The sequence below is a fragment of the Lycorma delicatula genome, chromosome 9 (assembly GCF_047948215.1).
Source record: "Lycorma delicatula isolate Av1 chromosome 9, ASM4794821v1, whole genome shotgun sequence".
NCBI classification, from domain to species: domain Eukaryota; kingdom Metazoa; phylum Arthropoda; class Insecta; order Hemiptera; family Fulgoridae; genus Lycorma; species Lycorma delicatula.
This window is the reverse complement of record NC_134463.1, coordinates 64,149,008-64,221,096: the sequence shown is the minus strand read 5'-3', so window position 1 is coordinate 64,221,096 and position 72,089 is coordinate 64,149,008.

The following is a 72,089-nucleotide window of genomic DNA, read 5'->3' as shown; positions in this document are numbered from 1 at the left end:
TAAGACGGAACCTCTTTCTGAGGTCCTCATATATGGTACACTCTTCTATTAGATGCTTGATTGTCAGTGTTTTATTACAAACACCGCACATTGGTCTCACTTCGCCGGTTAACAAATATAAATTTGTTAACAATATTATAAATAATATTGTTATTATTATACGAGATGAGAACAAATAGCTCAGTTATTTCAATCAATAGCATTTCAATCACCTGTTAGCAGCAGTAGTCTTTTTGTTGTTTGTTGTTTATATTTATCCATTTATAATGAATGCTACAATTCGTGATCCGCTGAGTGTAAAAGTATGGCTAAAAGCAATTCTCCTTTTTTTTACGTTTTGAAGAAAAACCTTTAAAGAACAACGAACGAATGTTCATAAAAGAACGTAGTGGCCGGCCTTTGGTTTTAACGAATATTTGATCAAAAATTAAGAAATAATTCTACTAAACTGGAGCTTCACCATATCAAAATTGTCTTTAATGTTACCTGATGTTTCAAGATCTTTGATTTTTTCAAGTTTTGAGTGAGAAATTGGGGTATATAAAAGCCACTTCAACAGTGGCTTACATTACAAAGGATTAACTGTGACAAATTGAAAAATATCATTACTGCATGTTTAAATCACTGATGGCAGAATTTCTTGAACAGTGAATATTGAAGCTAGTGAAACAATGAAAAAAGTATTGAAGTTGAAAACAACTATATAAAAAAGTAACAGATAAATTTAGATTTTTAGCATAAGTGATAAAATTTGTTCATATTTTTCAGTTTTGTCTCTATTACAAAATTGACCTTACTTTAAAAACGCGGCTCGATATTATTTTCTACGTTACATGAATTACTAAATAATTTTTTTTATGTTTTATGCATATTAATTCTAATTATTTTTGTGCAAACATATTATGATTTAAACGTTTCTGTTGAACTTTCTCCTTGTCCAGATCATTACATCTTCCCAGAATTCAATTTTCAGTGAGTGTTTGTGGATGGCAGTAAAAGATGTGGAGAAAAATATTATTATTTCAGATCCGGTAAAAGCTTTCAAGAAATTAATTTTGAATGCTATCTTTAAAACGGTAAACGTAATTTTATGTATAATAATATTGATTTATTTAATATATCGAAACAAAAATAATTTATGCGTAATCTTTAATTTAGATTTATTGTCAGATATTTTAATTTGAAAGGAAATTAATAAAGTTGCTTAACTTTAACGATACTCTTTGATATAATAAATTTGTATATGCTGAATAACAATTGATAAAAATTGTTATAAACTTTGAACTGCGTGCTACGCTAGAATATTCTTGGAATGGAATGCAAAGTTGGCAGGAGTCTATTACTCCCTACTTTATCGCAGAACCTGGACAGAGTCCCTTGCTGCTGGATCATTCTAATCGGGCTTGTTTTTAGAAGGGTTATTTTTTAATCTCGGATCTAATTTTTCAAGTTTTGTCTATTATTATTTTAGTGAATTTAAGACGGATTTAATTGCATTCCAATCCGTTGTTAAACCAGCGTTATCGAACCCATTTCATGGGCCGACCGCGGAAGGCTAGGCTTATAAAGCCTGTCCTCCCGACGTAATTCCCCTTCAGACCGTCCACTGAAGTCCTTTCGGTGCTAACTCTTTAATAGGCTAGCAGGAATACGCCACAACGGGGCACTACCTGTAAGGAGGGAGCAATGCGTCTCCTTTTCCGGAGGAGTCGCAATTGCTAGGTTATTTTATCTTACTGTAAGTTTTGAAATAGGAGAGGTTGTGTAGAAGCTCTTCATCCGCTTCTGGTATGGCTGCCCTTCAGGACTCATCTCTGCTGGGCTCTGTTCCGGACTCCAGTCCGTGATGTTGAGGCGAGTGGTTGGTCTTCCTTCTTCTTCTCCCTCTTCTTCTTCCGAAGACCTCTTCGTTCTTCTTTGGCCTGCACTTTCCAAGAATTGGTAGTAACCGAAGTTACAGAATATTCTTATATCTATAAAAATAGTAAATGTGCAGTAAGGAATCAATAAAGAACAATGAATAATATTCCATATAGAGTCCGTAGTCTGTTTATATATTTACTTCTTAGTATTTGATGAATTCCTATAGGAATACACACCATTTCAGGAAGAATGATATAAGGCAGAAACTGTGAGACGTAAAAAAATATCTACGTAAAAGCTTTTAAGTAGTTTAGGTAGTTTAGTAAATTATAATTTTCATTAATATTTTTAAAAATCAATTTTTTTTTTTGTGATATCTTAATTACTAAATTCTACTGGAATTATTATCACATCATCTATTCTCTCATATATGAGGGTTTTCCATATATATATATATGAACTTTCACTCTGTAGATAAAACTGTCAGACGGAAGTTTTGTTACAAACTCCATTAAAGTAGGCTGGCAGCTCTAAGTTTTGTATCCAATTTCAGCTATCTCTAAGTTCTTCATAAAATATTTAACATTCTCATTCCACAACAAAATTCTGGAAGAAAAAAGTATATATTAATAAATTTGAACCCGTTTTCATTTTATTTTTAAAAGCTACTATTTCACAGCTATTCTGTGCTACGGCATCTAGATATTTTGAATTTGTACAATAACAGAATTATTTGTAAATAAATTAAAAAAATCAGGTGTGGACACCACATGACTTCCTTGTACGTCTGTTAAATTACACATACACATTTTTAAAGTACATAAAATTTTATTTTACTAATAACCTCTGATTTATATATATTATTTTTATTATTGAATTTTTTTTTTCTTAATGAAAGTACATAAAAATTTTTCATAAATAACTTCTGGTAATAGGTAGATTTCATAAGAGAGCTAACTATTATAATGGGTACCATGATTCAACTTTTGGAAAATTTCGACATATCTTCGCGTTTCATATTCCCCAGACCCCAAAGCCACCGTCAGTTCAAAATTTTATATATATATATATATATATATATATATATATATATATATATATATATATCTTTCTTGTGGATACGATAACTGACGTAATTTTGCGTCACTCACTTTCAAATTGATACGTAAAATATAACGATCCAAAATCTAGGTCTAGTTCGTTAATAGGCAAAGTCGGACTACGGGGGTGGAAGTGCGGGGCTTTCTTGAAAAAACAAAATATCGTTATAACTTTCTTACTAACATATCGAATTCCTTTAAAGTTCCTACTCTTCTGTAGATAAGGGCCTAAAACTTATCTAAGCAAAATTTATTGATATCACCAACCGTTGGCCAAGGGAGTGGAAAAATGGGGTTTCGAAAACAAAAAATCCTACCTACCTTAATAGGCACAGTTTCGGATCGAGTTAAAGTGGTCGTTAGTCCTCTAAACATTATCTAAAACGTTTGTGTCAAACAACTTTTGATATACCAACTCTTAGGGCAAGGGATGACCAAAATGTTGCTGGAATTGTAAGTAGATGGAGCTTTTCGTATGCAAAACATATGAAACTTTTTTTCAGAAGCAACCGTTGTCGTATTGAGTAAATTTGAAATTTTTCTTAACTTTTAAGGTAGAAATCTATTTAATCCCCTACTTAGCACCGGTGAAATCTACCTCCCCCTTCCGGCATACCGAAAGGGATTTTTTTTCATGTTTTTTTTTGTTATTCTTATTATCGAATTATTATTGATCGTAATTTTTTTACAATCAGAGGTTAATAATTATTAATAAATCAATATATTTAAATTAAAAAAAAGGTTAAAAAAAGGCGATGAAGTCTGATTTGAACCGATTTGCCTTCTCCTAGAAAGATCGAAATATTTCATTAATTAACATTTTATTTGGATATAACTCTGGAACCAATGAAAATAAGTACCACTTATGATATATCGTTCAAAATTTCTCAATAAGGGCTTACTGCTGCAGTTAAGAAAAAGTCCAAAATCCATTTTTTGGGGGGGTTTTGGGCTATTTTGATCCTGTCGATTTCAATCAAAATGGGAGTTGCACAACTAGATGTTACACTTCTAAATCCAAAAGTTCAATATCCTACGGCTAATCGTTTTTGAGTTATACCAGATACGTACGTACGTACGTACGTACAGACGTCACGCCGAAACTAGCCAAATTTTAGGGATGGCCAAAATGGATACTTCGTTGAAATTTGAAAACCGAAATTTTTAGCGATTACAATACTTCTATATTTTATTAAAAAAAAATATCAGTACTTACGATACTTTAATAATTACTTATTACTTTAATAATAACTTATGGCCTCACTTTTTTGTTACTGTACAAGTATCACATTAAGTTTTATTTTAAATTATAATACATTACGAAACAAAAACTTTGTAGAAATAAGATGACTAAATAAATTTCTTGTGTGTATTTATTAGTGCCATTAGGTATAAATCTAATTAAAACTATACATATATGCACTTAAGTAAGTATGTAGTATTATATAATATTTTAGTTGATGAAATAATATATAGATGGCCGGTCTTGAGCGTTGCAAACTCCAAGTAAACTTCTGGTTCAATATGTGAAACAAAACAAATGTCTGTTTAAAATAAATCAAATCAAATTATACCGGGTGATTCAAAAAGAACTTCACAACCTAAAAAGCATATAAAAATCTATTTAGGAAACTTACAGATTCATTCGGTTGATGTCTGATTTCACAAAAAAAACACATCAAATTTTTCACCCAGTATTCACTTTGTTTAGGTGTAGCTTCCATTTGTAATGGACATACATTTCATCTGAAGTCGATTTCATTCAAAATTGTAGCCAGCTAGTCGGTTGTTACCTCTACAGCTGTGGTGTTAATTTGAAGTCTTATCTCAACTAGATCAGCAGGTAAAGGTGGTACATAAACCCGATATTAAAAGCTTTCTCGGAGTTTTTCCACAGCAGCTTCAGGGTTGCGTGGCAGTCCTGGTTATTTTATAAGTTTAACAGAACAACCTGCCTCAACTAAGGTTTGGTGCCAAGAGTAAATTGTTTGCCAACTAGGAGGCTCCCTACCGTGCTGTCTACGAAAAGTACGTTGAACTACAGTTGTTGATCGCAAATCGTGAAACCAAAACACATAGCGAGCACGTTCTGTCTCAGTAATCACTTCTAAGAATACTGGTGGCCAAATTCGGTACTAATGACCATACGGTCTCTAATGAAATGAGATCTCAACCGAATCTGTAAGCTGTCTTAAGTAAATTTTTATATTTGTGAAGCCTATTTTCCGGTATATTGATTATTTGTTCAATTGATGTTTTTGTTGTTTTTTTTTATCATTTAATTTTTGATCTTTCTATACGAATTTTTCAATGAAATTAAATTTTTCCAAAAATGCATAGTTTAATTTTCGGTGTTATTTTAACCTAATCTTACTTTACCTTCATTTGTAAATTTCAATTAATAACATTTTTTTTGATTTTGAATTTACAATGCGTTTATGGTTTTCCTGGGTTCCTCACCTTCAATTATTGATTTAAAAACGTAACTTTTTAGAAAATATTTACTTCAAGCCAGATTTTTCATTACAATACACTGGTAAAAACTCTTACTTGGAAATAATGGAATAAGAGTTTTCTTGGAGAAAACTCTTACTTGAAATAATAATGAAAAAACAATTCATTATTTCCTATTTCTAAAAATTATTTTAATGAAAAGAGTAAGGTTTTGTTATATTATATTATACTTCATTTACTTTTATTCTTCTAAAGAAGTATATGCATGTAACCGTATAATTGATTAGAATTAATATAATTTATAGTCAACTCTATTTCAAACATGCTTTATCACAAAGAAAAATATAGGTTACATTATAAAAAGATTTAATTTATAATTAAAGAGATTTGCTAAGTGTATAACTGTTTTTAATATTGTATCTTTATTCATTCTTTTAACAATAACCAGATTTTATTATAGATAATTAAAATTAACAAACATGTAAGAGCATAAAACAAGTTATTTTTTTTTTTAACAATTATTTCTCTCACGTACACACATATTATATTTCATTATTCTTATACTATTATGTTTACGACATTATATTATACGTCAATCACTGAATGATATAAAAGGAAATAACAAGGACTCCCCTGTCTGTGTATTTTTGTTTTATCCAAGTTTTATACGGTATTTTCGTTACGGCTTGGTATGGACCACTCTAAGTATCGATTTATTTATTTTTCAACCTCCTCTTCTCTCGGAGTACTTCATCCTACCGGATTTGGCTATTTTTCGTTCTTCTGACCAGGGGTTCGGTTCTGTATTCTATCTCTTTGTACAGTCTTGGAATTTTTTGATTCTACACTATTCCTTCTATATTCTATTGTACGAGGATGTGTTCTTTTATATCCTCCACTACTTCCTTGTACCAGTTTGTTTATGTCTTTATATATTCAATGAATTCATGGATTCTTTTATCCTGTCGGAATTCTCTTGATGAGACCATAGAATCCTAGTCTCCTTTCTAAAGGTGGTTGTGAGTTTTTCTATCTAAAGTTTTAAGTATAGTTTTTCATTGTATTTTAATTTTAATTCTTTGTGATCTCTTTTTTGATAAAGATCTTCATTTTCCTCTTTTATTATCATTTTATTAGTTGAATTTGTTTTTTTGTTGGTTTTTTTTTTATTAAATAGAAGTGTATGTATTGTAGTACTTTACGTATAATTTGTTATGCAGCAACATGTATTTATGTAATAATGATAACGATGCCCAGGGCGTTATAACCACTTAAACCATTCGAAACTAATTATAATAATATTATTATTGGAGTGGTTAATAATCCCTCTTTCAAAAGTTTTCTGGTTACTCTAAAACCGTAAAAAAAGTTTTGATCTGCAGTGTAGACATAAAGGGAAACCTAGTATCTATTGGTAGAAACTACGAGTATAATGGGAAGAGTTAGCCGCGAGTGTGGTTTAAGAAAATCTTTAGCCATCTGAGTTTCAAATGTTACACATTTGCTTTTTCCACAGTATTATCATCATCACTATCGATTCAAAACGTAAATTGAAGTTGATGAATATCTAGACGCCATTCCAGTATCGGATTAAGTACAGTCGGGAAATTTCCTTTCCGGCATAAAAAAAACCGTATTCTCGTATTTTTATTTAATATTAAAAAGAAAAAATAACATTTTTATTGGTTTTGATTTTTTTTTAATTTTAAAGGTATTTTTATCTTTTTAAAAAATACACCATATTAAACTCCAATGAAAGCCATATGCACTGAATTATTAACATAAAATGAAAAAAAAAAATTTTTTTATTTTTAATTTATTGTTATTTATTTTATCCTGTACTGAAGCCTGGCCTCTTCGAATTGCGTGTCTTAAACATTTGTCTATTGGTTAATCCAGTCCTGAACCGTATTTTCTTCATTCTTCTCACTATTCTCTCCTTCCAAGTCTCTCAAACTCATAGCTTCTTGTTACTCTCATTCCCTCATTTTCTGAGTCTACTTATACCTTTTCCTTTTATGATAAGTGTTCCAGTCTAATCTGTAGTAGTCCATACGCAGTACTTGTCATCTCTTGATGAAAAAATATTAAATAGTTTGCTGTTAATAGCAGTGGTTACAAGTTATTAACACTAGCATTAGCATTCACTAAGTTATAGTATTAAAACTAGTTGATACAATAAAGAGTAATCTTGAAATGTTGTCTTCAGATCGTGTCGGAAATTGCAATTGAAGATGTTGTGAATAATATGCAGATTGTAAAACACACGAGCGACCCAAGAAATAAGGGGAAATGGCACACACGGAAGAACTTCCAGATTCAGAGTGGAAGAGGCACACACGAGCCATCACACATTCATGCACCCCACATTCATACATCCCCCACACACCCACATGCACTCACACAAACTCATTCACTCACACATTCACACCCCCAGCCACACACACATTCACGCTCCCCAGCCACACACACATTCACTCTGTGACTCGTATATGTCTGATCTACAATGTCTGGGGCAATTCCGGTGTGTCGCGTCCTCTCCTTCCTTGAGTGGCTCGGATGAGTCATTTCTCGCCGTACTTCCGTTGCTCCTAGGGGTGGTTCTTCTTTGCGTATATTTTCTTATACAATTTATGATATTTACACATGAATATTAATTATTCTATTTTATTTAAACACAAAAGTTTTGATATAATATTTATATCATATTTAATGATGTTCAAATTAGGTGCAAGAATATACTAATTTATAATTCGTATTGTTCAATTAATGACATTTAGTGATATTTTGTAAGAATAAATTGTTACAAAAAAAAAAAATTAATAAAATTACAAGTAAATCAATAATTAAATTATTATAAGTCATAAAATATTTATTGACACATGATAATAAACAATTGTTTTCAATCAAACCTATTATTTTTGTTAAGGTAAATGAATTATACCCGTAGTTTAAAATGAAATTTAAAAATTATTAATTTACAAATAAACAAAAAAATATTATTAAATAGTTTGCTGTTAATAGCAGTGGTTACAAGTTATTAACACTAGCATTAGCATTCACTAAGTTATAGTATTAAAACTAGTTGATACAATAAAGAGTAATCTTGAAATGGTGTCTTCAGATCATGTCGGAAATTGCAATTGAAGATGTTGTGAATAATATGCAGATTGTAACACACACGAGCAACACAAGAAATAAGCGGAAATGGCACACACGGAAGAACTTCCAGATTCAGAGTGGAAGAGGCACACACGAGCCATCACACATTCATGCACCCCACATTCATACATCCCCCACACACCCACATGCACTCACACAAACACACACTCATTCACTCACACATTCACACCCCCAGCCACACACACATTCACGCTCCCCAGCCACACACACATTCACTCTGTGACTCGTATATGTCTGATCTACAATGTCTGGGGCAATTCCGGTGTGTCGCGTCCTCTCCTTCCTTGAGTGGCTCGGATGAGTCATTTCTCTCCGTACTTCCTTTGCTCCATGATGTGGTTGTTCTTTGCGAATAACTTCTTATACAATTTATGATATTTACACATGAATAATAATTATTCTATTTTATTTTAACACAAAAGTTTTGATATAATATTTATATCATATTTAATGATGTTCAAATTAGGTGCAAGAATATACTAATTTATAATTGGTATTGTTCAATTAATGACATTTAGTGATATTTTGTAAGAATAAATTGTTACAAATGAAAAAATTCAAGTAATACAATAATTAAATTATTATAAGTCATAAAATATTTATTGACACATGATAATAATTAATTGTTTTCAATCAAACTTATTATTTTTGTTAAGGTAAATGAATTATACCCGTAGTTTAAAATGAAATTTAAAAATTATTAAATTACAAAAAAACAAAAAAATATTATTAAATAGTTTGCTGTTAATAGCAGTGGTTACAAGTTATTAACACTAGCATTAGCATTCACTAAGTTATAGTATTAAAACTAGTTGATACAATAAAGAGTAATCTTGAAATGGTGTCTTCAGATCATGTCGGAAATTGCAATTGAAGATGTTGTGAATAATATGCAGATTGTAACACACACGAGCAACACAAGAAATAAGCGGAAATGGCACACACGGAAGAACTTCCAGATTCAGAGTGGAAGAGGCACACACGAGCCATCACACATTCATGCACCCCACATTCATACATCCCCCACACACCCACATGCACTCACACTCATTCACTCACACATTCACACCCCCAGCCACACACACATTCACGCTCCCCAGCCACACACACATTCACTCTGTGACTCGTATATGTCTGATCTACAATGTCTGGGGCAATTCCGGTGTGTCGCGTCCTCTCCTTCCTTGAGTGGCTCGGATGAGTCATTTCTCTCCGTACTTCCTTTGCTCCATGATGTGGTTGTTCTTTGAGAATAACTTCTTATACAATTTATGATATTTACACATGAATAATAATTATTCTATTTTATTTTAACACAAAAGTTTTGATATAATATTTATATCATATTTAATGATGTTCAAATTAGGCGCAAGAATATACTAATTTATATTGGTATTGTTCAATTAATGACATTTAGTGATATTTTGTAAAAATAAATTGTTACAAATGAAAAAATTCAAGTAATACAATAATTAAATTATTATAAGTCATAAAATATTTATTGACACATGATAATAATTAATTGTTTTCAATCAAACTTATTATTTTTGTTAAGGTAAATGAATTATACCCGTAGTTTAAAATGAAATTTAAAAATTATTAATTTACAAATAAACAAAAAAATATTATTAAATAGTTTGCTGTTAATAGCAGTGGTTACAAGTTATTAACACTAGCATTAGCATTCACTAAGTTATAGTATTAAAACTAGTTGATACAATAAAGAGTAATCTTGAAATGGTGTCTTCAGATCATGTCGGAAATTGCAATTGAAGATGTTGTGAATAATATGCAGATTGTAACACACACGAGCAACACAAGAAATAAGCGGAAATGGCACACACGGAAGAACTTCCAGATTCAGAGTGGAAGAGGCACACACGAGCCATCACACATTCATACATCCCCCACACACCCACATGCACTCACACAAACACACAATCATTCACTCACACATTCACACCCCCAGCCACACACACATTCACGCTCCCCAGCCACACACACATTCACTCTGTGACTCGTATATGTCTGATCTACAATGTCTGGGGCAATTCCGGTGTGTCGCGTCCTCTCCTTCCTTGAGTGGCTCGGATGAGTCATTTCTCTCCGTACTTCCTTTGCTCCATGGTGTGGTTGTTCTTTGAGAATAACTTCTTATACAATTTATGATATTTACACATGAATAATAATTATTCTATTTTATTTTAACACAAAAGTTTTGATATAATATTTATATCATATTTAATGATGTTCAAATTAGGTGCAAGAATATACTAATTTATAATTGGTATTGTTCAATTAATGACATTTAGTGATATTTTGTAAGAATAAATTGTTACAAATGAAAAAATTCAAGTAATACAATAATTAAATTATTATAAGTCATAAAATATTTATTGACAAATGATAATAATTAATTGTTTTCAATCAAACTTATTATTTTTGTTAAGGTAAATGAATTATACCCGTAGTTTAAAATGAAATTTAAAAATTATTAATTTACAAATAAACAAAAAAATATTATTAAATAGTTTGCTGTTAATAGCAGTGGTAACAAGTTATTAACACTAGCATTAGCATTCACTAAGTTATAGTATTAAAACTAGTTGATACAATAAAGAGTAATCTTGAAATGGTGTCTTCAGATCATGTCGGAAATTGCAATTGAAGATGTTGTGAATAATATGCAGATTGTAACACACACGAGCAACACAAGAAATAAGCGGAAATGGCACACACGGAAGAACTTCCAGATTCAGAGTGGAAGAGGCACACACGAGCCATCACACATTCATGCACCCCACATTCATACATCCCCCACACACCCACATGCACTCACACAAACACACACTCATTCACTCACACATTCACACCCCCAGCCACACACACATTCACGCTCCCCAGCCACACACACATTCACTCTGTGACTCGTATATGTCTGATCTACAATGTCTGGGGCAATTCCGGTGTGTCGCGTCCTCTCCTTCCTTGAGTGGCTCGGATGAGTCATTTCTCTCCGTACTTCCTTTGCTCCATGATGTGGTTGTTCTTTGCGAATAACTTCTTATACAATTTATGATATTTACACATGAATAATAATTATTCTATTTTATTTTAACACAAAAGTTTTGATATAATATTTATATCATATTTAATGATGTTCAAATTAGGTGCAAGAATATACTAATTTATAATTGGTATTGTTCAATTAATGACATTTAGTGATATTTTGTAAGAATAAATTGTTACAAATGAAAAAATTCAAGTAATACAATAATTAAATTATTATAAGTCATAAAATATTTATTGACACATGATAATAATTAATTGTTTTCAATCAAACTTATTATTTTTGTTAAGGTAAATGAATTATACCCGTAGTTTAAAATGAAATTTAAAAATTATTAAATTACAAAAAAACAAAAAAATATTATTAAATAGTTTGCTGTTAATAGCAGTGGTTACAAGTTATTAACACTAGCATTAGCATTCACTAAGTTATAGTATTAAAACTAGTTGATACAATAAAGAGTAATCTTGAAATGGTGTCTTCAGATCATGTCGGAAATTGCAATTGAAGATGTTGTGAATAATATGCAGATTGTAACACACACGAGCAACACAAGAAATAAGCGGAAATGGCACACACGGAAGAACTTCCAGATTCAGAGTGGAAGAGGCACACACGAGCCATCACACATTCATGCACCCCACATTCATACATCCCCCACACACCCACATGCACTCACACAAACACACACTCATTCACTCACACATTCACACCCCCAGCCACACACACATTCACGCTCCCCAGCCACACACACATTCACTCTGTGACTCGTATATGTCTGATCTACAATGTCTGGGGCAATTCCGGTGTGTCGCGTCCTCTCCTTCCTTGAGTGGCTCGGATGAGTCATTTCTCTCCGTACTTCCTTTGCTCCATGATGTGGTTGTTCTTTGAGAATAACTTCTTATACAATTTATGATATTTACACATGAATAATAATTATTCTATTTTATTTTAACACAAAAGTTTTGATATAATATTTATATCATATTTAATGATGTTCAAATTAGGCGCAAGAATATACTAATTTATATTGGTATTGTTCAATTAATGACATTTAGTGATATTTTGTAAAAATAAATTGTTACAAATGAAAAAATTCAAGTAATACAATAATTAAATTATTATAAGTCATAAAATATTTATTGACACATGATAATAATTAATTGTTTTCAATCAAACTTATTATTTTTGTTAAGGTAAATGAATTATACCCGTAGTTTAAAATGAAATTTAAAAATTATTAATTTACAAATAAACAAAAAAATATTATTAAATAGTTTGCTGTTAATAGCAGTGGTTACAAGTTATTAACACTAGCATTAGCATTCACTAAGTTATAGTATTAAAACTAGTTGATACAATAAAGAGTAATCTTGAAATGGTGTCTTCAGATCATGTCGGAAATTGCAATTGAAGATGTTGTGAATAATATGCAGATTGTAACACACACGAGCAACACAAGAAATAAGCGGAAATGGCACACACGGAAGAACTTCCAGATTCAGAGTGGAAGAGGCACACACGAGCCATCACACATTCATACATCCCCCACACACCCACATGCACTCACACAAACACACAATCATTCACTCACACATTCACACCCCCAGCCACACACACATTCACGCTCCCCAGCCACACACACATTCACTCTGTGACTCGTATATGTCTGATCTACAATGTCTGGGGCAATTCCGGTGTGTCGCGTCCTCTCCTTCCTTGAGTGGCTCGGATGAGTCATTTCTCTCCGTACTTCCTTTGCTCCATGGTGTGGTTGTTCTTTGAGAATAACTTCTTATACAATTTATGATATTTACACATGAATAATAATTATTCTATTTTATTTTAACACAAAAGTTTTGATATAATATTTATATCATATTTAATGATGTTCAAATTAGGTGCAAGAATATACTAATTTATAATTGGTATTGTTCAATTAATGACATTTAGTGATATTTTGTAAGAATAAATTGTTACAAATGAAAAAATTCAAGTAATACAATAATTAAATTATTATAAGTCATAAAATATTTATTGACAAATGATAATAATTAATTGTTTTCAATCAAACTTATTATTTTTGTTAAGGTAAATGAATTATACCCGTAGTTTAAAATGAAATTTAAAAATTATTAATTTACAAATAAACAAAAAAATATTATTAAATAGTTTGCTGTTAATAGCAGTGGTAACAAGTTATTAACACTAGCATTAGCATTCACTAAGTTATAGTATTAAAACTAGTTGATACAATAAAGAGTAATCTTGAAATGGTGTCTTCAGATCATGTCGGAAATTGCAATTGAAGATGTTGTGAATAATATGCAGATTGTAACACACACGAGCAACACAAGAAATAAGCGGAAATGGCACACACGGAAGAACTTCCAGATTCAGAGTGGAAGAGGCACACACGAGCCATCACACATTCATGCACCCCACATTCATACATCCCCCACACACCCACATGCACTCACACAAACACACACTCATTCACTCACACATTCACACCCCCAGCCACACACACATTCACGCTCCCCAGCCACACACACATTCACTCTGTGACTCGTATATGTCTGATCTACAATGTCTGGGGCAATTCCGGTGTGTCGCGTCCTCTCCTTCCTTGAGTGGCTCGGATGAGTCATTTCTCTCCGTACTTCCTTTGCTCCATGATGTGGTTGTTCTTTGAGAATAACTTCTTATACAATTTATGATATTTACACATGAATAATAATTATTCTATTTTATTTTAACACAAAAGTTTTGATATAATATTTATATCATATTTAATGATGTTCAAATTAGGCGCAAGAATATACTAATTTATATTGGTATTGTTCAATTAATGACATTTAGTGATATTTTGTAAAAATAAATTGTTACAAATGAAAAAATTCAAGTAATACAATAATTAAATTATTATAAGTCATAAAATATTTATTGACACATGATAATAATTAATTGTTTTCAATCAAACTTATTATTTTTGTTAAGGTAAATGAATTATACCCGTAGTTTAAAATGAAATTTAAAAATTATTAATTTACAAATAAACAAAAAAATATTATTAAATAGTTTGCTGTTAATAGCAGTGGTTACAAGTTATTAACACTAGCATTAGCATTCACTAAGTTATAGTATTAAAACTAGTTGATACAATAAAGAGTAATCTTGAAATGGTGTCTTCAGATCATGTCGGAAATTGCAATTGAAGATGTTGTGAATAATATGCAGATTGTAACACACACGAGCAACACAAGAAATAAGCGGAAATGGCACACACGGAAGAACTTCCAGATTCAGAGTGGAAGAGGCACACACGAGCCATCACACATTCATACATCCCCCACACACCCACATGCACTCACACAAACACACAATCATTCACTCACACATTCACACCCCCAGCCACACACACATTCACGCTCCCCAGCCACACACACATTCACTCTGTGACTCGTATATGTCTGATCTACAATGTCTGGGGCAATTCCGGTGTGTCGCGTCCTCTCCTTCCTTGAGTGGCTCGGATGAGTCATTTCTCTCCGTACTTCCTTTGCTCCATGGTGTGGTTGTTCTTTGAGAATAACTTCTTATACAATTTATGATATTTACACATGAATAATAATTATTCTATTTTATTTTAACACAAAAGTTTTGATATAATATTTATATCATATTTAATGATGTTCAAATTAGGTGCAAGAATATACTAATTTATAATTGGTATTGTTCAATTAATGACATTTAGTGATATTTTGTAAGAATAAATTGTTACAAATGAAAAAATTCAAGTAATACAATAATTAAATTATTATAAGTCATAAAATATTTATTGACAAATGATAATAATTAATTGTTTTCAATCAAACTTATTATTTTTGTTAAGGTAAATGAATTATACCCGTAGTTTAAAATGAAATTTAAAAATTATTAATTTACAAATAAACAAAAAAATATTATTAAATAGTTTGCTGTTAATAGCAGTGGTAACAAGTTATTAACACTAGCATTAGCATTCACTAAGTTATAGTATTAAAACTAGTTGATACAATAAAGAGTAATCTTGAAATGGTGTCTTCAGATCATGTCGGAAATTGCAATTGAAGATGTTGTGAATAATATGCAGATTGTAACACACACGAGCAACACAAGAAATAAGCGGAAATGGCACACACGGAAGAACTTCCAGATTCAGAGTGGAAGAGGCACACACGAGCCATCACACATTCATGCACCCCACATTCATACATCCCCCACACACCCACATGCACTCACACAAACACACACTCATTCACTCACACATTCACACCCCCAGCCACACACACATTCACGCTCCCCAGCCACACACACATTCACTCTGTGACTCGTATATGTCTGATCTACAATGTCTGGGGCAATTCCGGTGTGTCGCGTCCTCTCCTTCCTTGAGTGGCTCGGATGAGTCATTTCTCTCCGTACTTCCTTTGCTCCATGATGTGGTTGTTCTTTGCGAATAACTTCTTATACAATTTATGATATTTACACATGAATAATAATTATTCTATTTTATTTTAACACAAAAGTTTTGATATAATATTTATATCATATTTAATGATGTTCAAATTAGGTGCAAGAATATACTAATTTATAATTGGTATTGTTCAATTAATGACATTTAGTGATATTTTGTAAGAATAAATTGTTACAAATGAAAAAATTCAAGTAATACAATAATTAAATTATTATAAGTCATAAAATATTTATTGACACATGATAATAATTAATTGTTTTCAATCAAACTTATTATTTTTGTTAAGGTAAATGAATTATACCCGTAGTTTAAAATGAAATTTAAAAATTATTAATTTACAAATAAACAAAAAAATATTATTAAATAGTTTGCTGTTAATAGCAGTGGTTACAAGTTATTAACACTAGCATTAGCATTCACTAAGTTATAGTATTAAAACTAGTTGATACAATAAAGAGTAATCTTGAAATGGTGTCTTCAGATCATGTCGGAAATTGCAATTGAAGATGTTGTGAATAATATGCAGATTGTAACACACACGAGCAACACAAGAAATAAGCGGAAATGGCACACACGGAAGAACTTCCAGATTCAGAGTGGAAGAGGCACACACGAGCCATCACACATTCATGCACCCCACATTCATACATCCCCCACACACCCACATGCACTCACACAAACACACACTCATTCACTCACACATTCACACCCCCAGCCACACACACATTCACGCTCCCCAGCCACACACACATTCACTCTGTGACTCGTATATGTCTGATCTACAATGTCTGGGGCAATTCCGGTGTGTCGCGTCCTCTCCTTCCTTGAGTGGCTCGGATGAGTCATTTCTCTCCGTACTTCCTTTGCTCCATGATGTGGTTGTTCTTTGAGAATAACTTCTTATACAATTTATGATATTTACACATGAATAATAATTATTCTATTTTATTTTAACACAAAAGTTTTGATATAATATTTATATCATATTTAATGATGTTCAAATTAGGCGCAAGAATATACTAATTTATATTGGTATTGTTCAATTAATGACATTTAGTGATATTTTGTAAAAATAAATTGTTACAAATGAAAAAATTCAAGTAATACAATAATTAAATTATTATAAGTCATAAAATATTTATTGACACATGATAATAATTAATTGTTTTCAATCAAACTTATTATTTTTGTTAAGGTAAATGAATTATACCCGTAGTTTAAAATGAAATTTAAAAATTATTAATTTACAAATAAACAAAAAAATATTATTAAATAGTTTGCTGTTAATAGCAGTGGTTACAAGTTATTAACACTAGCATTAGCATTCACTAAGTTATAGTATTAAAACTAGTTGATACAATAAAGAGTAATCTTGAAATGGTGTCTTCAGATCATGTCGGAAATTGCAATTGAAGATGTTGTGAATAATATGCAGATTGTAACACACACGAGCAACACAAGAAATAAGCGGAAATGGCACACACGGAAGAACTTCCAGATTCAGAGTGGAAGAGGCACACACGAGCCATCACACATTCATACATCCCCCACACACCCACATGCACTCACACAAACACACAATCATTCACTCACACATTCACACCCCCAGCCACACACACATTCACGCTCCCCAGCCACACACACATTCACTCTGTGACTCGTATATGTCTGATCTACAATGTCTGGGGCAATTCCGGTGTGTCGCGTCCTCTCCTTCCTTGAGTGGCTCGGATGAGTCATTTCTCTCCGTACTTCCTTTGCTCCATGGGGTGGTTGTTCTTTGCGAATAACTTCTTATACAATTTATGATATTTACACATGAATAATAATTATTCTATTTTATTTTAACACAAAAGTTTTGATATAATATTTATATCATATTTAATGATGTTCAAATTAGGCGCAAGAATATACTAATTTATATTGGTATTGTTCAATTAATGACATTTAGTGATATTTTGTAAGAATAAATTGTTACAAATGAAAAAATTCAAGTAATACAATAATTAAATTATTATAAGTCATAAAATATTTATTGACACATGATAATAATTAATTGTTTTAAATCAAACTTATTATTTTTGTTAAGGTAAATGAATTATACCCGTAGTTTAAAATGAAATTTAAAAATTATTAATTTACAAATAAACAAAAAAATATTATTAAATAGTTTGCTGTTAATAGCAGTGGTTACAAGTTATTAACACTAGCATTAGCATTCACTAAGTTATAGTATTAAAACTAGTTGATACAATAAAGAGTAATCTTGAAATGGTGTCTTCAGATCATGTCGGAAATTGCAATTGAAGATGTTGTGAATAATATGCAGATTGTAACACACACGAGCAACACAAGAAATAAGCGGAAATGGCACACACGGAAGAACTTCCAGATTCAGAGTGGAAGAGGCACACACGAGCCATCACACATTCATGCACCCCACATTCATACATCCCCCACACACCCACATGCACTCACACAAACACACACTCATTCACTCACACATTCACACCCCCAGCCACACACACATTCACGCTCCCCAGCCACACACACATTCACTCTGTGACTCGTATATGTCTGATCTACAATGTCTGGGGCAATTCCGGTGTGTCGCGTCCTCTCCTTCCTTGAGTGGCTCGGATGAGTCATTTCTCTCCGTACTTCCTTTGCTCCATGATGTGGTTGTTCTTTGAGAATAACTTCTTATACAATTTATGATATTTACACATGAATAATAATTATTCTATTTTATTTTAACACAAAAGTTTTGATATAATATTTATATCATATTTAATGATGTTCAAATTAGGCGCAAGAATATACTAATTTATATTGGTATTGTTCAATTAATGACATTTAGTGATATTTTGTAAAAATAAATTGTTACAAATGAAAAAATTCAAGTAATACAATAATTAAATTATTATAAGTCATAAAATATTTATTGACACATGATAATAATTAATTGTTTTCAATCAAACTTATTATTTTTGTTAAGGTAAATGAATTATACCCGTAGTTTAAAATGAAATTTAAAAATTATTAATTTACAAATAAACAAAAAAATATTATTAAATAGTTTGCTGTTAATAGCAGTGGTTACAAGTTATTAACACTAGCATTAGCATTCACTAAGTTATAGTATTAAAACTAGTTGATACAATAAAGAGTAATCTTGAAATGGTGTCTTCAGATCATGTCGGAAATTGCAATTGAAGATGTTGTGAATAATATGCAGATTGTAACACACACGAGCAACACAAGAAATAAGCGGAAATGGCACACACGGAAGAACTTCCAGATTCAGAGTGGAAGAGGCACACACGAGCCATCACACATTCATACATCCCCCACACACCCACATGCACTCACACAAACACACAATCATTCACTCACACATTCACACCCCCAGCCACACACACATTCACGCTCCCCAGCCACACACACATTCACTCTGTGACTCGTATATGTCTGATCTACAATGTCTGGGGCAATTCCGGTGTGTCGCGTCCTCTCCTTCCTTGAGTGGCTCGGATGAGTCATTTCTCTCCGTACTTCCTTTGCTCCATGGGGTGGTTGTTCTTTGCGAATAACTTCTTATACAATTTATGATATTTACACATGAATAATAATTATTCTATTTTATTTTAACACAAAAGTTTTGATATAATATTTATATCATATTTAATGATGTTCAAATTAGGCGCAAGAATATACTAATTTATATTGGTATTGTTCAATTAATGACATTTAGTGATATTTTGTAAGAATAAATTGTTACAAATGAAAAAATTCAAGTAATACAATAATTAAATTATTATAAGTCATAAAATATTTATTGACACATGATAATAATTAATTGTTTTAAATCAAACTTATTATTTTTGTTAAGGTAAATGAATTATACCCGTAGTTTAAAATGAAATTTAAAAATTATTAATTTACAAATAAACAAAAAAATATTATTAAATAGTTTGCTGTTAATAGCAGTGGTTACAAGTTATTAACACTAGCATTAGCATTCACTAAGTTATAGTATTAAAACTAGTTGATACAATAAAGAGTAATCTTGAAATGGTGTCTTCAGATCATGTCGGAAATTGCAATTGAAGATGTTGTGAATAATATGCAGATTGTAACACACACGAGCAACACAAGAAATAAGCGGAAATGGCACACACGGAAGAACTTCCAGATTCAGAGTGGAAGAGGCACACACGAGCCATCACACATTCATGCACCCCACATTCATACATCCCCCACACACCCACATGCACTCACACAAACACACACTCATTCACTCACACATTCACACCCCCAGCCACACACACATTCACGCTCCCCAGCCACACACACATTCACTCTGTGACTCGTATATGTCTGATCTACAATGTCTGGGGCAATTCCGGTGTGTCGCGTCCTCTCCTTCCTTGAGTGGCTCGGATGAGTCATTTCTCTCCGTACTTCCTTTGCTCCATGATGTGGTTGTTCTTTGAGAATAACTTCTTATACAATTTATGATATTTACACATGAATAATAATTATTCTATTTTATTTTAACACAAAAGTTTTGATATAATATTTATATCATATTTAATGATGTTCAAATTAGGCGCAAGAATATACTAATTTATATTGGTATTGTTCAATTAATGACATTTAGTGATATTTTGTAAAAATAAATTGTTACAAATGAAAAAATTCAAGTAATACAATAATTAAATTATTATAAGTCATAAAATATTTATTGACACATGATAATAATTAATTGTTTTCAATCAAACTTATTATTTTTGTTAAGGTAAATGAATTATACCCGTAGTTTAAAATGAAATTTAAAAATTATTAATTTACAAATAAACAAAAAAATATTATTAAATAGTTTGCTGTTAATAGCAGTGGTTACAAGTTATTAACACTAGCATTAGCATTCACTAAGTTATAGTATTAAAACTAGTTGATACAATAAAGAGTAATCTTGAAATGGTGTCTTCAGATCATGTCGGAAATTGCAATTGAAGATGTTGTGAATAATATGCAGATTGTAACACACACGAGCAACACAAGAAATAAGCGGAAATGGCACACACGGAAGAACTTCCAGATTCAGAGTGGAAGAGGCACACACGAGCCATCACACATTCATACATCCCCCACACACCCACATGCACTCACACAAACACACAATCATTCACTCACACATTCACACCCCCAGCCACACACACATTCACGCTCCCCAGCCACACACACATTCACTCTGTGACTCGTATATGTCTGATCTACAATGTCTGGGGCAATTCCGGTGTGTCGCGTCCTCTCCTTCCTTGAGTGGCTCGGATGAGTCATTTCTCTCCGTACTTCCTTTGCTCCATGGGGTGGTTGTTCTTTGCGAATAACTTCTTATACAATTTATGATATTTACACATGAATAATAATTATTCTATTTTATTTTAACACAAAAGTTTTGATATAATATTTATATCATATTTAATGATGTTCAAATTAGGCGCAAGAATATACTAATTTATATTGGTATTGTTCAATTAATGACATTTAGTGATATTTTGTAAGAATAAATTGTTACAAATGAAAAAATTCAAGTAATACAATAATTAAATTATTATAAGTCATAAAATATTTATTGACACATGATAATAATTAATTGTTTTAAATCAAACTTATTATTTTTGTTAAGGTAAATGAATTATACCCGTAGTTTAAAATGAAATTTAAAAATTATTAATTTACAAATAAACAAAAAAATATTATTAAATAGTTTGCTGTTAATAGCAGTGGTTACAAGTTATTAACACTAGCATTAGCATTCACTAAGTTATAGTATTAAAACTAGTTGATACAATAAAGAGTAATCTTGAAATGGTGTCTTCAGATCATGTCGGAAATTGCAATTGAAGATGTTGTGAATAATATGCAGATTGTAACACACACGAGCAACACAAGAAATAAGCGGAAATGGCACACACGGAAGAACTTCCAGATTCAGAGTGGAAGAGGCACACACGAGCCATCACACATTCATGCACCCCACATTCATACATCCCCCACACACCCACATGCACTCACACAAACACACACTCATTCACTCACACATTCACACCCCCAGCCACACACACATTCACGCTCCCCAGCCACACACACATTCACTCTGTGACTCGTATATGTCTGATCTACAATGTCTGGGGCAATTCCGGTGTGTCGCGTCCTCTCCTTCCTTGAGTGGCTCGGATGAGTCATTTCTCTCCGTACTTCCTTTGCTCCATGATGTGGTTGTTCTTTGAGAATAACTTCTTATACAATTTATGATATTTACACATGAATAATAATTATTCTATTTTATTTTAACACAAAAGTTTTGATATAATATTTATATCATATTTAATGATGTTCAAATTAGGCGCAAGAATATACTAATTTATATTGGTATTGTTCAATTAATGACATTTAGTGATATTTTGTAAAAATAAATTGTTACAAATGAAAAAATTCAAGTAATACAATAATTAAATTATTATAAGTCATAAAATATTTATTGACACATGATAATAATTAATTGTTTTCAATCAAACTTATTATTTTTGTTAAGGTAAATGAATTATACCCGTAGTTTAAAATGAAATTTAAAAATTATTAATTTACAAATAAACAAAAAAATATTATTAAATAGTTTGCTGTTAATAGCAGTGGTTACAAGTTATTAACACTAGCATTAGCATTCACTAAGTTATAGTATTAAAACTAGTTGATACAATAAAGAGTAATCTTGAAATGGTGTCTTCAGATCATGTCGGAAATTGCAATTGAAGATGTTGTGAATAATATGCAGATTGTAACACACACGAGCAACACAAGAAATAAGCGGAAATGGCACACACGGAAGAACTTCCAGATTCAGAGTGGAAGAGGCACACACGAGCCATCACACATTCATACATCCCCCACACACCCACATGCACTCACACAAACACACAATCATTCACTCACACATTCACACCCCCAGCCACACACACATTCACGCTCCCCAGCCACACACACATTCACTCTGTGACTCGTATATGTCTGATCTACAATGTCTGGGGCAATTCCGGTGTGTCGCGTCCTCTCCTTCCTTGAGTGGCTCGGATGAGTCATTTCTCTCCGTACTTCCTTTGCTCCATGGGGTGGTTGTTCTTTGCGAATAACTTCTTATACAATTTATGATATTTACACATGAATAATAATTATTCTATTTTATTTTAACACAAAAGTTTTGATATAATATTTATATCATATTTAATGATGTTCAAATTAGGCGCAAGAATATACTAATTTATATTGGTATTGTTCAATTAATGACATTTAGTGATATTTTGTAAGAATAAATTGTTACAAATGAAAAAATTCAAGTAATACAATAATTAAATTATTATAAGTCATAAAATATTTATTGACACATGATAATAATTAATTGTTTTAAATCAAACTTATTATTTTTGTTAAGGTAAATGAATTATACCCGTAGTTTAAAATGAAATTTAAAAATTATTAATTTACAAATAAACAAAAAAATATTATTAAATAGTTTGCTGTTAATAGCAGTGGTTACAAGTTATTAACACTAGCATTAGCATTCACTAAGTTATAGTATTAAAACTAGTTGATACAATAAAGAGTAATCTTGAAATGGTGTCTTCAGATCATGTCGGAAATTGCAATTGAAGATGTTGTGAATAATATGCAGATTGTAACACACACGAGCAACACAAGAAATAAGCGGAAATGGCACACACGGAAGAACTTCCAGATTCAGAGTGGAAGAGGCACACACGAGCCATCACACATTCATGCACCCCACATTCATACATCCCCCACACACCCACATGCACTCACACAAACACACACTCATTCACTCACACATTCACACCCCCAGCCACACACACATTCACGCTCCCCAGCCACACACACATTCACTCTGTGACTCGTATATGTCTGATCTACAATGTCTGGGGCAATTCCGGTGTGTCGCGTCCTCTCCTTCCTTGAGTGGCTCGGATGAGTCATTTCTCTCCGTACTTCCTTTGCTCCATGGGGTGGTTGTTCTTTGCGTATATTTTCTTATACAATTTATGATATTTACACATGAATATTAATTATTCTATTTTATTTAAACACAAAAGTTTTGATATAATATTTATATCATATTTAATGATGTTCAAATTAGGTGCAAGAATCTACTAATTTATAATTGGTATTGTTCAATTAATGACATTTAGTGATATTTTGTAAGAATAAATTGTTACAAATGAAAAAATTCAAGTAATACAATAATTAAATTATTATAAGTCATAAAATATTTATTGACACATGATAATAATTAATTGTTTTCAATCAAACTTATTATTTTTGTTAAGGTAAATGAATTATACCCGTAGTTTAAAATGAAATTTAAAAATTATTAATTTACAAATAAACAAAAAAATATTATTAAATAGTTTGCTGTTAATAGCAGTGGTTACAAGTTATTAACACTAGCATTAGCATTCACTAAGTTATAGTATTAAAACTAGTTGATACAATAAAGAGTAATCTTGAAATGGTGTCTTCAGATCATGTCGGAAATTGCAATTGAAGATGTTGTGAATAATATGCAGATTGTAACACACACGAGCAACACAAGAAATAAGCGGAAATGGCACACACGGAAGAACTTCCAGATTCAGAGTGGAAGAGGCACACACGAGCTATCACACATTCATGCACCCCACATTCATACATCCCCCACACACCCACATGCACTCACACAAACACACAATCATTCACTCACACATTCACACCCCCAGCCACACACACATTCACGCTCCCCAGCCACACACACATTCACTCTGTGACTCGTATATGTCTGATCTACAATGTCTGGGGCAATTCCGGTGTGTCGCGTCCTCTCCTTCCTTGAGTGGCTCGGATGAGTCATTTCTCTCCGTACTTCCTTTGCTCCATGGGGTGGTTGTTCTTTGCGAATAACTTCTTATACAATTTATGATATTTACACATGAATAATAATTATTCTATTTTATTTTAACACAAAAGTTTTGATATAATATTTATATCATATTTAATAATGTTCAAATTAGGCGCAAGAATATACTAATTTATATTGGTATTGTTCAATTAATGACATTTAGTGATATTTTGTAAAAATAAATTGTTACAAATGAAAAAATTCAAGTAATACAATAATTAAATTATTATAAGTCATAAAATATTTATTGACACATGATAATAATTAATTGTTTTCAATCAAACTTATTATTTTTGTTAAGGTAAATGAATTATACCCGTAGTTTAAAATGAAATTTAAAAATTATTAATTTACAAATAAACAAAAAAATATTATTAAATAGTTTGCTGTTAATAGCAGTGGTTACAAGTTATTAACACTAGCATTAGCATTCACTAAGTTATAGTATTAAAACTAGTTGATACAATAAAGAGTAATCTTGAAATGGTGTCTTCAGATCATGTCGGAAATTGCAATTGAAGATGTTGTGAATAATATGCAGATTGTAACACACACGAGCAACACAAGAAATAAGCGGAAATGGCACACACGGAAGAACTTCCAGATTCAGAGTGGAAGAGGCACACACGAGCCATCACACATTCATACATCCCCCACACACCCACATGCACTCACACAAACACACAATCATTCACTCACACATTCACACCCCCAGCCACACACACATTCACGCTCCCCAGCCACACACACATTCACTCTGTGACTCGTATATGTCTGATCTACAATGTCTGGGGCAATTCCGGTGTGTCGCGTCCTCTCCTTCCTTGAGTGGCTCGGATGAGTCATTTCTCTCCGTACTTCCTTTGCTCCATGGGGTGGTTGTTCTTTGCGAATAACTTCTTATACAATTTATGATATTTACACATGAATAATAATTATTCTATTTTATTTTAACACAAAAGTTTTGATATAATATTTATATCATATTTAATGATGTTCAAATTAGGCGCAAGAATATACTAATTTATATTGGTATTGTTCAATTAATGACATTTAGTGATATTTTGTAAGAATAAATTGTTACAAATGAAAAAATTCAAGTAATACAATAATTAAATTATTATAAGTCATAAAATATTTATTGACACATGATAATAATTAATTGTTTTAAATCAAACTTATTATTTTTGTTAAGGTAAATGAATTATACCCGTAGTTTAAAATGAAATTTAAAAATTATTAATTTACAAATAAACAAAAAAATATTATTAAATAGTTTGCTGTTAATAGCAGTGGTTACAAGTTATTAACACTAGCATTAGCATTCACTAAGTTATAGTATTAAAACTAGTTGATACAATAAAGAGTAATCTTGAAATGGTGTCTTCAGATCATGTCGGAAATTGCAATTGAAGATGTTGTGAATAATATGCAGATTGTAACACACACGAGCAACACAAGAAATAAGCGGAAATGGCACACACGGAAGAACTTCCAGATTCAGAGTGGAAGAGGCACACACGAGCCATCACACATTCATGCACCCCACATTCATACATCCCCCACACACCCACATGCACTCACACAAACACACACTCATTCACTCACACATTCACACCCCCAGCCACACACACATTCACGCTCCCCAGCCACACACACATTCACTCTGTGACTCGTATATGTCTGATCTACAATGTCTGGGGCAATTCCGGTGTGTCGCGTCCTCTCCTTCCTTGAGTGGCTCGGATGAGTCATTTCTCTCCGTACTTCCTTTGCTCCATGGGGTGGTTGTTCTTTGCGTATATTTTCTTATACAATTTATGATATTTACACATGAATATTAATTATTCTATTTTATTTAAACACAAAAGTTTTGATATAATATTTATATCATATTTAATGATGTTCAAATTAGGTGCAAGAATCTACTAATTTATAATTGGTATTGTTCAATTAATGACATTTAGTGATATTTTGTAAGAATAAATTGTTACAAATGAAAAAATTCAAGTAATACAATAATTAAATTATTATAAGTCATAAAATATTTATTGACACATGATAATAATTAATTGTTTTCAATCAAACTTATTATTTTTGTTAAGGTAAATGAATTATACCCGTAGTTTAAAATGAAATTTAAAAATTATTAATTTACAAATAAACAAAAAAATATTATTAAATAGTTTGCTGTTAATAGCAGTGGTTACAAGTTATTAACACTAGCATTAACTAAGTTATAGTATTAAAACTAGTTGATACAATAAAGAGTAATCTTGAAATGGTGTCTTCAGATCATGTCGGAAATTGCAATTGAAGATGTTGTGAATAATATGCAGATTGTAACACACACGAGCAACACAAGAAATAAGCGGAAATGGCACACACGGAAGAACTTCCAGATTCAGAGTGGAAGAGGCACACACGAGCTATCACACATTCATGCACCCCACATTCATACATCCCCCACACACCCACATGCACTCACACAAACACACAATCATTCACTCACACATTCACACCCCCAGCCACACACACATTCACGCTCCCCAGCCACACACACATTCACTCTGTGACTCGTATATGTCTGATCTACAATGTCTGGGGCAATTCCGGTGTGTCGCGTCCTCTCCTTCCTTGAGTGGCTCGGATGAGTCATTTCTCTCCGTACTTCCTTTGCTCCATGGGGTGGTTGTTCTTTGCGAATAACTTCTTATACAATTTATGATATTTACACATGAATAATAATTATTCTATTTTATTTTAACACAAAAGTTTTGATATAATATTTATATCATATTTAATAATGTTCAAATTAGGCGCAAGAATATACTAATTTATATTGGTATTGTTCAATTAATGACATTTAGTGATATTTTGTAAGAATAAATTGTTACAAATGAAATAATTCAAGTAATACAATAATTAAATTATTATAAGTCATAAAATATTTATTGACACATGATAATAAATAATTGTTTTCAATCAAACCTATTATTTTTGTTAAGGTAAATGAATTATACCCGTAGTTTAAAATGAAATTTAAAAATTATTAATTTACAAATAAACAAAAAAATATTATTAAATAGTTTGCTGTTAATAGCAGTGGTTACAAGTTATTAACACTAGCATTAGCATTCACTAAGTTATAGTATTAAAACTAGTTGATACAATAAAGAGTAATCTTGAAATGGTGTCTTCAGATCATGTCGGAAATTGCAATTGAAGATGTTGTGAATAATATGCAGATTGTAACACACACGAGCAACACAAGAAATAAGCGGAAATGGCACACACGGAAGAACTTCCAGATTCAGAGTGGAAGAGGCACACACGAGCCATCACACATTCATGCACCCCACATTCATACATCCCCCACACACCCACATGCACTCACACAAACACACACTCATTCACTCACACATTCACACCCCCAGCCACACACACATTCACTCTGTGACTCGTATATGTCTGATCTACAATGTCTGGGGCAATTCCGGTGTGTCGCGTCCTCTCCTTCCTTGAGTGGCTCGGATGAGTCATTTCTCTCCGTACTTCCTTTGCTCCATGGGGTGGTTGTTCTTTGCGTATATTTTCTTATACAATTTATGATATTTACACATGAATATTAATTATTCTATTTTATTTAAACACAAAAGTTTTGATATAATATTTATATCATATTTAATGATGTTCAAATTAGGTGCAAGAATCTACTAATTTATAATTGGTATTGTTCAATTAATGACATTTAGTGATATTTTGTAAGAATAAATTGTTACAAATGAAAAAATTCAAGTAATACAATAATTAAATTATTATAAGTCATAAAATATTTATTGACAAATGATAATAATTAATTGTTTTCAATCAAACTTATTATTTTTGTTAAGGTAAATGAATTATACCCGTAGTTTAAAATGAAATTTAAAAATTATTAATTTACAAATAAACAAAAAAATATTATTAAATAGTTTGCTGTTAATAGCAGTGGTAACAAGTTATTAACACTAGCATTAGCATTCACTAAGTTATAGTATTAAAACTAGTTGATACAATAAAGAGTAATCTTGAAATGGTGTCTTCAGATCATGTCGGAAATTGCAATTGAAGATGTTGTGAATAATATGCAGATTGTAACACACACGAGCAACACAAGAAATAAGCGGAAATGGCACACACGGAAGAACTTCCAGATTCAGAGTGGAAGAGGCACACACGAGCCATCACACATTCATGCACCCCACATTCATACATCCCCCACACACCCACATGCACTCACACAAACACACACTCATTCACTCACACATTCACACCCCCAGCCACACACACATTCACGCTCCCCAGCCACACACACATTCACTCTGTGACTCGTATATGTCTGATCTACAATGTCTGGGGCAATTCCGGTGTGTCGCGTCCTCTCCTTCCTTGAGTGGCTCGGATGAGTCATTTCTCTCCGTACTTCCTTTGCTCCATGGGGTGGTTGTTCTTTGCGAATAACTTCTTATACAATTTATGATATTTACACATGAATAATAATTATTCTATTTTATTTTAACACAAAAGTTTTGATATAATATTTATATCATATTTAATGATGTTCAAATTAGGCGCAAGAATATACTAATTTATATTGGTATTGTTCAATTAATGACATTTAGTGATATTTTGTAAGAATAAATTGTTACAAATGAAAAAATTCAAGTAATACAATAATTAAATTATTATAAGTCATAAAATATTTATTGACACATGATAATAATTAATTGTTTTCAATCAAACTTATTATTTTTGTTAAGGTAAATGAATTATACCCGTAGTTTAAAATGAAATTTAAAAATTATTAATTTACAAATAAACAAAAAAATATTATTAAATAGTTTGCTGTTAATAGCAGTGGTTACAAGTTATTAACACTAGCATTAGCATTCACTAAGTTATAGTATTAAAACTAGTTGATACAATAAAGAGTAATCTTGAAATGGTGTCTTCAGATCATGTCGGAAATTGCAATTGAAGATGTTGTGAATAATATGCAGATTGTAACACACACGAGCAACACAAGAAATAAGCGGAAATGGCACACACGGAAGAACTTCCAGATTCAGAGTGGAAGAGGCACACACGAGCCATCACACATTCATGCACCCCACATTCATACATCCCCCACACACCCACATGCACTCACACAAACACACACTCATTCACTCACACATTCACACCCCCAGCCACACACACATTCACGCTCCCCAGCCACACACACATTCACTCTGTGACTCGTATATGTCTGATCTACAATGTCTGGGGCAATTCCGGTGTGTCGCGTCCTCTCCTTCCTTGAGTGGCTCGGATGAGTCATTTCTCTCCGTACTTCCTTTGCTCCATGGTGTGGTTGTTCTTTGAGAATAACTTCTTATACAATTTATGATATTTACACATGAATAATAATTATTCTATTTTATTTTAACACAAAAGTTTTGATATAATATTTATATCATATTTAATGATGTTCAAATTAGGCGCAAGAATATACTAATTTATATTGGTATTGTTCAATTAATGACATTTAGTGATATTTTGTAAGAATAAATTGTTACAAATGAAAAAATTCAAGTAATACAATAATTAAATTATTATAAGTCATAAAATATTTATTGACACATGATAATAATTAATTGTTTTCAATCAAACTTATTATTTTTGTTAAGGTAAATGAATTATACCCGTAGTTTAAAATGAAATTTAAAAATTATTAATTTACAAATAAACAAAAAAATATTATTAAATAGTTTGCTGTTAATAGCAGTGGTTACAAGTTATTAACACTAGCATTAGCATTCACTAAGTTATAGTATTAAAACTAGTAGATACAATAAAGAGTAATCTTGAAATGGTGTCTTCAGATCATGTCGGAAATTGCAATTGAAGATGTTGTGAATAATATGCAGATTGTAACACACACGAGCAACACAAGAAATAAGCGGAAATGGCACACACGGAAGAACTTCCAGATTCAGAGTGGAAGAGGCACACATGAGCCATCACACATTCATGCACCCCACATTCATACATCCCCCACACACCCACATGCACTCACACAAACACACACTCATTCACTCACACATTCACACCCCCAGCCACACACACATTCACGCTCCCCAGCCACACACACATTCACTCTGTGACTCGTATATGTCTGATCTACAATGTCTGGGGCAATTCCGGTGTGTCACGTCCTCTCCTTCCTTGAGTGGCTCGGATGAGTCATTTCTCTCCGTACTTCCTTTGCTCCATGGGGTGGTTGTTCTTTGCGTATATTTTCTTATACAATTTATGATATTTACACATGAATATTAATTATTCTATTTTATTTAAACACAAAAGTTTTGATATAATATTTATATCATATTTAATGATGTTCAAATTAGGTGCAAGAATCTACTAATTTATAATTGGTATTGTTCAATTAATGACATTTAGTGATATTTTGTAAGAATAAATTGTTACAAATGAAAAAATTCAAGTAATACAATAATTAAATTATTATAAGTCATAAAATATTTATTGACACATGATAATAATTAATTGTTTTCAATCAAACTTATTATTTTTGTTAAGGTAAATGAATTATACCCGTAGTTTAAAATGAAATTTAAAAATTATTAATTTACAAATAAACAAAAAAATATTATTAAATAGTTTGCTGTTAATAGCAGTGGTTACAAGTTATTAACACTAGCATTAGCATTCACTAAGTTATAGTATTAAAACTAGTTGATACAATAAAGAGTAATCTTGAAATGGTGTCTTCAGATCATGTCGGAAATTGCAATTGAAGATGTTGTGAATAATATGCAGATTGTAACACACACGAGCAACACAAGAAATAAGCGGAAATGGCACACACGGAAGAACTTCCAGATTCAGAGTGGAAGAGGCACACACGAGCTATCACACATTCATGCACCCCACATTCATACATCCCCCACACACCCACATGCACTCACACAAACACACAATCATTCACTCACACATTCACACCCCCAGCCACACACACATTCACGCTCCCCAGCCACACACACATTCACTCTGTGACTCGTATATGTCTGATCTACAATGTCTGGGGCAATTCCGGTGTGTCGCGTCCTCTCCTTCCTTGAGTGGCTCGGATGAGTCATTTCTCTCCGTACTTCCTTTGCTCCATGGGGTGGTTGTTCTTTGCGAATAACTTCTTATACAATTTATGATATTTACACATGAATAATAATTATTCTATTTTATTTTAACACAAAAGTTTTGATATAATATTTATATCATATTTAATAATGTTCAAATTAGGCGCAAGAATATACTAATTTATATTGGTATTGTTCAATTAATGACATTTAGTGATATTTTGTAAGAATAAATTGTTACAAATGAAATAATTCAAGTAATACAATAATTAAATTATTATAAGTCATAAAATATTTATTGACACATGATAATAAATAATTGTTTTCAATCAAACCTATTATTTTTGTTAAGGTAAATGAATTATACCCGTAGTTTAAAATGAAATTTAAAAATTATTAATTTACAAATAAACAAAAAAATATTATTAAATAGTTTGCTGTTAATAGCAGTGGTTACAAGTTATTAACACTAGCATTAGCATTCACTAAGTTATAGTATTAAAACTAGTTGATACAATAAAGAGTAATCTTGAAATGGTGTCTTCAGATCATGTCGGAAATTGCAATTGAAGATGTTGTGAATAATATGCAGATTGTAACACACACGAGCAACACAAGAAATAAGCGGAAATGGCACACACGGAAGAACTTCCAGATTCAGAGTGGAAGAGGCACACACGAGCCATCACACATTCATGCACCCCACATTCATACATCCCCCACACACCCACATGCACTCACACAAACACAGACTCATTCACTCACACATTCACACCCCCAGCCACACACACATTCACTCTGTGACTCGTATATGTCTGATCTACAATGTCTGGGGCAATTCCGGTGTGTCGCGTCCTCTCCTTCCTTGAGTGGCTCGGATGAGTCATTTCTCTCCGTACTTCCTTTGCTCCATGGGGTGGTTGTTCTTTGCGTATATTTTCTTATACAATTTATGATATTTACACATGAATATTAATTATTCTATTTTATTTAAACACAAAAGTTTTGATATAATATTTATATCATTTTTAATGATGTTCAAATTAGGTGCAAGAATCTACTAATTTATAATTGGTATTGTTCAATTAATGACATTTAGTGATATTTTGTAAGAATAAATTGTTACAAATGAAAAAATTCAAGTAATACAATAATTAAATTATTATAAGTCATAAAATATTTATTGACACATGATAATAATTAATTGTTTTCAATCAAACTTATTATTTTTGTTAAGGTAAATGAATTATACCCGTAGTTTAAAATGAAATTTAAAAATTATTAATTTACAAATAAACAAAAAAATATTATTAAATAGTTTGCTGTTAATAGCAGTGGTTACAAGTTATTAACATTAGCATTAGCATTCACTAAGTTATAGTATTAAAACTAGTTGATACAATAAAGAGTAATCTTGAAATGGTGTCTTCAGATCATGTCGGAAATTGCAATTGAAGATGTTGTGAATAATATGCAGATTGTAACACACACGAGCAACACAAGAAATAAGCGGAAATGGCACACACGGAAGAACTTCCAGATTCAGAGTGGAAGAGGCACACACGAGCTATCACACATTCATGCACCCCACATTCATACATCCCCCACACACCCACATGCACTCACACAAACACACAATCATTCACTCACACATTCACACCCCCAGCCACACACACATTCACGCTCCCCAGCCACACACACATTCACTCTGTGACTCGTATATGTCTGATCTACAATGTCTGGGGCAATTCCGGTGTGTCGCGTCCTCTCCTTCCTTGAGTGGCTCGGATGAGTCATTTCTCTCCGTACTTCCTTTGCTCCATGGGGTGGTTGTTCTTTGCGAATAACTTCTTATACAATTTATGATATTTACACATGAATAATAATTATTCTATTTTATTTTAACACAAAAGTTTTGATATAATATTTATATCATATTTAATAATGTTCAAATTAGGCGCAAGAATATACTAATTTATATTGGTATTGTTCAATTAATGACATTTAGTGATATTTTGTAAGAATAAATTGTTACAAATGAAAAAATTCAAGTAATACAATAATTAAATTATTATAAGTCATAAAATATTTATTTACACATGATAATAATAATTGTTTTCAATCAAACTTATTATTTTTGTTAAGGTAAATGAATTATACCCGTAGTTTAAAATGAAATTTAAAAATTATTAATTTACAAATAAACAAAAAAATATTATTAAATAGTTTGCTGTTAATAGCAGTGGTAACAAGTTATTAACACTAGCATTAGCATTCACTAAGTTATAGTATTAAAACTAGTTGATACAATAAAGAGTAATCTTGAAATGGTGTCTTCAGATCATGTCGGAAATTGCAATTGAAGATGTTGTGAATAATATGCAGATTGTAACACACACGAGCAACACAAGAAATAAGCGGAAATGGCACACACGGAAGAACTTCCAGATTCAGAGTGGAAGAGGCACACACGAGCCATCACACATTCATGCACCCCACATTCATACATCCCCCACACACCCACATGCACTCACACAAACACACACTCATTCACTCACACATTCACACCCCCAGCCACACACACATTCACGCTCCCCAACCACACACACATTCACTCTGACTCGTATATGTCTGATCTACAATGTCTGGGGCAATTCCGGTGTGTCGCGTCCTCTCCTTCCTTGAGTGGCTCGGATGAGTCATTTCTCTCCGTACTTTCGTTGCTCCATGGGGTGGTTCTTCTTTGCGAATAACTTGCTATACAATTTATGATATTTACACATGAATACTAATTATTCTATTATATTTTATCACAAATATTTTAATATATTTTTTATATCGTTTTTAATTATGCTTAGATTACGTGTAAGAATATAGCTATTTATAATTGGTATTTACCAATTAAAGAAATATTTACATTAACGTATTATATACATCGAAGTTATTTACGGATATCTTTAAAGAATAATTTTTTAAGAATTAAATATTAATTTATTAAATATTAATTTACATTAATAATATTTAAATTATTATAAATCATTAAATATTTTTTGCCGCGTGATAATATGTCTATATTGGTTTTCTATGTCTATATTGGTTTTCTTTTATACCTATTTCTTTTTGGTAAAGAAATTTAATTGTTTCAGTAGGTAGAGTTGACATTAAAAATTTTTATTTTACAAATTTAAAAAAAATAGAATTAAATAATTTGTTTTTAATAGCAGAGGTTTCAAGTCATTATCACTTGTAATACCATTCACCGTATTATCCTATTAGATTTAGTAGATTCAAGAAAGAGTAATTTTGTTATGCTCTCTTCCGATCATGTTGAAAATTGCAATTGAAGTTGTTGTGATTATTATGTGGATTTAAGTTTACTTTGATATTTTAGCTCTAATTCTAGTTGTAAGTTTTTTTTAACGTTATTTGTGATAAGTTTGTTTCGGTCGATGATAACATGACAGCTTTTTTCGCAAAAGAAAGAAACAATTATTGGTAAACTCCTGTTTTATGTTAAAATTTTCTGATTTACTTTGAAAACAGATATCCTTTTCCTTTTTACTGGAAATAGTGATGTAGAATGAATATACAAATGAAAACTTAATCATTCACTTATGTTTCGATTATTCATAATGAATGTTTCGTACATGCAACCGTGCGACTTATCGTTTAGTTATTAACATTTTCCTACGCATATCCTTTCGATTCCAAAAGAATGCAATTTCCTATTAATTTTTTTTTTTGTAATGAAACTCAGTAAGTCTTAAGGACAACCATTAAAAGTTGTAGGAAATATCTAAGAGAAAACTGTTTTTCTTATGGGCAATTTTATGTATCATGCTCTAGGGTGAGCTCACCTAGTAGTCTATTCAGAAAGATTAGTAATGTAATTTACAAGGAAGTTAATAGAATCTTCCCAGAATCTGCCCTAAACTCAAACAGTACTGATACAATGATGCGCTTATCATTTACACGTACGTAAATATGCTGACAAACGATTCATCTACTATTTGCTGTACGTGTTTATGTATACATTTTTTTCCCTAGATTTTTTTTCATCTCCTGTGCATTTCGTACTGTTTGTGTTCATTTCTTTTTTTAGGCACTTTTTCAAATAATAAATTAGCTCGTTGCTTTTTTCAAAGATATTCGTTAAGAAATAACTGACGCAGTCGGTAGGACATCTTCGAGGAGGTTTAAGGAACATAATTCTTCGTCGGTATCCACCGTTTACCATGACAACAAAGCACAACGGGAATAAAAGACTGAATAATAAAGCACAACCAGAATTATTCTACGAAGTGTAGTGAATAACTGTATATTATTGAAAACAGTAATTTTGTATGTTATATATTCCAAGTCAGTCAATTCCAGATGTAACTGATTTAGACAAGTTAGGAAAGAGCCCAATATAGTACGTTTAGATCTCAATTTAGTACGTTAGATCTCGCCTCTGGATTTCATCACGTAGAGATGGACCCGAGTAGTATAGAAAAAGCGGTATTCTCTACTGAGGGCACTAAACATTTTTGAGGATGCCATTCAAATTAAAACATAGCCCACCGATCTTCCAATGAATAATGAAAAATGTACTACGCGGAATTCAAAACGAAATTTGTCTTTTTTATCTAGACGATATTATTTATTCGACTCGTTTAAAAGAACATATATTAAGATTTAATATTTTGAAATTTAGATCTGTTAACTCCAAAATTCAATTAGATAAAACAGAATTCTACGAAAAGAAGTAGCATATTTAGGATACTTATGATCGCTGTGGAGTTAAACCTACTCCAGAAAAGATCAATATAGTTAACGTTATCTGATACCAAGAACCGCCATAGAAATTACGATTTTTAGTGTTATTAGGATACTGCAGAAAGTTTACACAAATTTTGTAATATAACGAAACCGCTTATTAATTGTTTAAAAAGTTTGATGTGGAGCCACATGACTTCCTTGCACGGCTTATTAAATTACATATACACATTTTGTTTAAATGAAAAGTACGTAAAATTTTATTTCACCAATAACTTCTGATTTATTTTTTTTGTTATTGCATTATTATTTATTGTAAACATTTTTTTAATAATTTTTAATAAATATTTGTATTTATTATTTATAATTATTAATAAATCAAATTATTTTAATTAAAAAAATAGTTAAAAAAAAGAATAGGAAATGAAGTCGGATTCGAACCCTTGGAAGATCCAAATATTTCGTTAATTAAAATTTTATTTGGCTATAACTCTGGAACCAATGATAATAAGTACTATTTATGATAATATCGTTGAAAAGCTGTCAATGAAAGCTTATTACAGTTAAGAAAAATTCCAAAATCCAATAAATTTGGGCTTTTTTGGACATTTTTGGTCAAGTAGATTGCATTCAAATCGGTAGGGGCACAACTAGATGTTACAACAGTCCTAAATGTAAAATTTCAACATTCTACGGCTAATTGTTTTTGAGTTATGCGAGATACATACGTATGTAATGACGTCACCCCGAAACTAGTCAAAATGAATTCTTCAGGGATGGTCATCTGCTGTATTTCTAAGTTACAACTACCTTTAGTGTGAATAAAAGTTAAGTTATAACTATCCCGTACAGTTACAACTTCGTTTTTCCGGAAAGGTTTATAACTTCACTTTTAATGTGAATGGAGTAAAGATATAACTTCATTATTTCGGAGTCTGAAGTTGTCACACTCCACTTTTTCAGTAGTGTTCGAAATGGCAATGTTCATGCATGTGTGGGAGGGAAAATGTATAAAGAAAGAAGAGTTATGAGTAGATGCAAGGAACTGATGCGTTTCCAGACTGAAAATATTGATTTTTTAACTTCAAAATTTATGCCAAATATTGATGAAATTCGGGGAAAAGCACTAACCCCAAGAAATCAAATAGAAATATTTTTACGTTAAACTGTTGATCCTGGATTTCATAGTGGAGTGGCAGAAGATTTTGGAGTAGACCGATCAACAGTGTATATAAGTATTTACATTACGGATCATATTCTTTAAAAAGCTGATGATCGGACCGATTTTCCCAGAACAGCACAACAAATGAATAATGCAACGTTACTGTGGCAAATCCACTGTTATTGACAAGCTGTTGGTTTATTAGATTGGATCCACATAAAAAAACCATCAATGTTCGAAGACGAATATCTTAATCGCAAGGGTTATGCTAGTGTAAATGTTCAGGCGACGTTCGATGCAGGGGAAACGTTTGCAAGCATTAGTGCCTAGTGGCCAGGCTTTGTGCAAGAGTATGAAGCAGAAGTGATATTCAGGACAATCTCCCGATATGACTCCACTGCTTATTTATAGGCGACTTCGGCTGTGGTATATGTCTGTGGCTGATCACACCATTCAAGACACGTGACGATGACTTCAATCTCTATTTAACTACGAAAAGAATCATAATAGAAAAAGTGTTTTGTTAACTCCAATAGGAGGTTCCCAATCCTTGGTATCTGCGTGGGAGTGTCACTAGAAAGTTTACCAAAACTAATAGTGAGCTGTGATGTGCTTCACAATATCGCCAAATAACTTGAAGGTTTATTTTTTCGAGGACTTGTAAGAAGATTTGGAGGAGGATGTGTTCCATGCAGAGGAAGTTGGCAGAGAGATACGTGAAACCAGTGCAAGAAAACTTCGTGGGGAACAGAAGCGGCGGGATATGCTACATTTTATTTAATTTATGTATTATCATTCTAAAGAATTTAATTTTCTTTTCATTTGTAAGCTTATATGTTACATGTTGAATTTTAATTTATTGTCTAAAATACAAATTGTATAGCCTCAATTGCAGTACACTCCGTTAATAAAATCATTACCAATTTTACAAATTAATTAGAATAATAAAAATATAAAACAAAATAAAAAATATAAAAAATTAAAATTAAAATCTGATGGCAATAATCAGCTACTTTACTGGCTGGCCTGTTGTCACATCACAGTCACGATCCAATACTTGCTGCGCCGGCGGCGCCAATCTTCTAGCTGTCGACTATATCTGTGTCTATAACTGTTAGGCCTGCTGCAGTTCCATAGACAGGCTCATCAAGGGGGGGGGGCGACCGGAAAGTCACTAAGCGGGTGTCTTCCCCTACGCGGTTGGGATGGATGTACTCACGACCCACCATGGTGACAAAACCTAAGCTAACAGTGTATACAATCAGACGGGCAAATTGTACTGGCCTACATTTCTATTTTTTAATCATTTATTTTATTATTTTTATGATGACGTATTATCAAAAATGAATGTTTGATAATAAATAGTTATTTAAATTTTTTTTTAAATAAACGTCAGAGGTTATGTTAGTAATTCATTGTGTTCATTCATTATGTTGTGATTCATTGTCAATGTAGTATTTATATAGTTTCTTCAAATATTTCTTCTCTTTCTGGATTTTTTGCAGTTCAGATTGCTGTTACATGACCAGCCTCTGCAGTTGAGAGTCTATAAGTCTTTCTTCATTTTCGTAGGACTTCATCTGCTTAATATTGGATCTCGCATAAGTCTTTGCAGATGTGGTATTCGCCTGTTGTACAGCTTTAAAAGACGTAAACTTATTAATTGAATATCTTGGAGGATCACTGCATTCATCATTGCTATTAGACATAAAGCTGTTATCTTCGGTTCACTGTGGTACCCCGACAAAAATATTTCCTGGCACTTTGGTGAAAACTGGATTTTCTTTTTCACCCTATATTAATAAAAACATTTTTCGCCAATCATTAAGTTTGATCTTTTTGTTTTCCGTTGTTTTTTATTTGTTTTCTTTTTTATTTTGATCTTCAAATTTTATAGCATTTCTTCATTCGGGCTGCTAAGATTTCAATTACAGTACCTTGGGAATATATGCTACATTCTTCCCACCCCGTATCTTTTTCATTCATTACTTTTGGCACTCTTAACTTTTCCACAACATTGAGTGTTCTGTGAGTAATTAGACGAATAAATATCTATCAACAGCGTAACATCCCCTTCATCTTCACTTGACAACATTTAAAAGAAGATGAGTGTTCTGGAACAATAAAAGAATCTTTCTCTTATCAGCTAAGGCTGCATACTGAGCTAATATTGACATGGTGGGAGTACGAGTTGTGACGCAGAGGGAACGAGGAATAAGTTGCAGCATGAATGATAGTTATTGCTGCAATATATTTTATAACTACCCGTAGTTGTACCTTCAATTTTTCCGGATACCACTCCTGGCAGCGCTAATATAACTACCTAGATGTAGTGTTTGTTTATTTGCTACATTTTATTCCCTTCATCACAGACATTAAAATTAGTAAAAAAATGATCTACATAAAGTTAAAATACAACAATTTTTTGATAATAGTAAAAGATGGTTCAGTAGAAATACCTAGAAATAAAATTTGAATGATATTATTTTATAAAAGAATATTTAGTTCCTAATGTAAATTATAGTTTATATTTTGAAAATGATTTTTTCGAAAAATTTGCAATAACCAACCGAATATTTTAAGAGTTACCAATTACAATTAGTAATATGTACAAATAGAATTTTAGATATCAGCAACGAAAAAGAATCGCAAGAAATAATAAATAATTATCATATAGATAAAACTAATCATAAAAGAATACAAAAAATTCTATCAATAAATTAAGACAAATAAATAAAATAAATACACAAAGACAAAAACAAGTAAATTTTGTTTTTTAAAAAATATAAATCGTCAAGAAATAACTTTTATAAATAATCCTTTTAAATCTTCCTGTATAATACAAAAAAATATCTGAAAAAAAACTTAAAATATCGAAAAATATTTGTAAATTAAAATAAAGGATTTTGAAACTTACATTATCCTGTATCCTGCTCCTGTATCCGAAATTTAAAATGTTGGAAAATACAATTATACACTGCTATCCGCTATTTTTCACTATGTCTTCGAATTTATTTTCCATACTTCCCCATGTTATGTACTATTATAATTAATTTGCAAGTAGTACTATTATAATGTCTTGTTTTTTCAGAATTTTTTTATTGTTGCTAAGAAACATATTTTATAATGACTTCATAGTTATTTTAATTGTAAATACTTTGAATTACTATTATTAATATTATTATTTAGAATGTACAGGTTTTACTTATATTCACATAAAGCACTTACGTACTTGCCCTAGATAATTGCAAATTTGGTTTTTGATCTAGTCCAGATACTGAAAACCTTTGACTAGATCATTAACCAAAAAAGTGCTAAAATAACCATTTTAAATTAGTTATCGTTAATTTAAAAAAAAAGTTTAAAATGTTAACTCGCGGATACATTCTTGTGGTTGTAGATGTCAATAAATTTATCCCAGGTTAACAAATTTAATTATTACAGCAAAAAACAGAATTATTGATTTAAACTAAAAGTGTAAAATTTAGCCGATACCACAAATAATCTTACTGTATTAATTCCAAATTAAAAATGACCAAAATTTCAATTTCATCAGTGACTGTTGACTATCAAGGACACACGTTCATTATACTTTTTTTGTAGTGAATTTAATTCTCTGTTTTACAAATGAGTTTCAAGAATTTGATCTTATTATTCGTTAAGAAATGATCTTTTAAATTATAAGGGCTAGAACTGTTCTAGTCACCACCGATTAGTAAATGTCATGCTGTAACGACTTTATGAAAATTTCTTACACGTGTACTTACATCATTGTAGTTAATAATAACAAAGTTGATTACAGTTAAAATTTCAAATTGCATATGAACAAATTCTATGTTATAAAACACAAAGAAATTAAATGCTAAAAATTACTAACAGAATCTCGCTTCAGTTAGGTAAATAAAATAAAATAAAATAAAATTTCAAAAAGTAAATTTCTTTATAAAATAAGTACATACAAACGTTTCTACATTCCTATAAGCATATGCGTAGCGCGTCCTAGAAAGTATTAGACAAATTTAAAGATTAACTCGGAAAACATCAATAAAAATAAATTAATGATTTACGATCAAAATGTATACTGATATGTGGAAAAACATTATCCTCGGCGTATTCTGCCAATATTGATATCCGTTTGAACCATGACACGGATATAACATAACATCTTCACCAGCATAATCAAGAAATGAAGTTCATCGAACTTCATTTCACTAATTTTTCTTAACATCTAATACTGTAATACATAATACAAAGACTATGAATAAAAAAACTAAACAATAATTATTAATACAAACATTATTACTCATTTATTTTCATAAAATTAATTAAACCTAAATTTATGCGTAGTAATAATACAGATGTAGTATTTGTATTAAAACCTATACATACATAAACAATTAATATAATTCTATGTAACAGAAACTTATTAAAGGGAAGCTAAATCATGAAATTTTGCTAAAATTCTGGTCAGTATCCGCCTGATAAAAATATGAACACCAACTTCATTGATAACAAAACATTAAGGTTTATGGTTCGTCAAGATTACCAAGGTTTAGTTTCAAGATTTAATCTTTCTATGACCATTCCTTGATAACAATAATTTTATATCCAAGGTGTAATAATCTGATTTGAGATTAGCTGTGGAAAATATTATACGGCCATCCTTTTAGTTGTAACGTGATATTTTTTTATGTCAAAATTATTGGTTTCCAGTGCCCTTTAAAATGGTGTATCATTGTCGTATTATTTCACTTTAAATCTATTTGAGTTGCTTCCCGTGCTATTCCCCTGTGTGTGGTTGTCTCATACAAAAAAAAAATTATTTGGAAGTACGAAAATTTGCTAAATTTCACTTTTATATGCTGCACCTTAACCTTGAAGGTTAAGATATTAAAAATATTCATTATTTCTTGACCACTAAGGAGGGTGAAGTTGTGAATTGAAGATATTCATTAACTAAAAAAAAATTAATCCTTTTACTTCATTTTTATATTTCTGCACCATGACAGAGAAATAAGTTATGAATTTTTCATTCCCAAAGGTACGTCTACATTAGTTACCATAGTTACTGTTATTCTAAAATAACATGTGCGTACAGAACGGTGTCTGCAGAGGCGGTGGGGGTACTCGCTGGGGTCCCCCCGATTCGTCTGAGAGGTTTGCAGAGAAAAAGACAATATCAAGGAACGACCAAAGAAGATACTAATTATTCAAGAATGGCAGGAGGAATGGAACACGGCGAGGAATGGCGCCTGGACGCGCAAACTCAAACCCAGGTTAAAGCCGTGTCTGGGAAGGAGGCATGGGGTGGTTGGATATGTCACACAGTTCCTCTGCGGTCACGGCGAACTTGAGGAATATCTCTGCCCGTTTGATAGAAGGATGTTCCTGAATTGCATATATTGCGGGCTTCAGGACACCCCCTACCATACCTTCTTTGAATGTCCTCGGTGGGATGGGGCCAAGTTAAATTGTAATCTCGGATGGATCATCCGAAACCGCTGTTAAAGGGTTTAAGAAAATGGCTGAACATGGAGAAGCTTATTTATTTCAGACATTCTTAAGAGGAAAGAGAATGATTACAGATAATGGAAAGGGTAGATAAAGCCCGGGTAAAAGACGATGGGAGGAAGGACCGCCCCCTGCTGAGCTGCCGTTCGTCCGTGCTTGCACGGGTGATCGGCAGTGAGGACTCCCGACCCCGGGTCAAAAAGAAATTGGACAAACGATCTAGTCCTGGCGGATGGGACGGTGGTCCCGGGAACGGCATAGCCGGACCCGTTTATCCCCGCCTCCGAATTTAGAGGCAGGCAAATTAAAATAAGATCCACAACTGACGGGCCGACCTGCCATGCCAGACAAACTGAGGCAGGTGAGGAGGCCCATTAGAATCGCAAGGACACGTCCCTGGATTGAATCGTGCTTGACTGCAGATGCGGTCCAGGAGTGTAGGGAAAAAAGGTTATTGCTATTCTATCTTTTGTAATTTAGTTCTTTTTCAGATTTCTGTAAAGCCTGAATACTACAATTATTATTTATCAGTATTATTCTCACAACCATGATGATAATGTACAGTGCGGGGATCCAGGAAATGAAGTCCCCTGGATGGATGGTTCAATTTATAAGTTATTTTTTAAGTTGAGACTGCTTCAGTAGTCGTGTACGACTTTCAGGCATGGATCATGAAGGCGGATGACCGATAAAGAATTAATGTATTCGAAATGAGGGCTTAAAGAAGAATGCGTCGCATCAAATGGACGGGAGGAACAGTAACTCAATTATAAACGAGCTGGGTATGCGCAGGAAGTTGAACGTAGTATTTTTCCAGCGCAACTTCCGCTCTTTCGGCCATATACTCCGTAGGACCGGCAAAAATCTTGAGAAACTAGTAGTACCAGGGAAACATCGAGAGCAGCAAGTTCTCGAAAGACTGCCGAAAAGATGGTTGGATCAACTTGAAGATGTGACGGGAAAAATGTTAGGTACATTGATTCCAATGGGAGAGGACCATTAGCTATGGCGGGAAATTGTCAGCGGGATATGACTAATTATTACATATGATATGAAAGATCATTTATGAGGTAACTATGTTACATAAATATTTTAAGGAAGCTCAAAAATATAAACACATTTGAAATTTTCTTTTTAAATAATATATTTTTTAATCAACTTGTTTAATTTCAAACATTTACAATTTTTCTATATGACAATAAACATCGTATGTAATCTCCTATAATGATTTTTACAAATACCAGTTTTCTCATTTTCACTTAAAATTTCAGATATAAGTTTACCAATCCAGAAATTCTAGACTCAACAAACCATAAAAATACATTTGTGTTTACAAGTTGTCAAATTCCCTCTATGTATAACCCTTTATGTGGTGTAGTAAAAATGAAATATTAAAATTAAATTTGTGTTTATTTTTACTTCCTTGTATGAAGTAAAGGAAGTATTGTGATCGCGAAAAATGTCAGTTTTCATGTTTCAACGGAAATATTCATTTTGACCATCCCTGAATCCATTTTGACTAGTTTCGGTGTGACGTCTGTACGTACGTATATAGCTCGCATAACTCAAAAACGATTAGCCATAGGATGTTGAAATTTTTGATTTAGGTCTGCTGTAACATCTAGTTGTGCACCTCCCCTTTAGATTGTAATTGACTGAACTAAAAGTGTCAAAAAAAGTTCAAAATACAAAAAATTGAATTTAGGATTTTTTTTAACTGCAGAAATATGCCCTCATTGCGGTCTTTTCAACAATATGTGTGGTTATATCATAAGTGGTACTTACTTTCATTGGTTTTGGAGTTATAGCCAAATAAAATTTTAATTAATGAAATATTAGGATCTTAGAAGGGGAAAGCACATCGGTTTGAATCTGAGTTTATCAGCTTTTTTTAACTTTTGTTTTAATTTAAATATATCGGTTTATTAATAATTATTATTTTCTAATTGTAAAAAAAAACGTTTTACAGTAAATAATATTAACTGTACTAATTATAACTAACTAATTAATTATAATTCAATAATAACAATAAAAAATAAAATGTAAAAATATTAGAAGTTATTAATGAAATAAAATTTTATGTACTTTTATTTTTAAAAAAATGCTTATGTAATTCAATAAGCGTACAAGGAAGTCATGTGGTGTCCACATCAGATTTTTTTATTTATATCTTTAATATCATTAAAAAAATTTATAGTTATATTATAATTATAAGGACACACCTAAAATAGAAAACGTATTCCTTATTCACTTCATTATATAGTTTTTTTTCGTGAGATGAAAAAACAGTTGAATATTTTTCAGCTGGGTCTGATCGTAAACGCCTACTCAAAGTGGTTTATGGCAGATAAATGTTCGGCCACAAGTACTGTATATTTTTTTATTTTGTTTTGTGTTTGTCTCTCTCTCTCTCTGTGAGTGTGTGTGTTTGTGTTTGTTTTGTTTTAGTAAGGTTCACCTCAAAGGGGTTATCCATCAACTCCAAATAAACTAACATATTAACGCTGCTCCAGCTGAAACAACAGAAATTGACTCTTTGGTATTTGTGTTTAAGTAAAACAAAAAAAATAAAAATAAATTGCTGGTGGTCAGATAATTAAATATGTTTTATGCCGTGAAAGTTATTTCTTCATCAAAGTAAATTTACAATAATTATTTATTTAAATTGCAGATAATTACAATGTTTATAATAAAATTATACAATATACCGTATTAAATTAATAATTTAAATTTGGGTATATGTAAAATTAAAATTCTTCCGTTCAATTAAGTTACAAGTAATTTTTAGAATCAAAATTTTAAACTGATTATGCGTTCAAATATTAATACCTTTCTCTTTCACTCATTTATCTACATTAATTTTCTGAACAGCTTTTTCTTACCAGTATCTTTGATTATTTTTGAGAATTGTATTGACCCAGAAATTCTTTTGACGTAGTATTTACGCTTATCAATATTAATAAAAGAAAATGTCAATATGTAATCTAAAACTTATTTATTTGTGAAATTTTAAAACTTTTATTTTTCAATTCTGGTTTTAACATCTTGAGAATTTTGCTCAAGTGTCTACCAGTTTGGTTCTCTGTTATTTAAAAATAACCAAACAATTATACACTAAAATATTTGCTCTTGTTAACCGTAATTATCAATGAGAATGAAACACTTATTGTATTTCAAAAACATGCTTGATTTTACGCTCTCTTTTAGGTAAAAATGATGTTCAATCATTTTCTAAATTACTTTTCGTTGCATAAAAATGATCATGCTATAAAATTTTTGATTGAATATAATTTCAATAAGTTTTGTTTATAACATTTTTTTTAATATCATGAAGTTTTGTCCCCGTTCCAGCAAAAAAGTGATTTTGTTTCACTTTCTGGATTATTTTGAAAAACTTTAAGGAAATAAATATTAAGGTTGTATTTTACAATACTTTCCATCATATTTGTTTTTTAGTTTAATCTTGATTGAGGGGAAGTGCCCTCTCTTTTAAAATAATGTTTTTTTAAGGTTGTTTGAAACAACTAACTACCGTTCGATAATAATCAAGTACCATAACACCTGATGTATGTGCCACGTATGTATGTATGTCCCACGAAGAAGTATACACTTTTGATTTAGTATCACTCCCCCATTTCCCCACCGATTCTATTGAAATTTTACAGATATTTTAATTAAGGTTCTAAAAATATTCTGCGAAAATTCCAACCTTCTGCAATTTATAGAAATAAAATAGCGGCTTTCAAACAAAAACATCAATTTCAGGTAAATCACGTTTTTTATGCATTACAAAATATCTGGTAGAAATGATTAAAAACAGATGATATATTGTTGAACAGTTGTTCAAATTGAATAAAACAATTATTAATTATTTTAATTCTATGAATAAAAAGTATGGTGTATCTGATACTGATTTTTTGTTTGAAAGCCGCCATGTTGTTCCTATAAATTCTAGAACGTTGTAATTCTCACAGAATATTTTTAGAAGCTTCGTTTAAAGGTCTGTAAAGTTTCAATAGAATCAGTGGGAGAATGGGTGGGTGATACTAAATCAAAAGCGAATACCTCTTCGTGGGACATTTTATTTAAAAAACAACAATTTAATAACCATACACAGTAAGAGAAAAAATTTAAAAAAAACTTAATTTTTTTTTTTTTAGGTTTTTTGGTTTCTGTGTTTGGTGAGTTAAACACGAACAATTAATTGCATATAAAATCGACACAAATTACATGTAAAATCCATTTGAGTGTAAAATCTACACTCAAAATCTTTTGATTTTGAGTGTAGATTTTTGTGAGTGTTGTTTGAATTAACACAGTGGTCAATATGTTGATGAATTATTTGAATTTTCAGCAAGTTATTGTATTTTATATGTATATATATATCTCGATACACACTTTAATATTTGCCTAATATGAACGAATTTTTCTATTAACATCATGTTTATAATTTCAATATTTTAATATGCTTATTTTATGAAATAGAGCTAAAGGTTAATATTTGAAATGATTTATTTGTATTCGTATACGAATTCGTTTGTGTAGGTAATATAAATATTTTACTCTCTGTTATTAATGTTGAACAAATCTGTGCCTGACTGACAAATATTAGCTAGCCGATTGTGTTGTATTTCAATATAATATAAAACTCTGTTTTCTTTTAATGACGATGCAAAACTTTACGTTTGTTAATTTTTTATGATAAATTATTAATACATATTTATTATAATTATTTTTATATGATTATAATTTAATAATCCATATGTAATTATTAGTATATTATTAAAAAATACGAGTATATTGATGTTCAAATATTATAAAAGAGTTTTTACGCAATTTTACACGAAACTAAATAAAACATTAAAACCAATTTCTCTGTTTTAAAATTCCTACTAATCTCCCACGTCTGAGAAGAGCTTTGAAGTGGAGACCTATTAAATGAGTAATTTACAATTTTCGCCTAAACGCAACTAAATTATCGGCAAGTAAGAAACTCATTTATTTTTAAGCTCCTTTTTGTTTCGTTTACTTCCATGTTTGGTTCATGCTGTAAACAAAAGTTACTCAGATTGGAGAGGGACACCTCTTGGTGACTTTGTATTAGACCTTGAACGTTATTTCAAAGGTTAACACGATTATTTGAAATGGAATGACATATTTTTTACCCCACCAATGAAAAAATCAGAAACTTTTAAATTGGAATATGTAGTCACACATAAGACCTTGGAACTTTTTTTTGAAGGTAGCACGACTAACCAACAGAGATAGGGTGATACGATACTGTAAAGTCATTTTTATGGTCTTTCCCGTAGTTTTCAAGATAAATGGTCTAGAATATAAATATTCCAAGAATATTGTATGACCTTAAAAAACATGTAACTCGTGTCACTCTATCACCCGTATAACACTACCTCTGATAGTTAGCCGTATGACATTCAAAAAAAGGTCCAAGGTCATAAGTGTGACTACATATTCCAATGTAAAGTTTTCAGCTCATTTAATTGGTGGGTCATTTCATAAAAAATCGTGTTAACCTTGAAAAAAGGTCAGAGTAATGTTCAAGGTCAAATCCAAGTTACCACCGTAGTTGTAACCTTGTTAGGTTACCATAAGGTTTATTAACCATAAGGTAACCTATCAAGGTTATCTACGTGGAAGGTGGTCACCATAAGCTCTCTCTTTCCAATATGAGTAATTTTTGTTTATGTAATTTTTTTGCATTGTGGGTAGTTTACAAGAAATCGCCTGGATCAATTAAAATGAAATATATATATATATATATTATTTATATATATTATTATTATATATATATATAATAATAATTATTATTATTTATTTAATACGATATGTTGAATATTTAGCGTGAAAAAGTGCCAAGCCTTACCAGTATTTGAATCCGAAACCTTATGGATGAAAAGCGTATATTTAAAAAATCTTTTTTGGAGGAATGGTCTTATTTTCTATAAAACCTATTAAAATTATTTGTAATTAATCAATAATTTTTGTTCGTCACTGCCTGCTATAGACCACGCTAAGAATCGGTTTATTTCCTTTTCAAACCCTTTTCCTTTTCTTTCCAGTATATTCTTATTCTCTCAGATTGGGCTTTTATTCGTTCTTCTGACCAAAATTCGGTTGTTTTTTTTCTCTTTGCACAATCTTCAAATCTTTTGATACTCCTGGTCCATTCCCCTGTAGTCTATGTTGTATCGTTTTTTTTTTTTTCATTTCGACTACCTACTGTATCAGTTTGTATCTTTCTATTTTCTATGAATTCTTGGATTGTTTTAGCTAGCTACTCAGTACGCATTCTCTTGATGTGACCATAGATTGTCTTCTTTTCATGTGATTTTTTTTATTGTCTGGTATAAATCTTTAACGATCTTAATGTGTATGCTTTGTGATCTCTTTTTAGGCCTATCATCTTTCTTTTACTTCTTTGTTCTTTTAGGAGACTGTTATTGTTTAATAATATGCATTCTACTTCGTAAAAAATTTCTGATTACATTACTATGGTATAGTGACTTATTTGGCTTTTATCGAAATGGATTTATTGATGCATCACGACAATTCGGTCGCCAATTCTATCGTTGTTTGTTTTCAGAAATTTTTTCGATAAGCTTCTGGGTGTTATTTTTTCCTAGATACCGAAAATTCTTTTTCTTCTTATTATGATTATTATTGCTATTGTTATTATTTTTATACAAAGTTTCAAACAGAAAAAAGTTTAAGACCTTTTACAAAAGATGAAATGTTTACAGTAGATGTTCATTTCAGTTGTTAATCAATCATCATAAGGAGTAAAATTATATATCTTAATGAAATTGAAATAAATTTATATTATTACTGTATAAAAGTAGTAAAAGAATAAGTATAAATTATTATAGAAAACCATTTATCACGGTATTGATAAAAAATATACCAACCGTTTACTAACAACAGATACAATATTGTTTTGCACAACCCAAATCCAAACTGGAAGGTTACCTTAAATATAATCAAATTTATATTTCAACCATTACCCAATCTTTATAGTTATTAATGTCTGAAATAATTGTTTACATTACATATTCTAAAAAAATAATCTTCAAATATAGTTGCTCAGTAATCTTCTAATTCCTTTAATTAAAGACAGATTTGATAAAATTTTGCTTTAATCAAATGTAATTTCATAGACTGTAATTACATTAATACGACTATGATACTTCTTTTTTTTTAGTCTCTTGTACCACCACAAGGTATTATTATTTCAGAGGATGAATGAGGATGATGTGAATGAATGTAAATGAAGTGTAGTTTTGTACAATCTCGGGTCGACCGTTCCTGAGATGTGTGGTTAATTGAAATCCAACCACCAAATAACACCGGTATCCACTAGTATACTGGTTCTAGTATTAAAATGATACTGAAAACTTTCTGCTGTAGTTCTAGATAAATTAACTCGACATTTGCGAGTCATTTAAATATCATTATCTACGGTCATCTTGCGTTACTCCTAAACGTAATAAGAATGTTTTTACAAAAAATTCAAAAAATTGAATATTTCAAGACAGATAACTTATATATAAATAACATTTTTTTTATAAAAATATAAAAAACTAAAATAATTTTGTCAAAAAAATATTGCTAAACAAATATATATTTTTATATCCAAATTGCACCATTGTTTAGAAAATTACTAAATATAAAATATTGGAATTATTATAATTACTGCTCGAGAAAAATACCTCAACACACCTTTAAGAAATAAAATCACTCGTCGATTGTAATTTTAAATTTATTTTTTATATTTCTATAATATTTTCTACTCTAGAGAAACCGGATACAAAACGGAAGGCAACCAAAAGTATAAGAAGAAGCTTCCGGTTGTAGTAAAGACAAAGAGTACGTTGTCAAATTATTGATTTTCCCTTCTCACGTTCGGCTACCCTTCCTTCCTTGTCACCATTGTGAACCGCGATTTCGCTTGCAGCTTAGTCGGGGGTCATTTTAACTCGAACCACTGCTGTGATGCATCGTTGTTCCTGTAGAAAAGTGCCTCTACTGATGCTGAGTCAGTAGCATTGATTACCATTATTCTTATTTACTAACATTATACCCTGCTTTGCGCTAACTTATTATTCTATTACGAGTACTAAAAACAACAATTAAGTTTATTATTATTTTCTTTTTTTTTTCAAAGGGTATAAATTTTTAAAGTGTTTTAATAAATTACTTTTTATAGAAAAAGAAGGTTTTCATAAATTTATTACAATAGGGAATAGAAAAGATAACATGTAATAAATTTAAAGAAATAATAATTAATAAACCAATTTAAACGATGACACTAAAAACTAAAATTAATATTGCTTCAATCTGTAAATTTGAATTTCTTGAATTCAGCACTAAATTAATGTTTACTAAGTTTGTGGTCGATTGTTTTTAATTTTCCGCGGATTTAAAAATATTTAAGTATAGAAAAGGAATAAGGGTAAAACATTTTTATGTTTTTTTTTTTTTTAAATCTAATATTTGAATAGTTTGACAAAATATGTTACCCGTATAATTTATTCTTGAAAGAAATAGAAATGAAAAAATTCTGAAAAGTATAAGAAAATAAATCTGGAAAAATAAAGAAAACTGCTAACAATGATATTAAATCCAAAACTTTGGAATACTGAGAGTATAATTTATTATTTTTTCACCTTATGTTTCTCTAATTTTCTTAAATTTTTTGTATCTGAATGACATTAGGTGTAATCTTAAAAAACTAAAATACTAAGCCCTTAACATTGACGAAATGAAAAAAATTCTTGAATTCGACTGTAAATTCTGTCATTTTTCGTTAATAACAAATCTTGCCTTTTAATTATCCGAAAAAAGCTTAAAAAATATTAACTTCGTTGTGTATAAGGGAACTTCCTGTACAAAATCAGAAATAATCATTGAAATTAATCCATTTGGTGGAAAGAAAAATTTGAATATTTAATTTAAAAACACGTCGGGTCGAATTAAGTCCTCTTTTATTCAAGATGAAATAAACTCCTCTTACTCCGCAAAATGGATAAGAAGCTCTGTTTGAAATTTTTTTAATTTTCATTGAATAACTTTTTTCCAAATGTATTCTGAATGTTTAAATTGCACAAAAAAAAGACAGATAACACACTTGTACGACTTTCCCGTCACGCGGCTTACACACGCATACACACACAACTTAATTTAGCATTTAGCAAGTCAATGCTACACTAGCGGTCCTTGTGGTGAAAGGAGGTACTAGTGACGCAGTATACCCACTTAGTCACTAGTTTAGAGCATTTTTTTTTTGAGTTGGGGGTGCGATTTTGAAAAAAAAATTTTTAAATATTATTATTCAATTGTTAACAAATGTGCCTAAGAAAAATGAAACCGTAATGAGACGAAATTTCAATATATTAATGGTGATCTTGCTCTAAAGCCTCATGCTCTTGATCTTTTAAGTTGAAAATGTAATGGCATCTATGGCCCCATATATAGATGTAATCTGACCAAGTTTGGTCAAAATGGGTCCAGTAGTTCAGGAAATATAATGTGGTTTAGAGGCGACACCGAATACACACACATACATCGAAGATCTGAAAACTTTTATCCGGTATTTTGGGTTCTTAGGTATCAAAACGTCAAAATCCAATGAATATCCATATGCCCAAATTGGACCGATTACAGTACATTCTCTTCTACAGCTAAAGCTCTGCTATAGCGCTATCTAGACGGAAAAATAAAAGGTTATCAAAGGAAAAGAGGGATTAGACTTTTATTCTATTAACTTTTTATATTTTTAGTAAATCCTAATTATTTTAAGATAGATCCTGACCGAGTAATTATGAAATACTTGTATCAATTTTTCATCAACAGGGGATGACCCACTGTTAAATATTTCAGATGGAAAATAGCATATGTATTAAAATCATGCAAATTAATATAATGTATATCTACTTAAAATAAGTTAATTTGTCAAGTTTCATTAAAAAGTGCTATGACGTTCATATTCAATACCATTCAAATAATAAAACTCACATAAATAAATATAATGCAGACTGAAATAATCTAAGCCCTTTTGCATTTTAGAGAAAAAAATTATTAAAGCAACTTTGTTGTAAACAATCCAAAAGCATTTTTCTAAAAATCAACCCCACGTTTTAAAACTGAAATATATGGATTTTGTTGTATTGCTCTATCTTCCTTCTCTTTTTAAATATTTTAAAAAGTTTTTGAAAGTATATAATTCATTAGAATGTATCACAAAGTTTTCAACGGACTTTCATAACCTATTCTACTTGTGAAAATAAAGTAAAAAGTTCGTATAAACGTATCTCCTAAAATGCTTCGTTTACGAATTAGAGCTAGTTTTCGCTCGTATTTCAGCTACCCCGGTGAAACGAGATAGTACTGAAATTTTTAGGGCGCTAATTAAGGGGAAAAATTAGTGATTTTTTATTAATTTTTGCCAGGAAAATCGAATAAAATAGGTTCCAGAACCGTATTTGCAGTACACTTTGAGAAACCTGAGGTGAAAACAAATAAATTGGGATAAACCCCTATCTTTTTTATGTTTGACGTAAAATAACTTTGTTAGACAATAAACACACAAAACTTTAAAACGAAACATGTAGAAAATTTAGTATTAAACAAAATGATGTAAGATAAATTGAATAAAACAAAGAATACGTAGAAAATTTCAAACTTTATTTAGAAACACTAACTAGACCAAAGTGCATTATACGTACCAGTATATAATAAATGTTCAAAAATGAGTTCGCCATTTTCAACGCATTTTTGGCTCGCTCTGTTTTATTTGTGCTTTTTAGTTCTTCAGGGTTGATCTTAAATTGCTCAGCCGTATCCATAATGCGGATAATTAATTCCTCGCGAGAATGTATTTTTGTTTTGTTTAAAATATTTTTCATCTAGCCCCAGACGCAAAAATTTAAAGGTGCTAGATCAGGCGGGCGTTGTTGGTGGCCAGGAGAATGGACCTCCACGACCGATCCATTTCTCAGGAAATTGTGAAAGTGAATGAAAATGGCACAATAGAAGTGCGGAGGCGGGCCACCATGCTGAAAGTATATTTTGCGTCTCAGCGCTAGAGCAACATCTTCAAGCAGTTGCGGCAATTGTTCATGAAGAAAGTGCAGGTAGACCTCAGCATTTAAGCGGCTAGGTAAAAAGAACAATCTTAGCTGTTTGTGAAGAATCAACTTTTAACTTTTTTTTTTTTTATTCAGTTTATCTTTCAAGATTTTGTTTAGAATTAAATTCTCTACAAGTTTCATTAAAAGTTTTATTTATTTACTACTAATTTAACAAAGTTGTACGTCAAACATAAAAAACAGGGCCTTTTACCCCAATTTATCGAATTTAATCCAGATTTCTCAAAATCTACTGCAGATACGGTTCTGGAACCTATTTTATTCGATTTTTCACTATTTTTGCCCCTTATTACGTCTTAAAAATTTCAGTACAATCTCATTTCACCGGAATAGCTGAAATCCGAGCAAAATCTTTCACTAGCCGTAACTCGCAATTGAGGCATTTTAGGACAATGTTAATATGAACTTTTTCCATTATTTTCATTAGTAGAATAAGTTATAAAAGTCCCGAGAGAACTTCATGATGAACTCTGTATATAGCTTTGAAGAAATATCTACAAATTTTTTCAATTACAGACCCAGAATGTTAGAAAAATTATTCTTAAAATTTTTCTTCACTTTTAAAAATATATATTCTGTATTGTTCTTTTCTTAACATTATTAAAAGCCAGGAAAGTCGAACAATACTTTGCCAGCTTTTATACACCCACAGATATTCTGATTTATATATAAAGAAAGATTCTAGTCGCGAAAACATAATAATATTTATATGTAAAAAAAACACGTTTATTTCTATAAAGGTCAATCTAAAAAAAAAAAAAAACTTCAAAGTGGTTAGACAATATCTTTTACATCAAAGTGTGCTTAATTTAGCTGTTTAACAGTAGTTTTTTTTTCGGTTGGTGTGATTATATTACAGTATAATTATCCTGTTTTGTGTGATCATATTTCATTAAAATTACAAACAAACAAAAATTTGCGGTTAGTAAATTTTGTAGTTTTATAAAAGCAAAAATTAATGGAAAAAAGCACTTTTTTGTTTGAAAATTATCTTTTTTTTCCTGTTTAGCCTCCGGAAGCACCGTAAAGTATTTCTTCAGAGGAATGAGTATGAATGTAAATGAAGTCTAGTGTTGTACAGTGTCAGGTCGACCATTCCTGAGATGTGTAGTTAATTGAAATCCAACTACCAAAGAACACCTGTACCCACGATCTACTATTCAAATCCGTATTAAAGTAACTGCCTTTACTAGGATTAGAATGTTGGAATTCTCGACTTTGAATTCAGCTGATTTACGATGACGAGTTTACCAGTAGACCAACGCTATGGGTTTTAAAAATTATCTAATTTTCTATTACATTCTAATATTATACAATTGATTATTTTTGTAAAATTTAAAAAAAGTAATTTTATAAAAAAAAAAGTAAATCAGGTACACCAAAAAAAATACAATTGCTGTACTATACGTAGTTTCATAAAAAAACAAAACTAACAAAAGCTGTAATACTTTCCTGGCATTGGATATTTATTTTTATACAGAATGTCTCATTTGAAATGTCCTAATTTTATTTAAGTATATTTCCCAAAATATTTCACATATCGTCGACATGAAACAAAAATTATAGTAAATCACGTCTTTTCAAATATAATAAAAATCACATTACATCAAATCACTCCCACATGTACTCCACCAGTCACACGAAAAATATCCGGTGAATAGGCGATTTCTTGCCATGTTCGTTGTTACATTTCTAGTGTGATGGTTGAAAAGGCATTACGGTAGCTCTCACGCAGCTCCTTGATATTTGCTATTTTTGTCATATACGCCCTGTCTTTGACATAACCCCAGAAGAAGAAGTCCAGAGGGGTTATATCTGGCGTTCTGGATGGCCAGGGAATTGAACCACCTCTTCCAATCCACCTTTTTTTTCCCCCCCCTACTCTCCCCGACCGGATATCCATTTAAGTATACTCAGTCGGAGAGAGTGTCCTTTTACTCTAAGGGAGCGTCCCCCGCCCACCGGTTGTACACCCGGCACGGCAGGTTAGTTCCCCCGGTCTCGGATCTTTAATTTTATTTTATTCGCCTGCCTCTAATCCCCTGCCTCGGAGACGGGGTATGGCTACGCCACCTCCCATCCCCTCAGCAGGGGACCGGGTCTCGGTCATTATGCCTTTGCCTCTAATCAGTGGTACCGTCCCCACTAAGCGCCGAGGCACCCGCAGGAGCGGCACCCCCAACCGGGACTCGGTCTTTTATTTGTCCCACACTACCCAGGAGTTCCCCCCCTTCTCAGGAACCCGCATACCACAGCGTACGGGCCCTCCACGGAGGGACTGTCCTCCCTACCCTAATTTCACAAACCCCTTCTTCTGTCCTCTTCTTCCTTGGTGCGTAAGATTTCCCCAGCAAACCTACGGAACCAATCCCAGTTATTGTCACTATAGACCATCCAATTTAAGAGGTTTTCAGGTGTAAGTCCGTTGTCCGAAATTTCTTTTCTATTTGGAGCCCATCTTGGGCATAAAAATACAGTGTGTTCCGCATCATCAGTCTCTGGGCAGTACACACATTGTAGGGTAGGTCTTTTTCCAATTCTAAACAGGTAATGGCCGAACGAGCCATGCCCCATCAATAGTTGTGTCGTATAAAAATCTACATTACCTATTCTATTACTAGTCCACGTATTTATGTTGGCGATTAGTCGCCTGGTCCAATCCTCAACTCTAGAGTGTGTCCATGTATCCTGCCACTCTTGAGCAATTAGCCGTTCAACCTCATCTTTGGACATACCCCTATATCTAAATGTTCTTCCTTTAATTTGTAAATCAATGGGTATAACCTTCGTTAATATACACAACGCGTCGTATGACACTGTTCTGTATCCCGCGGCTACACGCAGTAAAGCAAGCCTCTTTTTAATTTAGTTTTGTTTCTCTGAATATTCATTGTATCTCCCCATATCCAATCCACCTACCAGGAAACTTCTCACCCAGCCTTGTCCTTACCTCAAGGAGCCAGTACGGGGGAGCTCCATCTTGCTGGAAGTGGATATTAGGATGCCTATTATCCTCAGTTTGTGAGAACACAAACTGCTTCAACTTGTCAAATATGAAATTCCTATTTAGTATCTTCAGGAGAAAAATAATGGACCATAAAAATGGGCCATCTGTATATTAGAAAAATAATTGTACGTGAAATAATAATCATACATGAAAAAAGTTACTTAAGATATTTTTTTGGGGAAGGGTAATTTATAATGAAGGTTTATTGTAAAATTATCATTGTATGTTTATCGAAACAAAAAATGTTTTAAAAGTTAAAAAAATGAGTATTTTTCTGTTCCCCGCCTCCAAAATCCCCATCCAAGATTTTTTTTTTTGATTATTCTACGTTATTTATGTTAAATAGATGAAACTAAAAAATATTCCACTAAAAATTATACACCCAACAAAAGATTCAAAAGTTTTAGGTAATGTTTAGCGGACTAACGACTACTTTAAACCGATTCGATACTGTGTCTATTGAAGTATGGTTTTTTTGTCTTCAAAACCCCAAGTTTTTCCACCCCCCTGAGCCAATGGTTGGCGATATCACGCAGACAAGTTTTAGGCCCTTTCCCATAGAATAGTAGGAACTTTAAACGAATTCGATATTTTACTTAATAAGAAAGTTATAGAATGATATTTTGATTTTTCGAAAAAGTCCCCCATTTCCACCCCCATAATTTGATTTTTCCCATTAACAAACTCGACTGAGATTTTGGGTCGTTACATTTTATATATCAATTTGAAAGTGATTAGCGAAAAATTACGGCAGTTATCGTGTCTAAAAGAAAGAAATTAATACGAAAATTCTATATATATATATATATATATATAAAATTTTGAACTGTCGGTGGGGTTTTGGTGGTCAGGGGATGTTAAACGGGAAGATATGTCGAAATTTTCTGGAAGTCGAATCATGGTACCCATTACAATAGGTAGCTTTCTTATGAGATCTACCTAAAACTCAAAAAATTCGATAATTTTTATTATTTTTGATCGGTATCTCACCGCCAGTATTTTTCCTAAAGTATTTATTTTTTGGTCGTTTGCATTACTACTACGCCTAGGAAGATATTTAAAAAAGAATCGGTAAAAAAATATATGCAATAAATAAAAAGATAGCTTTTTTCGATTTTTATGGAAGGGGGAATTTCTGAGCAAGCTTAAAGTGAAAGCTTAACATAAAGTGGGTTTATGTTTGAAGAATTTTGAGAAAATTGATCTCTAAAACCCCTCACTACCTGCACAAATTGATCCCAAAATTTTACTAACAAATTTACCCCATATGCACCAATTTCTGTAAAACATTTCATCAAAGTCTGTCTGTGCAGTCAAACGTTAGTAAGCTTCAATCACGCCAACACACGTTTATACATATCATCATAACCCCACTTTTTTTGTTTTTTTGGGGTTCCTGGGTCATAAAACATCAAGAAATAAAAAAAAAATCCAAACCCAATTTTTTTAATTTATGACCATACATTCTTTCTTACAGCAAAGCTAGCTCTAGAGCTACGAGGCCAGAAAAGTAATAAATAATTTTAAATTATTATTTCATACTATTGTATTAATTAAATTTCCACTTACCAACAATTTAAAAAATGTAAATCCTAGTACTTTCGGAGCTGTTACTCCGTCTTCAGAGATTTTCTAAAAGATGTTAATCTAAATTCAAATCAATAATCGTTTTTAAATTAAACTGCTATGTTCACAATAGTCGGTAGTCAAGAATAAAATTATTTCATACTAATTTGAAATAATTATGATTATAATTTTATTCTCTTGAATATTATAACCCTTTTTTATTTGTAAAGAAAACTATTATTATTAAATTATTACTTTTTTTTCTAATTACAAATCAGGTTTCAGAGTGCATTTTATTTTTATTTGTAATTAATACGAAAAAAAAAACAAAATATAAAATAGAACTTATTGGGATAACATGATAAATTACTTTGTATATTTGATATTATTTTAATGGTATCGTGTTGCTGATTATTTACGGATTCTATAATTATACATTTTATTTCTTCATACGTCTCGTTTATTTATGAAAGAATTGTTTCAAACGGGCGTGGTGAATACATAGGATTTATAAGTAATAACAAAATATTGTTTGTTTTAATACGTAAAAAAAACCACATAACTAAACTAGAACAGCTTTTATTGCTGTTATTTTTGTTCTCTTACAACTGGAAATTAATGAGAAAATAGGAATAAAGTAATTTTAACTTAAATTACTTATTTATGAATAATGTTCCAAATATACACATAGAACATAAACTGTATTTAATCTATTAATGATGAAAGTAATATTAAAATATTTAATATGAAATAGATTATTTTTTAACTAAACATATATTTATACTACTTTCCTGGCATCATAGCTCTAGGGCTATGCAGAAAGAAAGATAATCATAAAAGAATATGGGATGATGTTTTTGCTTTTCTCGACGTTTCATGACCCAGGAACCCTAAACAAAAAAAGGGGAAACAAAAAAAGGGGTTAATGTTCACATGTACGCATGTATGTATGTTTGTGTGTTGGCGTGTCCGTAGCTTTACTCACTGGGTTGGTCTAGTGGTGAAGGCGTCGTCCCAAATCAGCTGATTTGAAAGTCGAGAGTTCCAGCGTTCAAGTCCCCTAGTAAAGTCAATTATTTTTACACGGATTTGAATACTAGATCCTGGATACCGGTGTTCTTCGGTGGTTGGGTTTCAATTAACCACACACCTCAGGAATGGTCGAACTGAGACTGTACAAGACTACACTTCATTTACACTCATACATATCATCCTCAATCATCCTCTGAAGTATTATCTGAACAGTAATTACCGGAGGCTAAACAGGAAAAAGAAAGAAGCTATAGCCACCGGATTGATCTAGTGGTGAACTCGTCATCGCAAGTCAGCTGATTTCGAAGTCGAGAGTTCTAAGTTTCGAATCCCAGTAAGGTATTTACTTTTTTATGGATTTGAATACTAGATCGTGGATACCGGTGTTCAATTAGGTATCCACGATTTCGGTGAAATCGGTTTCAATTAACCGTATATCTCAGGAATGGTCGACCTGAGACTGTACAAGACTAAACTTCATTTACATTCATATATATCATCCTTTAAGTTAATACCTTATGGTGGTTCCGAGGCTAAACAGAAAAAGAAGAGAAGCTTAATAACTTTTGAGTGAATAAACCGATTTTTTATAGATTCTTGTATATGGAGTAATTTGATGGTAAAATTTTTTGGTCAACATCTCCAGCTGGTAGGGTAGATATTTTTTCGAGTCAGTTTCTTGAAAATATTACTTACATATCACCACTTTATATTAAGTTTTTTTTTTTTTTTTTATAACTGAAAACTTGATTGATTTATTTTCATGTATCATAATTTTTTCACTATATAAGAATAAATAACCAATTCTAGGAAAGTATTTCAACTTGTTGTCAGCTTTTTTTTTTTAAATAATAAATTAAATAGCTGTAAGGGGAAAACAAGCTAAAAGAACTTAGAAGAATAGAAAATAATTTATATTTTTAATTTAAATCTGTAGAGGAAAAGAAAATCAAATATAGGAAGTTGGCATTCAAAACAATTTATAGTTTCTTACAATAAATATTAAAAAACCTGACGTGGACAACATTTGACTTTCTTGTACGCCTATTAAATTACATTTACACATTTTTTTTAATGAAAAGCACATACAATTTTATTCCATTAAAAACTTCTGATATTTTTAATTTTTTTTTTTTTGTTATTGAATTATTCATCGTAAAGATTTTTTTACAAGAGAGGTTAATAATTATTATTAAATCAATATATTTAAATTAAAAAAAAAAAGGTGATGAAGTCTGATTAGAACCGATGTGTCTTCCCCTTGGATCCAAATATTTCATTAATTAAAATTAGATTTGGCTATAACTCTGGAATCAATGAAAATAAGTATCAGTTATGACATATCGACGAAAAACTCTCAATGAGTGCTTATTACTGCAGTTAAGAAAAAGTCCAAATTCCAATCAATATTTCCGTTGAAATATGAAACCCGTAATTTTTCGTGATCACATTACTTCCTTTACTTCGTAAAAGGAAGTAGAAATTCCTCCCCCTTTCCCAAAACTCTAAAAAAAACTATATTTTTATTTATTGAATATTTTAACCGATTTTTTTTTTGTCTTCCAAAGCATAATAGTAGTATTACTGGTCAAAAAAGGATACTTTGGGGACAATATTAAAGGAGTGGAAGCCGATCAAAGTTTAAAAATATTGATTTTTTAAATTTTAAACAAAGTTTTAGTTTATTTAAAAGTTTTAATAATACTATTACAAAAAAATTTCATCATAATTCACCCCCACCCCGAAAAAGAAATCGTAAGTAACTTTTTATTGGTTGTAAATTTTTCAAAAGAATTTATTTTTTTCTTTCCTTCATTTAACATTGTAAACTTAGACAAATCAAAACATTTTCTTGCAAGATGATTTTGAAGGTGGGGAACCAGAAAAAAAATAAATAGTTTTTTTTGAATTTTATAAATATTTTTCATATATTATTATTTTTTCACTACGTAAGAATAAATAACCAATGCCAGGAAAGTAAAACATCTTTATCGACCTCTTTTTTAATTAAGCAGTAGAGACTATGTTTTTTCTTCAAATAAATAAAAAAGATCTCTATAGATTTTGATTTTATCATCTTTTGTTATTCGTAATGGCTGTACAGATTTGTTGTAGTAATAAATATTTATGGAAATATTTACGGTTAATTTACTCGATAAGATCGATTATAAAATCATTTGTTAGTTAATGTACTAAATATTATGATACAAGGGTATCACATTTTTTCCATTGCACCAGAACATACAAAACATCTACTCATGCACACACACACACACACACACACACACACACACACACACACACACACACACACACACACACACACACAACACACACACACAACACACAGACGGAGAGAGAGAGTGAGAGACAATTCTATTCTATATTTTTTTAAACCCTTAATTGTTGGACAATTTTTAAATACCCGCATTAACAGGCCAAGCATCTTCCTAAGGGTGCTTGCCAAAAGTTGACGACCAGTTTTTGTTGTTTTTTTCATGTGGATTTGTTTTTAATAATACTTTTATTGTTATTTGCTATCACCATTTAAAAAATGTTAATATTTTATAATTTTTTAAAGATTAACCGGAGTTCATTGTTGATTTTTTATTTAACTTGAGAAATTAGTTATTTTATTAAATTTTGTTATATAAATTGACATATCATTAAATCTTGTTACTATAAGAGTTTTTCATTTATTGCTAAATTTACAAATTTTATTATAAATTTGTAAAAATCAAAATAATTTTCAGATTACATAAAATACGATTTTATTTTTTATAAACACATGCAAATTTCCACATGCAAAGACATGAGGAACCGTAGGAATGCGTTTTGTGGTCAAAAATTCCCTGATGGAAATAGCCGTGTGACACAGGGCATTGTCATGATGAAGCATCCACTTGTCTGCAATGTCTGGTCTCACGCAAATCACTCTTTTCCTGAGCCTTTCAAGAACACCTTTGTAAAACACTTGGTTGACAGTTTGTCCTGGAGGAACAAATTCTTTATGCACGATACCTCACTGTCAATTAAAGAAAATCAGTACGGTTTTGATTTTTGATTTGATCATTCGACATTTTTTCGGTCGAGGAGCTGACGGAATGTGCCACTCTTTGCTTTGCCGCTTTGTTTCAGGATCGTACTCAAATATCCAGGATTCATCACCTGTGATCACACGATTGAAGAATTCTTGGTCATTGTCAATCTTTTCAAGAATATCAGTGCACATGTTTCTTCGATTGTCCTGTTCCGTTGTGAGGTTTTTCGGCATCAATTTCGCACAAACCTTTCGCATGTCCAAATCGTCTATCAAAATTTGATATACGGTGAAAGTGTTTAAATTTAACTGTTCACTCATCATCCTTATTGTTAAAAGACGGTCTGATCTCACAATAACCCTCACCCGCTCAACGTTTTCGTCAGATTTTTAAGTTGAAGTTCTCCCTGAGCGAGGTTGATCTTCAACGTATTCTCGGCCTTCCAAAAATGATTTGTGCCAGCGGAAAAGTTGTGCTCTTGATAAGCAATGATTCCCATAGGCCTGTTTCAACTTTTCAAAGGTCACACTCGTGGATTCCCCAAGTTTAAAACAAAACTTGATTGTATAACGTTGCTCTAATTCCGATGCTCCATTTTCGTAACACAACTTCACTGATGGCGCTGTCAAAAATAATGTGTTGGCTGAACGGAGTAGAAACTCGTATGAGCATGTGGAAGGGATGAACAAACCGGTCTTGCAAGACCGGTAAACACAGCGTTGCCAGATCGCTCGCAGTGTTACCAATCTCATTACTTTTCTCACACACCTTGTATGCTGTAGTAATGTATCTGAAGTTATGCATGTGAAAATTTGATGAAGATTGGATTTGCCTTTCTTGAGTTACGTTCAATTTAAGGGTAGCAACAGACAATATAACCTCAATTTGAGGTTACGTTGAATGTGGGGTAGTGTTTTTTTCATATACGCTTATGCAGTGAGTAACAGTGGTGAGTGAGTTGAAATTTGATGGTTGTGTATAGGGTCTACTGGTTAATCGAACATATGTTGTGCGTTGTACGTAGAAAATCAGTGGGTTTTTGACGGTGAAATAGTTAGGGCGTCGCAAACGAAAAGTCGGTCTTCTTTCGCAAAACTGCACAGGAGTATTTTCATATTATGTACAAAACCTAAACGTCAAATAAACAAATCGATGGTATATTATGTATAAATTTTTGAATTCTTATAAACCGTATGTTTCCACTTAAAGAATTAATTTTAAACTAATGGTTGAACTTATCTAACTGTTTTATTTGCTGGTATGACTCCCCGTAACTAATGATTCTCTTTACCTTTAATCTTTAATTATAATAGCAAAGTGATTTTTTTTTTATTTTTATCAATTCAAAGCAGTTTTTTTACCTAGTATTAACCCTATAATTTTTATCCCGTTTTTATCTATTGTTTGAATAGATTTTTTTGATTTCTCTTAAATTTTTAACGGGAATTAATGCCTTAGTTGTCATTTTATCTACCTAATATAAATTATGCGTAGATCCACTTGAGAGATCTTTATTTCAGTTCGTACCAGAATCTTTGATTTTATAGAATATCTTATTTACAACGGTTTGATGATTATATTAAATATTTATCCAAACATATTTTCAGTTGTAATTTTATCGATTTATCTTAAACAATATTTTTTTCAACAAAACTACAAAAACTGATAAAATAAAATCGGTTCGTTCATATTTGACTTTCACTCATAAAAATAATGTTTAAAATAATGTTGTACATTATTTTTTTTCTAAAATAAGTTTTTGAACAGAACAAAATGAATAATTTTTCTTGAAATTTCAGTTTTTTATTAAATTGTAGGTACAGTAGACTGGTATTTTTGTATAATTTAAATCATTTTTCGTCTTACTGGTAAAAATTTCTTCTTTTAAGTTAAATATTTCGTTTTTGTAATAATTAAACTGAAATTCATAAAAAGAAACACGCTACTGGAGTTACAAATACTAATATAAGAACAAATTTAATAAAATAAACAGTTCATAAATTGAATCCCAATTATAAAAAGAAGTTACATAAAACTCACTTCTTTGACGTAAATGAAAAAATAAAATTAGATTTCAGTTTCTGTAGATAAAATTATTTTGCACACCCTCGAGCCCTCATAGATATGAAATAAAATATGTGATCTTATCTTGAATCAAATATTAAAATTTCCGTTGAATTTTATGTTTTAAATAAATATCAAAAAACTACATTTTACGAATAAAACTAATTAGTTGATGTTTTATGAAAAAAATATTTATTATATGAATAGACTTTTTTTGATTTATTATTCCATAATGGTATTTTATTTACCCCAAAAAAAAAGAATCTACATTTGTTATTGAGTAGCAATGTAACAAATAGTATGTAGACTTTGCGTGTCATATAAACACTATGTTACAATTTAGATTAAGATCTATTATAACACCAATAAGAAAGACATGTAACATATAAATGTATGTACAGTCTTATTCAAACTAAAATAGACTTATTATTTCTCTTCTTTCATGAGATGTATTCTCTACCATTAAGAATTATATATAAATATTATATCAAAATTATCACGAAGCTATATAAATAAAATTATTTCAAAGAAAATATTTTTAATTTATTACAGAATTAAGTAATAAGTTAATGTTTTTTTCATCTTAGGACATACTGTATTTTAAATTCCATTCCCTCTATTTAAAATTTTAATACCTATTATTTGAAAAAAATTAAAACAAAAGTAAATTTTTTCAAAAGCTTTACCCTTTTCTCTTTTTTAACTGGTTCCTTTCAACTAATTGCTACTAAAATTAAATTAATTAGAATTTTCGTTTTAAATTGAATTTAATGATTTTAGAAGACATTTTACACGTTTTTTTCCTGTTGGAGAATTAATGATTTTTTTTTAATATTACAATTTATTTTAATTTCTTGTAAAATATATTCAGACACTTTATTTTATTATACGGGTGATTCAAAAAGGATTTTACAAGTTTTAAACCATATAGACGTTTACTAAGATAACCTACAGATTCAGTTGAGATCTCATTTCACAAAAAATCGCATCAAGTTTGTCATCCAACATTCACTTTAGTTCGATATGGCTTCCATTTTTAATTCGATATACACTCCCCTGAAGTGAATTTCATTACAGATTGTAGCCAACAAGTCGAGCGTTAACTCTGCAATTGTGGCGTTAATTCAAAGTCGTCGCTCAATAAGATCAGCAGAGAAAGACGGTACACCCGATCTTTAATGAAACTCTACCAGAAAAAATCTATCAGGGTCAAATCTGGGGAGGGAGATGGTGATGTAATTGTATTTTCACAAACAATTCACTTACCTGGGATTCGAGTATCGAGAAAATTTCGGACTTCTAGGCGGTAGTGAGGTGTGTCTTGCTGATAGTAATGAAATCTATCTTTTTCATCATCGTCTAATTGAGGAATTAGAAAATTTTAAGCATGTCATATAAACAGGAAGAACGGGCCGTTATTTGCTTAGTGTACAAAAAATATTGACTTAGGGCTATCACAAATGTGCTACAAAGTCCCGGTATGCTTTCCCTTTCTCCTTCTTGCGTTGCCACCTTGCATGTTCTATCAGAGAGGTATCTCATTACTTGCCTCCTCAAACATGGACTAACATTTTTTGCTAATAGCGCTCTATGTATATGGCTCCATTTAATGGAGCCAAACTCATTCTTGATATCCAATGAGAAAAGCAATGGAACAACCCTCGTCCTCCAGGTGCCGCGTCTTACATCTGTCATCCAGGAGACTACTTTCTTGGCGGCCATCACTGTGGTGCGACCTTTCCAAAACCCATATTGCTTTTGGCTAATCCCCACTCCTTGCACAATTTCTCCAATATTCCTTGCGGCAAGCATCTTCTCGATCACCTTGCTCATATTATTTAAAAGGCTTAACGGCCTGTATCGAACTTTTTCTTGTTCCTTTCCACCCTTGGGGAGAAAAACAACTCTTGCTTCTCTCCAGCACCGCGGATAGCAGTCATTCTCTAGCCCATGGCTGGCAGTGTCCGTCATTTCCCATATAATTTAATTTACATCAACATCACGAAAATGGTCAGCCTGTAATTAAACAAGTCTAACTACTGATCAGTGAAAGAATGATTGAGATTACAGTCTAAAGTGAGGTAGTATTATTTGGAATATATCAAAGAAAAGAAAATCCTTTTTAATCTTCGGAAAAATTTTTCAATTAATTGAAAAAGAGATTTTTTTTAATATCATATATCAATTAAAAAAACAACAAACGTTAAATATTTTTAATGATTAGTAATACTAAGGGTACTGTAAAAATATATCCATGACTTGAAACAATGTTTACATATTAGAATTAAAAATATTCTAAAAAGTAATTATTTCAATTTAGTAAAACTGAGTTTCTAGTTGCACACAAAAATAACGTTGAAATAAGGTTATCTTCTTATCATCATTAATAAGAAAAACAAAGAAAATTCTCAAGAACCATTACCAAAAAAAAGTATTAAATTCAAATTTCAATTATACAATCTAAAAACTTAAGTCAAAACGTAATGTGTTTTGCTATGAAATGACACTTCAACCGAATCTCTAATTTAACTCAATAAATTTTTATGTGATTTTAAATTTGTTAAATTCTTTTTTGTATCACACGGTATATAAATAGTTTGGTTTTTGTAAAAAGTAATAGTTTATAAGCTTGACTGGGAGTTATATGCTTTGATGCACATGTGAAACACTTATAAATAGACCCGGCATCTTTACATTCAATTCTACTGAAAATACTTATAAACAGATGTTTCTAGTAGACGGTGGAAAATTTTTTTTTATACGAATTTTTATTATGCTGTTTTACTTTGAGTTTGTTTGTCAAATTTGTTAAATTGTTTTAACGAAATACAAAAATTATGAGAATATTTTGATTTCACCTAAGTACCGTATAAAATAATTTATGTACCGTAAGAATGTCAATAAAGTACAATAGAATGGAGGATGTAGACAAAAGAGAGGGCGCGTATGATAATGAAAACCCATCAAATTCTGAAGTACCAACCCTCCTTCATCAGTCTTTCTTCGTTATATACCCTCGAACCAAACACCCTAGACTGTTATCATGTCACAGAGTGTAAAACTCCCACCGCAATATTCTACAGACGTTACCACCCTTACAATTTTATAACATCAGCACCATATCTTACCTCGCACTTCAAAATAAAAATTATGGACGTGTGTTATAAACGAGTATATTTTATTCGATCATTTTACTGAAGAGGGTAAACAATTTATAAGCAACCTTTTTTGTTTTTCCTATTAAATCTATTCCCTTAAAATTAATAAATAAGAGATTACTTTACAGTAACCTAGCAAATTATTAAATGCAAATTTTAGTTTCGATAACGTTAAGATATTTCTATAATCCTCTTACGTTAAATCCGTTTAACATGCACCAAGGAACCTTATTATTTTCTTTTTTATAAAGTACCTTTACAGAGCATTAATTTTCAAATTATATATTTTTTTAATTACGTGCGTAGTAATGATAGAGCTCAGTTTTACTAATAGGACGGATTTCTTACGCAAAATGTTAAAAAATTAACAAATAAATAACCTGCATTTTTACAGTTTAACAAAAACGGTAAGAAAATTTAACTTTACTTGAATTTAAGTTTATCCTGTCTGTTTCACTTCCTTGTATGACCTAAAGGAAGTATTGTGATCGCGAAAAATTTCGGTTTTCAGATTTCAACGGAAATAAAAAAATAACGGAAAAATAAAAAAGGGAAGTTCTATTTCAACATAATAATTGGTCTGCACACACATCTCGGGTTGTTGGTATAAAACTACACTATCTATGATGATTCAAAGTGTCATATTTACTGGATTTACTACCAGCAATTACTTTTTTTTCTTAAAACTGACGTAATGGTTCATTAGACGAAGATCTACTTCAAATGATAAGATCAAAGCTAAAATGACCACTTATGTTGCCCAGTTGGACAAAATGCTTTATACTGAGGCTATTAAAAAATATTATGTGGACACCACATGACTTCCTTGTACTCCTATTAAATTACATATACACATTTTTAAAAGTTCATAAAATTTTATTTCACTAATAACTTGTAATTTTTTCATATTTTTTTCTTTTTTTGTTTTTATTATTGAATTATTATTTATTGTAACTTTTTTGTATAATCACCGGTTAGTAATTGTTAGTAATCAATAAATTTTAATTTAAAAAAAAAAACTTAAAAAAAAAAAGGAAATGAAATCTGATTCGAACCTATGTGCCTTCCCCTTGTAAGATCCAAAAATTTCATTATGTAAATTTTATTTGGCTATAACTCTGGAACCAATGAAAATAAGTACCACTTATGATATATCGTTGAAAATATCTCAGTGAGGGCTTATTACTGCAGTTAAGTCAAAAATCCAAGAAATTTGGATTTTGGGCTTTTCTGGACATTTTTTGTACAGTCGATTACAGTCAAAAGGGAAGGTGCACCACTAGATTTTACAACAGTTCTAAATCGTAAATTTCAACATTCTACAATTAATAATTTTTGAGTTATGCGAAATACGTACGTACAGAAGTCACGCCGAAACTAGTCAAAATGGACTCAGGAAAATATAAATGTATATTTCGGTTGAAATCTGAAAACTGAAATTTTTCGCATCATAATACTTCCTTTACTTTGAACAAGGAAGTAAAAATGAAAAGTTGTTGGTTTAAATTTAGCGAATTGTAAGGTGACTAAGTTAAGAAGTAAAAAAAAAAATTTTGATGAAATGTGTTTCTTTGTCAAATCGAGAAACTTTCCGCACTTTCACTTCTCCAGGAGCAAGGAAATAAAGTTCCCGGTTAAATATACATATAACAACAGATTCTTAGAAAAATTTGAATTATTAGTCTTCATATTATAAGCCGAGTTCAAAAATTTATTACAAAATGTATTGAAACTCTTCTCTCTTTAACCTGGCGTCATTGTGGTACAAAATTTTTACACGGATGTTGAGGTGGGTCAATATAACCCGTGTATGTAATGTGTGACATTTTCATGTTTTATTGAATATATTCGTAATCTTTGTCATTATAATGCATACTTACACTCTGATCTTAGGAATAAAAGAAAAAAATATTAATTACTACAGAACATTTATTCAAAGTATTTAAATTTTTACTTAAATTCAACAAAATTAACAAAATTGAGATCCCTTAGAATTTCATCACTTTACTACATAAATTATACTCTTTTCAGTCACGTATGGCACTTAAATTATACCTAAATAATATATCTTTGGAAAAAAAAGTTTAACGAAACTAATTCGAATTCTCATTGTTTACACAATCACTGCGCAGAAAGGAAATATATTTGTCACAACCTCGACATTTGTGTTTCGTTTTACGATCTCTTTGTACCGGGCATACTTGGCATTAGGTATTTTAGCAGGAGGCTTTTCAGGTGATGCACCAGTAAACTCTCTGATTCTCTCACGCATTTCTCGTGGCAAGCGATTCAAATTCTGGCGGTTTTTCAAATGATCTCTGACGAGCGCAAGACCTAAGCTTTTAAAAAAATTACGTCGTGTTTCCATCGGCTTATTATTGTTTATCAGTTGTTTTATAAGACCGTTAATGCCAGAAATGTTTAACATGGCGTAAAAAATGGTAAGAGGCCATCTCTTCGAATTACGGCTCACGTCATATGTAGCGCTAAGTTCATCAGCGACGTCCATCCCACATTTGGTTGAGTTATAGTAGGTGTTAATTTCAGGTTTTCGTTTTTCTCCAGTTGAATCGTCAATCTGATTATCATGGTGCAAACTCGACATCAGCAAAACCATCTTCAAGACTTCTTCTGAATCAGATTCCTCAAGAATTGACAAAATTCTTTGGTTCTCTCTGTCCATGTTTCTAACTAGCTTGAAGCAAGGAAAAAATAGTAAAATCAAAAACATGAACATAAAAACAACAAAAAAAAAAATTATATTTAAATAAGGCGCGAAATTGTTACGTTAATTGTGAGTTGGGTCATACTTATCTTTTTGACAAATGCGCGCGTTTAGCTCCCACTGTGGTCACCGCTCGACTGATTTCTTTTCAAACACGTTCAGAACACAGCGTTGGCTCCAGCTACTGAGAAGAATGGCAACGTCACGCACGTACATAAAAAAATATTTGCATTTTCAAACATACTAGGTCATTTTGACCCAACCTCAATGACGCCGGGTTAATATCTTCTATTTCTAAATTTTAATCTGTAAATTTTGTCCAATACCATCTGATTTAAACCAATGTTTGTGTTCAATCGTTTAGATTTTATATATTTTTTTTTTTACATTCATAATATATCCCAAATTTTGAAAAAAAGAAGAAAATATTGTAATTTTAATTTACTTTCTGATTGATTTTCCATAGACGTGAATTCGTTAGTTACTATTTAGGAAAAGAAGATTCGAAAAATAT